At 37.4% G+C, this 69,097-nt stretch overlaps 3 long non-coding RNA genes across 3 annotated transcripts; 2 read left to right on the top strand and 1 right to left on the bottom strand.

The window, feature by feature from the left end:
* Positions 1-34,633: 34,633 nt before the first annotated feature.
* LOC127968694 (uncharacterized) lies at positions 34,634-39,929 on the bottom strand. The gene is made up of 6 exons (XR_008156056.1): positions 39,842-39,929; positions 37,556-37,621; positions 37,148-37,231; positions 36,815-36,925; positions 34,903-34,988; positions 34,634-34,784 (listed from the first exon to the last, which is right to left on the bottom strand). It is a non-coding gene; the product is annotated as an uncharacterized LOC127968694 (long non-coding RNA).
* LOC127968657 (uncharacterized) lies at positions 34,706-36,273 on the top strand. The gene is made up of 3 exons (XR_008156041.1): positions 34,706-34,797; positions 34,917-35,007; positions 36,189-36,273. It is a non-coding gene; the product is annotated as an uncharacterized LOC127968657 (long non-coding RNA).
* A 1,149-nt stretch (positions 39,930-41,078) lies between the features above and the next one.
* Positions 41,079-42,987, top strand: LOC127968675 (uncharacterized). The gene is made up of 2 exons (XR_008156050.1): positions 41,079-41,445; positions 42,763-42,987. It is a non-coding gene; the product is annotated as an uncharacterized LOC127968675 (long non-coding RNA).
* The last annotated feature ends 26,110 nt before the right edge of the window (positions 42,988-69,097 follow it).

Here is a 69,097-nt window from a genome sequence, read left to right on the forward strand (position 1 = left end):
AGTAGGTTCAGTAGATTGTCAGAAAACAAACAAGACCCAGCATTCATGATATGCACGCTCTTAAGGCTGTGCAATTGGGCAATTAGTTGAAAGGGGTGTGTTCAAAAAAATAGCAGTGTCTACCTTTGACTGTACAAACTCAAAACTATTTTGTACAAACATTTTTTTTTTCTGGGATTTAGCAATCCTGTGAATCACTAAACTAATATTTAGTTGTATGACCACAGTTTTTTAAAACTGCTTGACATCTGTGTGGCATGGAGTCAACCAACTTGTGGCACCTCTCAGCTGTTATTCCACTCCATGATTCTTTAACAACATTCCACAATTCATTCACATTTCTTGGTTTTGCTTCAGAAACAGCATTTTTGATATCACCCCACAAGTTCTCAATTGGATTAAGGTCTGGAGATTGGGCTGGCCACTCCATAACATTAATTTTGTTGGTTTGGAACCAAGACTTTGCCCGTTTACTAGTGTGTTTTGGGTCATTGTCTTGTTGAAACAACCATTTCAAGGGCATGTCCTCTTCAGCATAGGGCAACATGACCTCTTCAAGTATTTTAACATATGCAAACTGATCCATGATCCCTGGTATGCGATAAATAGGCCCAACACCATAGTAAGAGAAACTTGCCCATATCATGATGCTTGCACCTCCATGCTTCACTGTCTTCACTGTGTACTGTGGCTTGAATTCAGAGTTTGGGGGTCGTCTCACAAACTGCCTGTGGCCCTTGGACCCAAAAAGAACAATTTTACTCTCATCAGTCCACAAAATGTTCCTCCATTTCTCTTTAGGCCAGTTGATGTGTTCTTTGGCAAATTGTAACCTCTTCTGCACATGCCTTTTTTTTTAACAGAGGGACTTTGCGGGGGATTCTTGAAAATAGATTAGCTTCACACAGACGTCTTCTAACTGTCACAGTACTTACAGGTAACTCCAGACTGTCTTTGATCATCCTGGAGGTGATCATTGGCTGAGCCTTTGCCATTCTGGTTATTCTTCTATCCATTTTGATGGTTGTCTTCCGTTTTCTTCCACGTCTCTCTGGTTTTGCTCTCCATTTTAAGGCATTGGAGATCATTTTAGCTGAACAGCCTATCATTTTTTGCACCTCTTTATAGGTTTTCCCCTCTCTAATCAACTTTTTAATCAAAGTACGCTGTTCTTCTGAACAATGTCTTGAACGACCCATTTTCCTCAGCTTTCAAATGCATGTTCAACAAGTGTTGGCTTCATCCTTAAATAGGGGCCACCTGATTCACACCTGTTTCTTCACAAAATTGATGACCTCAGTGATTGAATGCCACACTGCTATTTTTTTGAACACACCCCTTTCAACTAATTGCCCAATTGCACAGCCTTAAGAGCGTGCATATCATGAATGCTGGGTCTCATTTGTTTTCTGAGAATCTACTGAACCTACTGGTAACTTGTTTGCCACGTAGCAATAAAAAAAATAAGAAAAACCTTGATTATTCTGGTTAGTCACATTGTACTGCTATTATTTTGAACAATACTGTATAGGCCTGTTAGTCCTACATATAATTTGTATCTATACAATAGACAAAAAAATGCCTTTCTGCCATTACAGCCAATACCAGTAGGCTTATTAAATCTACCCAAAACTGTTGTTTACAATACATATTATATTAAAAACTTACAGAACATACAAAATATTATTTTTTTTAAACAACTACAGATTTTTTAATCTAGAAGTTAATTCAAAACCAATTAATCGTACTATGAAATTTACGAAACCAATACCCCAACAGAAAATTTACATTAAATTTAAACTAAACAGCATTATAAAAGCATATATACTCAAAAATTATGACATTTAATGTATGTTTACTCACTAAAAACACAAACGATCTACTGTATAAAAACAACTCTTATTAAAATTCAGAAAAATGGCATATAAAATCAAAACAACAAATTTAACATAAGTAACGTTTAGCATAATACACACACAAAAAAAATATTGACTTTAAAGTTTAAATTAAAAAAATGCTTTACAAAAAAATTATAATAACTTATATTACCCACTAAAAAAATATATTATTTTTACATTTGAACATTAATATACGTTAAAACATTTTCCAATAACTTAAACAATCAAGCTTAGCCTACATGAACAACAATTAGTTCAACATCACAAAACTTTACTTATGTAAACTTTACTTAAATTGACATAACTCGGATTCACCTGTAGCCCCCACTGCATCGGCTACACCTGTTACAAACTCCAATTCACCTGAACACGCTGGACCGCTTCATCTGCAGCACCTCCTGCACACACAGACTCCACTTCATCTGCTGCATACACCAGCTCCAAATCACCTGTTGCACACATAGACTGCACTTCAGCTGATCCAGACACGGAGGATTTAGAGGAGCATGCCTCAGACGTGGACACAGTTTGCTCCGGTTCCTTGACCATAGCGACCACATTGTTATTCTGAATGTGGAGTTTCAGAAAACCACATTCTCACAAATGCTCTTCCATGTCTTGAGCATCATGCAGCAGATGAGTGAGGTCACAATTCAGTAACTACCTGTGCAGCACAGAATTGTTCATACATTAAGTTCTCCAGAATCACAGAGCACAGTCACATTAGCGATGGCACTGGCCGTTTACATTCCCTTCTTCTGTAACATGTTGTACTTCATGAATCTATGAAACTCCTTCCTCGGATCAAACTCCATTTGACACCTGCAGTTCCCGCACGTACGGGACACAGTCACCTCCAGGGTCCGTGTACGTTTTGATAGTTTGTTTTCCAATTTGAAATGAAATAAGCAGAAACGAGAAAACGGCCCCTTTAATCGTTTTTTGTTTTTCGTTAACGAGATTTCGGCTTGCTTTTTCGTTTTTTTTAGTTCAGAGGCATAAAACGAATAAATGACTTCAAAATTCGTTTTCCACATGTGGGCGGTCCTAAGACCCCCTTCCACCGATTGGTCAAGCAAATCTGAGCATGTGACGTCATCAGTTGTCGCTCAGGTCTGTTCAACAAAATAATAGTCCTCTAACGTTACTATGGCTACCGATTCTTAAACTGTGCAGGGCAGGTCCTGTTGGGCTTTCTTCTGTGCAACTTTACGCGTTTCACAGAAATCTTTACATCAGAAATATTAAATATTAGTCTGCCACCAGCCCGTTTTAATTAGCGGTGCGGAGTTAAATCTGTGTGTTGAAGCTGCGCTAGACAGCGCTGAGCGGGAGAGGATCAATGACCAGTGTTCGGTCAGCAGTCAGAACTTGGGTACCGATGATGGTGAAATTTTTACTGAAAATGACCCGCGAGTATGATTGACAGGACGATAGCGGAGACAATTAGAAGCGCAATATAACGTCTGTAAAAAAAAAAAAAAAATATTAATATAAGCGACTTTGTCTTTGTTTTTAATAAAATAATTGTGAACCACAAACCGACCCTTCGTTTTAAAGGGCGATTTCCAAATAAATTTTATTTATTTGTTATAATATGGGTATTTTATGTCACCCGTCTTATTAGTTTGATTATAGTAGGGTATACGCAATTTTTTTTTATTATTGTGCTATTTTACTGTTGTTTTTTTAATTAACAATATATCATTACAACTTAAAAAGATCAAAATCTACAGAAGAGATGAACAAATAACATTGGTTTTGTCATAAGTTAACTAATCAATGGGAAATTTTCCTCACTGGCACAACCCTATTCTTAATGTTGGCTACATGTTACAGATTTAATGTTGAGCACATAATGTTAAAGGCTTCTTAAATACCATCACATTCAGTTGAAGAGTCAAGAATGATGTGTTAATTTATACAATCTTTCATTAGTTGGTGACCCGGTGTGATTATAATAGCATAAATAAAAAAACACGTAATAGGCTATGTATGCCAATAGACAAAACACATCTGCTTTTCCTCTAGATCAATAAACTTTTCTTAAAGCGTGTTGTATATCACCACAGCTTTATTGGCACCCTTCTATATGTGTTGTATACACTGTAAAAAATAATTCAGTGCCTTAGTAAATTTCACAAAAATAGAGAGCTATATTAACTTAATAAAATCTTTTGAAATCATTTAAGTGATATTTTGAGTGGGTCAGATTAAAAAGAATAATTAAAAATCCAACAAATAATTTCTCTAAAATTTACATATATTATTTAAGTTTATGTAATGAAAATAAATAAGTATTTAACTAACTAATTATATTTTTAATATACCTTCAATATTTCTGGTGAATTCTAATAGAAATATTTGATAATTATTTACTTGTACTAATCGGTTTTAGAAACTAAAATTATTAAGTATTTCCAACCAATTTTCCTAAATAAAGTTCCAGCTTAATAAATGACAGTTTAAATAAATTGAGTAAATTTCGCGGCTAAAGTGATCACGTGTGCAGCTCCTCAGGAAAAAAAAAAATCTGCTTTCCTCAGCAGCGACGTCGACTAGCCATACTCCTCACAACTCCTGGTAAGTAACGTTAGTCAGCTAATCCTACTTACGTTTGTAACACTAACTAAAAAGTTAATAATTATTAAGCATTTTCTAACAATTGTCTTTGTATTTTACGTCATATTCAACAAGTCTCGTAGCTTAATCGAAGTCACCTGAAGGACGGCTTTCCTCAGCAACGGCAAGACCCGCACTCCTCTCATATCGTGGTACGTTATGTAATTTAGCCAGCTAATACTAATTATGTTTGTAATGTTTAATTCAGAAGTTAATTATTAAGGATTTCCTAACAATTGTGTTTGTATTTTGCGTTATCTTAAGAAGTTCAACAAGTTTCGCGGCTCAAACAAGAGGCACCTGTCACTGAAGGACTGCTTTTCTCAGCAACGACGTGAACAGCATTACTCGAATTTCCTGTAAGTAACGTAGTCCTTTTATAACTATGTATATTTGCAAAAATGTTTTCAAAAGTTGATTAAACATTGACCATGTGTACGTGTACATAACAGTGTAGTTTTCGAAGTTAGTTAGTGGGGCAGCCATATGTATGTTAGTTTTTTTTTTTTTTTTTTTTTTTTTTTTGGAGTGGGTTAACGTTCGTACTATTTGGATCACCGTTTATTTCAACCGCCATTTGAAAGTCTAACGATAAGTGTACCGTGGTCCAGCAACTATAACTATACATGCCCAATGGAAAACGATTTTGTACAGGTTCCCCTTTGGGGTCAGTGGCTTGTCAAAAGGGAACACATCATTTATAAACTTTCAAATGACAACATTCTTTCTTGTAAAAAGCTGTCACGTTGTTGTAAAACATCATAATTACTACACGAACTCAAGTATGAGCTCTTAAATCACCACTACAAATACGCCATGCAAAAGTATTTAAAATGGCGTGGACATAACATATACTGGTGCGTTTTAATCAGCTCCCACTATAGGGAGTCGGACAGTTTAAGGCCTGCTCCATTGTAAAATCATTCTAGTGCACTGAAACCTAGATCACATACAATATCGGTCAAAAGTTTGAAAACCGTATGCTTTTTAATGTAACAAATCCAGACCTGGTGGGTATTGAAGGACAGCGGAGGCTGGGTGAGGGGTACGTTGTTTTAATTGAGTAAACTTACTAAATTTCTTAAGAGTGTGTTTAAATATATTCATTTTGATTTGAAATTATTTGTAATATTTTTGTTCCCTGAAACAGATCAGTTTAATTTTTTCATCCTTAAATAAATTGATAGAAATTTCACAAATATATTATGTGTATTATAAATAAACAATTTGTTAGTCTAATACTAAATTGTTTTAGTGGAAAAAATAAAATATAACTGTACATTTTAGATAAAATAAACTGTTGTATTTTTAGTCCGTTAATATGTTTACATTTATGCATTTGGCAGACACTTTTATCCAAAGTAACTTACATTGCATTTCAAGGTACACATTTACAATTTAATCAATTTTTGCTAGCGCCGACGCTCTACTGTTTGAGCTACAGGAAAGCCATCTTTTGTATAATCAAGTGAACTATATTCCGAGATTTTATTAAGTTAATAAAGTTAAATATTACTGTAATATTTACTAAGCCACAGAATTATTTAGAGGGTTAAGGGTTGAGTGTTAGGGTTAATGCAATGCATATTTTTTTCAAGTAGTGCAATTAAACAAGCTTTTTTGTTTCAAAACCATTAGTCATTTTACTTAAATATTAACATGTTTATAAAGAAATTGGTTGAAATAATGCAGACCTCAATAAAAGCCTATAGCATTGATTTACAGCATAGAAGCTCGCAGTTGGTCTCTTTTCGTTTTTCTTTTAGGTTTATTGTTAAAAATAAATGTCCCTATGTAGAAAATTAACCTGTCCTCTTGTTAAGAAGAATGCTGTTAATTTTTGCAACTCCTCCCCCTAGTAAACTTTGTTTGAGATTTTACCTATCATATGGTCCAACAGAATGTTTGCTTCTTCAGGTGCTATTTGTTTTGTGTATTTGTCACTTTCTTGTAACATTCAGTTTTGAATGTTAGCTCTAACCAGTTATCTTTAAAATTTGCCTGTAGGGTTCAGCTGATCTACCCGTCTTCGTACAAGCAGAGTTGGCAGAGGAGGTCATAAAAATCTACATCCTTCGGAACAATAATGGGGCAGTCAGCGATGTAATCTTGGGAATCTCAGCAGAGCCTGCTGCCATCTTTCAGTAGTCACATTGGATTTGAGATATCCCAAGACCCACAAATACAGGTCCTTCTCCAAAAATTAGCATATTGTGATAAAGTTCATTATTTTCCATAATGTATTGATAAAAATTAAACTTTCATATATTTTAGATTCATTGCACACCAACTGAAATATTTCAGGTCTTTTATTGTTTAAATACTGATGCTTTTGGCATACAGCTCATGAAAACCATAAATTCCTATCTCAAAAAAATTGCTTATTTCATCTGACCAATAAAAGAAAAGTGTTTTTAATACAAAAAAGTCAACCTTCAAATAATTGTTCAGTTATGCACTCAATACTTGGTGGGGAATCCTTTTGCAGAAATGACTGCTTCAATGCGGCGTGGCATGGAGGCAATCAGCCTGTGGCGCTGCTTCGATAGCGGCCTTAAGCTCATCCAGAGTGTTTTGTCTTGCGTCTCTTAACTTTCTCTTCACAATATCCCACAGATTCTCTATGGGGTTCAGGTCAGGAGAGTTGGCAGGCCAATTGAGCACAGTAATACCATGGTCAGTAAACCATTTACCAGTGTGAGCAGGTGCCAGGTCGTGCTGAAAAGCAAAATCTTCATCTCCATAAAGCTTTTCAACAGATGGAAACATGAAGTGCTCCAAAATCTCCTGATAGCTAGCTGCATTGACCCTGCCCTTGATAAAACACAGTGGACCAACACCAGCAGCTGACATGGCACCCCAGACCATCACTGACTGTGTGTACTTGATACTGGACTTCAGGCATTTTGGCATTTCCTTCTCCCCAGTCTTCCTCCAGACTCTGGCACCTTGATTTCCAAATGACATGCAAAATTAGCTTTCATCCGAAAAAAGTACTTTGGACCACTGATCAACAGTCCAGTGCTGCTTCTCTGTAGCCCATTTCCTGCACACGTCTTTGCACGGTGGCTCTGGATGTTTCTACTCCAGACTCAGTCCACAATCTTCCTCGGGGTCCAGTCACCTCTTCTCGTTGTGAAGCGTTTTTTGCCACACTTTTTCCTTCCCACAGACTTCCCACTGAGGTGCCTTGATACAGCACTCTGGGAACAGCCTATTCATTCAGAAATTTCTTTCTGTGTCTTACCCTCTCGCTTGAGGGTGTCAATGATGGCCTTCTGGACAGCAGTCAGGTCGGCAGTCTTACCCATGATTGCGGTTTTGAGTAATGAACCAGGCTGGGAGTTTTTAAAAGCCTCAGGAATCTTTTGCAGGTGTTTAGAGTTAATTAGTTGATTCAGATGATTAGGTTAATAGCTCGTTTAGAGAACCTTTTCATGATATGCTAATTTTTTGAGATAGGAATTTTGGGTTTTCATGAGCTGTATGCCAAAATCATCAGTATTAAAACAATAAAAGACCTGAAATATTTCAGTTGGTGTGCAATGAATCTAGAATATATGAAAGTAAAATTTTTATCATTACATTACGGAAAATAATGAACTTCATCACAATATGCTAATATTTTGAGAAAGACCCTGTACTCACTTGAGTTGTTCCAAAAACTGTTTCTTGAGCTAGATCCTCCAAAACTCTGTTAATGTTCAGAGGTTAAAAAATTATCTTCTTGCATAGTAGTGGTTCATGGTCATCCCACAGAATGGGTATTCCTGATGGAAGTGTTTCTGTTATCTGATTAATTCTGTTGAAGACATAGTTCACCCAAAAAGATGATGTTGTCATAATTTACTCTCCCTCAATTTGTCCCAAACCTGTACGAGTTTCTTTCTTCTGTTGAACACAAAATATATTTTAAGTGAAGTGACGTGACATTCAGCCAAGTATTAAAGAGTGTTGGTTAACGCAGTTAAAAGGTTGCCATTGACTTTGCATAGTATACTTTTTTTTTTTTCCTATCATGGAAGTCAATGGCAACTTTCAACTATCTGTTAACCAACATTCATTAAAATATATTTTGTGTTCAACAGAAGAAAGAAATTCGTACAGATTTGGGACAACCCGGGGGGGCGAGTACATTATGACAACATCATCTTTTTGGGTGAACTATCCCTTTAATATTGATGTAAGTGTTGCTTTTATATTTTTTTATGGTTTAATGTTGAGTGTGACTGCAAATGGCTGGTATGCACCAGGAACAAAGATGTAATTTCTCTTACGGCTATCGTATTTTACATGTAATCTACTTGAATACTAAGATGGATGAAATGTTTCATAAGGTTTAATCATTTCCCTTATGGCTACTTTACAGTTTTTAATTTTTGCAATCTACTGGAATATTAAAATGGATACAATGTTTCAAAGGTTGATTTTAGACTTTGTCTTATGTTTAATTGACTGTGGCGAGTGGGGCGGGGCCGAGAGGCGTGGGAACGAGGAGTGAGGCCAGGTGTAGTGATTGGAGATGAGCTACACCTGCGCCCCACCGCCGGTCTTGAGTCCCACGTAGGAGATGGAAGGATATAAAACTGGAGTGATGACCGTGAAGGACGAGAGAGGACCAGGCCTGGGACGTTATTTTATGTGTTTACTTTTAATTTGTGCGCGTCAGTCGCCGTGAGGGGCTGACGCGCCGTTTTGTATATATTTTGAATTATTAAAATGTTTTTGATTGTGAAAAAAAAAAACAACAAACAAAAAAAAATCCGGTTCCCAGACGCACTGCTGCTCGGCCCTCCACCAGCTGGGTGATCTCCTCCGCGGTGCCTGGCGGTGGCACTGGACGGCCCTCGGCGGACGGCGCGACACTCCTCCGCCGCCCGATGGACGGCGACGGCTCCTCCGGTTTTGGGCAGCGGCAGGAGTCCCCCGTTCCCTGCCCCTCCGGATTCCTTCGCGGAGGCAGCAGGCTCCGGCCCCCTGGCGAACGGCGCCGACTCCTCCGCTCCCTCACGGACGGCAGCCGCCCCTCCATATCGTGGGCGGCCAGCAGCGAGCTCGCCCGTCCCCGGCAACTCGCTCCAGCCCACCGCCTCGAGCGTCCCTGGCGGCACATACCTCGCCTGCTCGAGGGCACCGCGGATTCACCACAGTGGCGAGGGATCTTCAGCAGCGCGTCCCTCCTTCTCCCGGGCTTCGGCACCACTGTAACAATAAAGACTCCCTACTCATCGGGAAGAAGGAGGCGGGAACCGGCGCACAATCAAATCAGAATTTTAATATTCAAAATAAATACAAAACGGCGCACCAGCCCCTCACGGACGACTGGTGCGTATAAATAAAAACAAACACATAAAATAACGTCCCAGGCCTGGTCCTCTCTCGTCCTTCACGGTCATCACTCCAGTTTTATATCCTTCCATCTCCTACGTGGGACTCAAGACCGGCGGTGGGGCGCAGGTGTAGCTCATCTCCAATCACTACACCTGGCCTCACTCCTCGTTCCCACGCCTCTCGGCCCCGCCCCACTCGCCACATTGACAAATAAATTTTCAATAAAAAATGTGTTTCTTTCTTTATTTGGTTTTATTATATTAATTATAAAGGGTAAATGGTGTAAAAAAAAAAGTGAATGCAGCATTTTGATAATTTATAGTCCAATATTAAGTTAAATTCACTTTTACATGTAGTAAACGTAGCACATTTTTTTTGGTAAAATTTCATCCAATATTTCAATTATATCTACTCAATATTTTTTGTTTATTTTACGCAGAATTACAGTTGTGGTGTTTTATAATTTTGATTATATCCAATTAATTTTATTTCTCATATAAAGTAATTCAGTTACTCAGATTTATGAATTTTTTTACTGACAATTACTCAATTTAAACAGTATATTTCATTGATTTCACAGCTTTAAAATTTACTCAATTTTTTTGAGTGTAAAAATCTTTCACCAAAAAAATTGAGTAAATAATAGTTAAACTTTTTACAGTGTACTGTAATAGACAATTGTCCTGCAAAATGATGAGGTTTGGTAAAAAAAAATAATAATAATAATTGCGAGCAAATGTCGAATTGTGTTTTGAAATTTAAATAAAGAACGTAAGAGGCTTCAGGCTGTCTGATGAACTCTGTATGAACAAACACCCAGCTTTGCAGTACAGGTGGCACAGAAACAGCATCTGACCTGGCTTTAGATGTACTTTACACACTGTCTATTGCAGCTCAAAGGAGGCACTGTGAATTTACATTGCAATTTCATTCTAAGAGGCTATTAAATGTGAAGTGACAACATGAAACACTACTTTTAATATATATATAAAAAAACACCAGCAGTTGGTGGCAAGTCACCCTGATAATGTTTAAATACCAATTCACTCATTTAGGCTCACAATAAACAGATTACATAATTATACCATGAAAAAAATGTAAATAAATATTTATGTGTGTGTGTGTGTGTGTGTAAAAGCAAGAAGTCCAGTCCTGGCTGTATAATCAAACAATAAAACGAGAAACAATGAATGCCATCAAGAACATTTTTTATTCCACAGGAACTTGATCCAGTTCACTTGTTAAAGGATACTCCACTTTAAAATAAATTCTGTCATCATATACTTGCTCTTATGTTTTTTTCAATCCTTTATGAATTTCTTTCTTAAGCATGAATTCGAACAAGATCAATTAGTATTTTCAAAGCATTTTGGAACTCTTCTTGTTGGAAATTGACAACACGTTCATTTACATTTACATTTATTCACTTAGCTGACGCTTTTATTCAAAGCGACTTACAATTGCTATATATGTCAGAGGTCGCACGCCTCTGGAGCAACTAGGGGTAAAGTGTCTTGCTCAGGGACACACTGGTGTCTCACAGTGGATTCAAACCCGGGTCTCTCACACCAAAGGCATGTGTCTTATCTACTGCGCCAACACCACCCCCTCATCGTTCAAAAAGAGATGCAATGTCAGGAGTCTGCATAGAGAACTGCCTCTCCACAGCAACCTGGTCCTCTGTTGCCTGAAATGGATTCTGCCCAAAAGTTGAAACTGGTGTCAATGAAGATCTTGCTTCACGGTCATACCAGCCTGCAGCCTCCACTGCATTTGGCAAAAGATCCACAGATTCTCTCTTTTGGCATCCTCCATGAGCCAAAACATTAGGAACCCCCTTTTCTAAAAATAATAATAATAATTAGACAAAAGAACATGTATCTTATCAACATAATTTCAGTAATTTGATAAGGAAAGGGACTTTTAACAGATGATAGAAGGTAATTTATAAAATCAGAGGCATTCTTGACTCTGACACAGTCACGGCCTGTGGCATTTACATTGGCAGTCGATTGATTCAATTACATATGCCTGTACTCTGTAAGATTTACTGCGATAATTAACAGGGCCTATCATGAAATAATATTTGCCAAAAGTGTTAGATTTTCCTGAATGCGCTGTAGAATAATTTACATCCAAAGATTTTCAACATTACAATTTTTAGAGGAAACGTTCTTGAACTAAAAATAGCAAAAGGGAGACAGACACATTAACTGTCATAAATGGTTAATGAAAAGGGCCAACTCCAGATACTGTACATCTAATTGGGTATTAACTCTGTCAATTTTTTCTGTCATATAATTTTGTGGTTACCATTGTGCTGAAGAGTATTGCTGTCAATTGTGATTTTCACTTTGATTGAACTCAAGAGCAGATGCACATGTGTCGAATGTGTCCATCCTGAGCAAGCATTAATGGAAATTGTATGTTAAGTCAATGTAACTCAATTAGGTTATAACGGCTTTCCCGTTTTATGTTTCAACAAACTGATTGAAGTAGGTCACAACGACGACATTAGAATTTCTATGTAGAATCAGGTAGAAATACCTCCTTAAAGCAACCAGATTTAAGATCCACTACTCTAGAGGTCCAAGATTGTATGTAATAAACTAACTTCCTTAACTGTATGTAGCTGTTGTGCTAGTCTAATTGTTTTCCTTTTTTTCCTTTTAAATAAACAGAATCACACAATTGAAAGAATATGGCCTGAAGTAAATAACAGAGTGAATTATCCAGTGAAAGGGGCACTGATGCAATTAGTGAACCAGGAGGAACTGGACATGGAAGATGACCTGACACGTTATTGCGTGTCTGCACTATCTTGTCAGGATGCTACAGTTGGTCTTGACCATGTGGTGCAGTCCTGGTATGCTCACCGGATTCCAGGTAAAACAAAGTTTAAGTGTGAATTATGTAATAGGCATGTGCAAGGATCAACATTTCACATCACAGTAATTACTTAAGGTTCAAGTTTTTTAATAGTATTGCAATAAAGAACAGGTTTAAAAAAAATTGTCTTTGTTAATGACAAGTTTACATTTTTGTGATGTATATTAAAATATCATGCAATATGGCAAAAAAAGTATAAGTTACAGATTTAAGAAACAAAATTAACCTAAATAAGCTAAATGCTAATTTAAATAACCCTAATGCAAACATTAAATGAAAATAACACTTGTAAAAAAGATAAAATTGTGGTTGCTTGCCCATTTATGATCAATCAGATCAGCCACAAGCTAATAAATTTCAGCAAATAATTTATTATCAAAGCAAGGGAATATTCTAAAATGCTTACAGTTTTTTTTTTTTTTCAACTGCTTACACACAAAATTATTACTTGTCATACAATTTCTAAAACCAATTTCTAAAGACACTCAGACACCAGAACCACACACTAAATCTGCAAAACCATACACAAATGTTTGGCCTTTTATTCAGTTTTCAATTTCGTTAAACACTTTTTGCAAAACACAACACACAATTTTCTATACAACACACAAAAATCTGACAGGAAGTTTCTTGATTTCCTTTTATAAACACAACCAATCAAAAGGCAACACTAATTCATCCGTGCATCACACTAACTCCTCACATGTACAAACACTTGTTGCTTTACTTAACAACAACCAATCATTACTTTAGTAGTGGCCTATAAATAGGCCAAAGGTCAAGTAATAGGTTTTGGATAATGGATGCAAACAATGCAGACAGAGTAAGAGGAGTTGGAGGGAGAGCCAGAGGACGAGTTCGACTAAGAGGAGCAAGGGGAGGAAGAGGATGAGTCAGAAATGGAAACAAGTAACAAGAAGAGTGGTCTCGAATGAGATTAGGGCTACAGTAGTCGATCATGTGATAAACTATGGTTTAACAATGAGAGAGGCTGGACTGAGAGTAGAAAGAAATTCATAAAGGATTGAAAAAAACATGAGAGCAAGTATATGATGACAGAATTTATTTTAAAGTGGAGTATCCTTTAACAAGTGAACTGGATCAAGTTCCTGTGGAATGAAAAATTTTCTTGATGTTATGCATTGTTTCTCGTTTTATTGTTTGATTATACAGCCAGGACTGGACTTCCTGCTTTTACACACACACACACACACATATATATATATATATATTATATATATATATATATATATATATATATATATATATATATATATATTTTTTTTTTTTTTTTCATAATTATGTAATCTGCTTATTGTGTTATTAGAGGAAAAGCAGATGTGTTTTGTCTATTGGCAAACATAGCCTATTACGTGTTTTTTTATTTATGCTATTATAATCACACCGGGTCACCAACTAATGAAAGATTGAATAAATTAACACATCCTTCTTGACTCTTCAACTGAATGTGATGGTATTTAAGAAGCCTTTAACATTATGTGCTCAACATTAAATCTGTAACATGTAGCCAACATTAAGAATAGGGTTGTGCCAGTGAGGAAAATTTTCCATTGATTAGTTAACTTATGACAAAACCAATGTTATTTGTTCATCTCTTCTGTAGATTTTGATCTTTTTAAGTTGTAATGATATATTGTTTATTAAAAAAACAACAGTAAAATAGCACAATAATAAAAAAAAAAAATCGCGTATACCCTACTATAATCAAACTAATAAGACGGGTGACATAAAATACCCATATTATAACAAATAAATAAAATTTATTTGGAAATCGCCCTTTAAAACGAAGGGTCGGTTTGTGGTTCACAATTATTTTATTAAAAACAAAGACAAAGTCGCTTATATTAATATTTTTTTTTTTTTTGTTAACAGAAGTTATATTGCGCTTTTAATTGTCTCCGCTATCGTCCTGTCAATCATACTCGCGGGTCATTTTCAGTAAAAATTTCACCATCATCGGTACCCAAGTTCTGACTGCTGACCGAACACTGGTCATTGATCCTCTCCCGCTCAGCGCTGTCTAGCGCAGCTTCAACACACAGATTTAACTCCGCACCGCTAATTAAAACGGGCTGGTGGCAGACTAATATTTAATATTTCTGATGTAAAGATTTCTGTGAAACGCGTAAAGTTGCACAGAAGAAAGCCCAACAGGACCTGCCCTGCACAGTTTAAGAATCGGTAGCCATAGTAACGTTAGAGGACTATTATTTTGTTGAACAGACCTGAGCGACAACTGATGACGTCACATGCTCAGATTTGCTTGACCAATCGGCGGAAGGGGGCGTCTTAGGACCGCCCACATGTGGAAAACGAATTTTGAAGTCATTTATTCGTTTTATGCCTCTGAACTAAAAAACGAAAAATCAAGCCGAATCTCGTTTTTCGTTTTTTTCAAAAAAACGAAAAACGAATAAAGGGGCCGTTTTCTCGTTTCTGCTTATTTCATTTCAAATTGGAAAACAAACTATCAAAACATACACGGACCCTCCAGTCTGGTTATTTCAGCACACACAGAAAAAACTGGATCCTCTCTGACGTCACAGGGAACAATTGCACCAAGACCTGACAAAGGTCTAACCTCCTCAATACTCGTTTAACGTGTGGTGGCTACAAAAAACCCATCATGAAACTTCTGGGTCTTTCCAAATAAAACCACGCCAACTTGGGATCCCCACAATTGCAGCCGAATTGTTCCACTAGCGTCCTCGAATATCACACTCTATGTCTCCAGATGTCTGCTCTGGAACTCCACATTGTCCCAGCCCTAAAATCACCAAGTGACTTCACCAATCTGAAAAAATATTAACAAAAACTAGACAAAAAGGTTTGTCAAGACAAACTTTAGGATTCATCTGGTAACAAATCCCAATTAAAAAATCTACTCAAATTATAGTGAGCTACAAATTATTATTTACTAATTTGTAGCAATGTATTTTATGTTAAACTCAATTATTCAATTTGATTAGTGATCATATTTTAAAATCATTATAGCATCAATAAGAAGAAAATATTTTAGAAAAGCTAGTATTGCGAGAGACAGTAATCAGGTGAAGTTAATGAGGAAATTAAATTGCTACATTATGAGACGCAATTACCCTGCCCCCTCTAAATCATCAGAAATGCACATCAAGACAAGGGGGTAAGAAAATGCCCCCTACACAATCTAAATAAATCTCATACGACTGTCACTTTTGAAGTGAAATGTGAAAATAAATTAAACGTCTTGAAGCATGGCGTACAAGATGACTTTATTAATTTATTCTCAACGTTGAGCTTTACAACGAATCACACACGTCTCTGTAGAGGTAATGATCACATAACCAATCAGACGAGTTTAAAATAGTTACTGGTGAAGGAAACAATCGGCTGAAATCAGACGAGTTTAAAATAGTTACTGGTGAAGGAAACAATCAGCTGAAATCAGACGAGTTTAAAATAGTTACTGGTGAAGGAAACAATTGGCTGAAATCAGACGAGTTTAAAATAGTTACTGGTGAAGGAAACAATCAGCTGACGTCAGACGAGTTTAAAATAGTTACTGGTGAAGGAAACAATCAGCTGACGTCAGACGAGTTTAAAATAGTTACTGGTGAAGGAAACAATCGGCTGACGTCAGACGAGTTTAAAATAGTTACTGGTGAAGGAAACAATCGGCTGAAATCAGACGAGTTTAAAATAGTTACTGGTGAAGGAAACAATCGGCTGAAATCAGACGAGTTTAAAATAGTTACTGGTGAAGGAAACAATCGGCTGACATCAGACGAGTTTAAAATAGTTACTGGTGAAGGAAACGATCGGCTGACATCAGACGAGTTTAAAATAGTTACCGGTGAAGGAAACGATCGGCTGACATCAGACGAGTTTAAAATAGTTACCGGTGAAGGAAACGATCGGCTGACATCAGACGAGTTTAAAATAGTTACCGGTGAAGGAAACGATCGGCTGACATCAGACGAGTTTAAAATAGTTACCGGTGAAGGAAACAATCGGCTGACATCAGACGAGTTTAAAATAGTTACCGGTGAAGGAAACAATCGGCTGACATCAGACGAGTTTAAAATAGTTACCGGTGAAGGAAACAATCGGCTGACATCAGACGAGTTTAAAATAGTTACTGGTGAAGGAAACAATCGGCTGACATCAGACGAGTTTAAAATAGTTACCGGTGAAGGAAACAATCGGCTGAAATCAGACGAGTTTAAAATAGTTACCGGTGAAGGAAACAATCGGCTGAAATCAGACGAGTTTAAAATAGTTACTGGTGAAGGAAACAATCGGCTGAAATCAGACGAGTTTAAAATAGTTACCGGTGAAGGAAACAATCGGCTGAAATCAGACGAGTTTAAAATAGTTACCGGTGAAGGAAACAATCGGCTGAAATCAGACGAGTTTAAAATAGTTACCGGTGAAGGAAACAATCGGCTGAAATCGATTGTGTTTTTTTTCTGAATCCACACCATGTGCTCAGGCACACTGTCTCTCTCTCTCTCTCTCTCTCTCTCTCAGACTGAATACAGTTCAGTTCTCCAGGAAACCTGAAGATACGATGCAAGAAAGATATTCATTTATAATTGTTTTTTTTTCGCTTGCTACTAAAATAACAAGCGAAACATCTTGATCTTAATGTATTAAAAAGCAATTAACTAATTCATAAACGGTTGTGGCATACAAGAATCCCCCCCCCACCCCAGTGTTTAGTACTCGAGACTCGGACTCGGTCTTGGACTCGGTCTCGAGACCGTATTTTAATGGTCTCGGTCTTGTCATGGACTCGTGTGCATTTTGACTCGGTATTGACTCGGACTCGAACATATTAGGAATCGGACTTATGCCCGAGTCCACTTGAGTCCCAATCAAAATATTTCATGATTATTACTGTATGTTAATGTTTATTTAAATTGATGTATGTTTGAGACATCCAATGACTGGTGATTTTCTTTTGACGTGGGACGTTAGGCCAGCAACACACTGCGTAGCGTATCTGTTTTTAATTCGGCTCCCATGTTAACAGGTTAGATCTTGCAGACTGCCTGCGTGAGACGCGCGGAAAACCCGTGCATGCTAGAAATAGAACCGACGCCTATTTTTCACGCGACACGCGTGCATGTTGGAAGCGTTTCCAGGTAAAATATACTAGGAAAATATGTTTATATGTCATTTTGTACACAAATACATATTAATTCATGACATTTTGATATTTGAAAGTCTATAGGTTGACATAAATTCAGATATAAATGTAATTTTAAAAATAAATTAATAATGATCGATTTTCAAATATTGCACCTGTCAAACATACTCTATTTTGCCGTCAATACTGTTGACGGTGTCTTACCAGTAGGTGTGTAAAAAAAATAAAAAAATAAATTTGATATTGTAATAAATAAAATAAAGAGCCTGGTTTTTTGGCGGCCTCCCTCTATGTCACCTACAGCCGCAGCAGCGCGCCAAGCGCCGCGTGCAGGCACTCTTCTGGTGTGTAAAGACACAGAAAACGCGAAGCAGCCACCACGTTTCTGGCACACAGCAGAGACGCCACGCAGCCAGTGTGTCACCGGCCTTAAGTTACCCTCCTGCCTCCGTAACTAAAAAAACTTCGACTAGTGCGTATTTTACCCTGCATTAAAACGCACCATCCAGGGAAATTAGCATTAGATTATCCGTTGCTGTTACAGAAAGTGATAAAATGGTAACTGTTGTCAGTCCCCGCTTCCTCTGCACCAGTAGAGTGTTTTTAGTCTGGGTGGATTGATCATGAGACCACATCGTGCTTGGTTGGGTAGCAGGATGGTCTCCTCACTTATTTTTTTGAAAAGTAATTATGCCCATCTGTAATCTTCACAACATCTAAAGTGCACATAATCCAAGACATTGTAAGGATATTAGCAGTCATTAGTTAAGCTTCAAGGTTAAAAGTTATGTAAAAGCTGTTACAGTTGAACATTTACAGGTATAGTGGTACAGTAATGTTACTTATACTAGAAGTGTTATGTAGAATTACAATATAGAGTCGTACAGTAATGTTATGTGTACTAGAAAGGTTATATGGATGTGTATAGTGGTACAACGATGTTATGTGAAAATGAGCACTTAATATTGACAAGTAACACTTCATAATACTAATAAAATTACCTTTACACCACATACTATGTGGCCCTTTTAACCTTTATTGTTTCCACCAAACATTTGACATACTCTTGAAGATTTCTTTAGGTCTTGTCTCAGACCCAATCTCTCTGGTCTCCGTCTTGACTCGGACTCGACCCTTTCTGAACTCGGTCTTGACTCGGACTCGACCCTTTCTGAACTCGGTCTTGACTCGGACTCGACCCTCTCTGGACTCGATCTGGACTCGGACTCGAATGAGCTGGTCTCGACTACAACACTGCCCCACCCCCCACACACACAAAACGTAGATTATATTATTTTAGTAAAGTCTGCTTTATTGTCAAAATAAGTGTACCACAGTTTCTTCAGGAGTCGAACAAAAAGAGCATGTAAGATCAATGTCAGATTTAAATCTCTGTATAAACTTCTTTACAGGGTAAAACCTGTGTATGATTATTGATCCAAATGTAATTTCATAAATAAACCGCTACGGCTGTAATGTAAGACGTAAGATAGTGCTACAAGGACAACTGATTCTCCTTGAAACTACACAGCTTAAATATACAACTATGTTGAATTTCTGCCGCTAGAAATTAAAATACAAGACATTAAAATGCAAGCATTGATAATGCAATGCATTTTTTTTTCATCTAGTTCAATTCACCAAGCTTTTTTGGTTCAAAGACATTTGTCGTTATTTTCCTTTCCATAGGATTAGATGGTGAACAGGTTGGTGGTATTGCCCCTTTTTTGTGCTCACTGCTGATTGGCCGGTCCTTCAGACTGCGGTGGTTAACAAGTCATTTCCGTCTACTTTTGGCGATGCTTTACAGAAATAGCTGCATTTTTTGTCTGCTTCATCCAGCGATAAGGTGCAATAGTGACTGGTGCTGGATTAACCATAGGAAAGAAAAATCAAAAGTGAGATCTCTTTAAACATCTCAAATATTGCTCCTAGACAGAAATTAGGTTACTTTAAGATCGAATGGAGATATTTGCTTGAGTCTCCTGCTTCTCCTGAGACAAAAACTCTAAGATTCTCACAGTGGTCTCCTTTAAGCTTTAAAAGAGATTTCAACAACATCACATACTGTGCTCAGATATTTCTCTTCAGCTAAATAATCTGGTGGTTTCATATTTGTCTCCTGTAAATCTTTGAAGAGATCCCAACAACTTCACAGAGTGTGCATCAAGTCGAAGCACTAAATAAAAGGGGGGAAATCATTATTTTAGAGTTAAAGGCTATGTTGAGAGAGAAATTACACAGAAATAAGGATAAGGATACTCGTAAGGGGAAAGGGACCCGCTATAAGAAGTAAAAAGGTCCCTTGGATATTTTATTTTAGTAAAGATAAAGACAGATCTGAACATATTCGCGCAGTTAGCATACAGTAAATGTCCTGAATTAATTATTACACCCCTTCATGTGTCTGAAGGCTGTTTTTGGTTAGTTGTCATGTCTCTTTAAAATGTTAAACCCTATTCATCTCAAGATCATTAAGCGCATGAAATTGTTTGTTTGCCGTTCCGGTGAAGCTTACATTAGTGAAAAAATGGGGACTAATAAACCTTTCGTCGTGTCGGGAACAGAAAGCTTCTTAGGCTACTGACTTATCTGAGAGGCAATTTTCTTTCTTTCTACTACATTTATCCACTCGGGGATTTTGTGTTCCTTACATAAACTGGAAACATTTTCATGCATCTTTATATTGTTACTATTTCAAACACTTTATTAATTATTCCAAAGTCATCAAAAATGACTCGTGGCATAAATTTATTTATTTTTGTGATAAAAATAGAGACAAAAATAAGTCAAAACTATCATGCAAGACATTCTGTGTCGTGGAAAAATAACCCGATCACATGAAACTCACTCACGAAATCACCTCCAGGTGGATCAATTAAACTGGTCTTTAAATGTCAAAGACAACACACGCATTGTCATATTTGAAGTTGTTTTATGCAGACAGTGTTTTATTGCACAGTGTTTTAAAAGAGGAAATCATAACCTATATTTACATACATGCAAAAATGTGCTGTACAAAAAAAATAAATAACCCACTGGTAGACTGTTACATACATTTTTTATAAAAAAGGTATTGCTCTTATACTAAACATCTTGCACTTGTACTAGTGTGTTTGTAAAACATGGTGTATACAATGCTGGACACTGAAGATAAATATAAACTAGTATCCCTTGATATTCTGAAATGGTTAATGCTATTTAAATGCTAGTTTTAATATTTACAATATTAGTAAAAGTTAAGGTTTCTCCTAAAATAAAACTGAAGACATCTTAAGACAAAGATCTGGATGAGACATATAAGAGAATCAGGTTGTGTATCCTGAGCGTAGAGTAAACTCTGTCAGAGCTATAGTCTTGAGCAGCACATCCACGTGAAGCACAACTGAACCTCAGACAACAAGGGTTCGAATCCCTGCTGAAGGTACTGTCTGCCCCTGTTCAGTTCTCACCTGTTCAGCTGTCTCTCGTCTCTTCTCCTGCTGTCCGCACCATTAAAGGTGAAAAAAACACATTGCAGTAAAAACAGCAAGCTCTGTTTTGCAGTTGTTCTTCTGTTTCTTAGAAATGTGTACTTCCTCTTGATTCCTCTTAAAACACAGTATCACCCGTCTACTGACAACCACGTGTTCATTATAGTACGCAGACAAGCTGTTCATCTCAGAAAAATGTTATGATAGCAGGTTTCTTTAAGTACCTGTGGTACCGAGTACCCGGTCAACCCGGTTCTTGATCTCTCCGAAAGCTGTGCAGATGAGCTTTTTTACATAAAAGCACTGAGACGTGGCCACATCAAAAAGAGGAAACACGCCAAACTAACAAAACACTTTCAAGACAGACACCCATACCCATACCGCCACATTATCAAAACACAAACAGATTTCCCAAAAGGCTTTGACTTCGTTGAATAAACATGAGAACTGCACGTGTTGAAGTCGAAACCCAGCGCGGGTGTTTTTATATCACTGTATTTCTGAAGGCATCCGACTGTCTACAGAAAATGATGGATTTAATTTTCATTTCATCTTGCCTGTAACGCCTGAGCAGTGTTTGTGAGAGCCGTTATCGGGGATCCTTTATAACTCCCGTTCTAAGCCCCTCCTGCTGCAGAGAATGAATTTACATATACATGCTGCCGCAAATAGAGCGCAATACAGTGTAAAAACAGGAGGATGTATTGATATTTACCATGTATACAGACCAGAGGCTTTTAAATGAATTGTGAATCTAAAATATGCATGTTAGAGAATGTACAAATGGTTATCATTGTTTGTGTCATATCAGTCAGAAAAGCAGTTCTGGGCTTTTTACCTAACTTAGTTGTTATTCTTGGCTTTTAAGATTAAATATGTACACAGTTTGGATTCAATTAAAGTATAGACAATTGTTTTAACCTTTTGATGCGTACGGTCCCACACATGTGATTCTTATGTCCGTGCCCCTCAGAGTCTGGTCCCACAGACGGGATTTACAACGTTCGGTGACGTCACAGAACTGTCAAATCCAAACTGTGTTCTCACGCGTTATCTGGTACTGAGACAGAGAGAGATCTGCTCTTGTCATATTATCACAGCTATGCAGTGGTATTAACCACAGAATGCATACTTTAGGTTTAAGACATTTAAATATACATAAATACTAGTAAAAAAACCCATGGAAACAGTAAGGGGGAACGTTCTAAAATACCGTTCGCCTTAAAAAAACTCACTCTGGGGACCGCTGGAATATTTTAAACTCGCACTGAAAAGGTTTAATTAATATTAAAAATTATAAAATGTTTCTATTTTAAAGCAGACATTTTGTCAGATCAGAGTTTAAATAGTTTGTATTTGTTGCTGTCTAGAAATGTTTGTAGAGACTGAAACAAGACGGTTTATGGTGTAGATAAATAAGAGGAAAATCCAGTCTATTGTCTCAACAGCTTGGAGCGTAACTACTTCAGATATGCAAGATTTGATCAGTTTTCACATTGATAAACATTTGTGGTTGATTTAAGGTGATGTTGTATACAGTGTGGTATTAGAAGTGCAGGAGAAATGATGTCTGTCAGTGGAGCACAAGGAGGACCATCGTGAGTGGTGTTTCCAGTGTCTTTGCTCTGGAGATTATGAGCGTATACAGGTGACTACCAGGGACTTCACAGATCAGGAACTCTTCCTGCTCACCGAGAAGTTAAAATATGCATGGTTTATTTAGTAATGTTTAACTTCGGGAAAAGTGTCAGGTGCACTGTGTTTTTTATATAAAATTGCATTTTATGGTTCCAGCCACCAGATGGGCCTATAGGATCCTATAAAGATTTGTGAAAAATGAGTGTCTATATTGAGAGAATACATATTTTGTAAAAAAAAAAAAAAAAATATATATATATATATATATATATATATATATATATATATATATATATATATGATATAAACTCATTGATCTCCACCTCAACACTCAAATTTAACTGTTTGTTAAAATGACAGTCATATTCCAGCAGAAACATGTAACATATTATAATGTGTTCTGTGTGAGTGTGTGTACCGTGTGTGTGTTTGTGCATGTGTGTGTGTGTGTGTGTGTGTTTTCTGAATTGGGATATTCTGTAGTCTCTGCCCTTCGTTTGGGTATAAATATTTTTTGGATTGTCTCAGATTTTGTACATAAAAAAATAAATAAAAAATCAAATGTAATTTAAAAAAAACAGTTTTCCAGTGAATTCCATTAATTCCTACACGGTTATTTCGGGGAGGAGACGAGATGGAGATGTATGTACGCACAATTTTCCCATGATTGGGATTAAAAAAAAAAAAAAAAGTTTTGTGCAGGTTCTGGCATACATCTTGTTTTTGTACCTATGTACTTTTAGGATGAAATCTACAGAGTGTTTTATTAATGAGACCTCAGGTGCTTTTCCACTTTTTTTGTGCACACTGAGAAGGCCATGGACTTCAAAGACCAGGTCTCCGAAGTGCACGAAGGGTCCTCCAAAGTGTATGAGATCCTCCGCCTTCACAGGATTTCCTTAATCTGCCACCAGAGGTTCCCGATTAGCACTCTTTCACATAGCAACGGTGCGAGAGCTGACGAGAGGAGAATCCTGCCAGGACAGGTGCAGCCAGAACTTTGTTTTTTTTTTTTAGGTGGAGCCATAACTGCTAAATTTAGCTTTTATGTATTACGTCATAATGGAGGTGATGTACCTCAGATTTGGCCAGTGTTGGGCAGTAATGCGTTACTGTAATGCAGATACCTTTGACAGTAACTAATACTGTAACGCATTACTTTTTAAATAAGTTAACTCTGTAACCGTTACCACATGGTGAATTGTCCGTTACTATTTTTAATTAATTAATTTTGGCTGAAGTGTAGCCTACAGCCTAACCTGTTTGCAGCAGCGATGCATTGATTTGGGGATGCCAACCACTGTAAACACCAGACGCACTGTGGACGTGTTTCCGTTTATTCAAGTATGTGCGGCAGTCATGGCGAGTCAAGGCAAGAGCAACACGAGTTTCTCAAAGTGGACATATGCTCTTAAGCATAAAGACAAAAACCTTTTAGTCAAATGTGAGCTGTGTCTTTCTAGTTCGAATGAATGGAGCCCCGCACGTCACCTGTAGGAGTAAAAAAAATATTGGTTTTGCAATCCGTCCTGTCAGTTCATAAACCGTACTCTCAAATTTTTTAACTGTTCCCCGGTTTAACAAATCGTGCCCACGGATTAACTGAATTTTCAATCCGTGCACTCAGATTTTGTAAACCGTACCCTCGGTTTTAGAATCTGTACCCACAAATTAATTATCTGTGCGCACGCTTTCGCAATCCGTTCCCTTGGATTCGTAAACTGTACTCACGGATTCATGCAGCAAGCTCCTACATGTTAACATACAGTTTTAATGAATATTATTATGTGGAATAGGTTTACAGCAAAGTGTCTTAAGTGATTCTCTTTCAAGTGTAGTACGAGGTGGAATACAACGATTTAATAAGAAATATGTGCATCAAAATCTTGTTTAATTTGTGATAATCTTAGCACTTGATTATTGTTATAAAATAAACCTGGCATTGGGACTGACTCTGGAGTAATTTGTTCCTCTTTTGTAAGTCGTTTTGGATAAAAGTTTATTATGCATAAACTGTATAATAATATGTGATTCACCTTTTTTCCGAGCCCATGTTAACGGATCAGAGCGTTCACACTGCATGCAGTAAAAGGTTAGAAATAAAAACTTGCGAAAATAATGAATATCTAGCACATGATCATAGAGAGAGTTGTGAGTGCACAGGACACAGTTTAAGTGAGAGGAGACAAGTTTTAAGTGCACACACTCTCTCCGGGCAAGCACGTCTGGTTTTGTGACAGAGCAAATGAAATCTGCGTGCGCACAGAGGGATTCACACTCGTGCATTATTTTAATGTGCTTTTGCATTACAATAACGCACTCTCGCTGCTGCTTCTGCATTGCATTAGTGGTGGAAATTATGATTCTTTCTAGAGATTCGTTCATTTTCAGTTCGTTCACCAAAATGATTCGTTCAGAATCGTTCAATGATTCGTTCAGTTATCATTTCTTCTATTACACAAAATATGCCAGCAGGTGGCAAAAAAGAGTGTATTACGTGTTATGTCTTTAGACAACAAACGTATTCACTTGTTACAAAAACTGATCTGGCTTTATTAAAATGTGTGTATAATCGCATTCAATATATAAAGTCTAAGTAAGTTGTTTAGATGAACAAAGCACAAGGTCTTCGTGCCTAATTAGCATTTTAATTTTAATTGTTTGGTCAGTTTGTATATTATATATTCACATTCATAAATCAGGGATTAAACGTGGAGTTGCTAAATATCAAAACAAGCGTATGTGCACAGTACTGTACCTTTGCATTTTCCAAGATTGACATGCTAAATGGCAGACTAACCCGGTTTACTCTCATTCATTACGTTCACGAACGAGATAAGCTATGTGCCAGTTCATTTCATTCACGAACGACATGTATCCGTTCATTCAGCTCGTTCACGAACGACATGTATCCGTTCATTCAGCTCGTTCACGAACGACGTGTTTCAGTTCAGTAATTTCATTCACGAACGAGATGTACTAAATCATTAAACTCATTCACGAACGACATGGGTACCAGTTCAGTCATTTCGTTCACGAACGATAAGATCTCTAGATCTAGTTCAGACTCATATGAAACTCGTTCATTGAAGTGCTTATTCGTTCACTACATTGAAAAAATCACATAATCTGTCACATCTCATACTCGATGAAATGGTTGTTACCCGGTTCAACGAGCTGCGCATGTATAGCGCCGCACTGCTGTGGAGGGAGGAACTTCACTAAACGAGAAATATGAGTCAGTGGATTACGTGAACGAGAACGATTTGTTCACCTAAAAGATTAGTTCAAAAAGAACGATTCGTTCACGAACAACACATCACTACATTGCATACACATACTGTATACTCACTGCAAACAGAGTATGTGTGAACCTGTATAATATATAACAAATCTATTTTAACACCCAAGGAACTGCTACAATTAATGAGCTCTATGAACAATGCATGGCAAAAAAAAGAAAAAAGTCCCTGGACACGGGATTTATTTATTAAATAAATAAGTCTAGAAATTTTGTTACACCTTTACTATAGTGATTATTTTGACATGTCTGTTCTAGAGACGTTACAACTTTTTAATAAAGCTCTTGGATTTCTTTTGGAAAAAAATTTCAAATTCATCCTGAATGTATTTATGACTGTAAAACATATCTCTGTGTCAAAATTGTGATTAAAATTGAAATCCCAAAATTGATCAAATAAATCACGGTTATTTTTTTTTGCAGTGGGTGAAAACATACGCGTGTGGTTGTGTGGGCCGCGAGTTGAAAAAGGTTGGGAACCACTGATGTAGATAATAATTGTAGACTACCCAACAGTATATTTAGTATGCAACTTTAAATGTAATAACCTTGAACATATTTAGAAATAAACTGCAACATACATTCTTGAGTCAAGAACCAGTTGCATCGGTTTTCGGATCACCAGTAGTTCTTTCGGACAGTTCGATTCAATAAACTGGTTGAAGAAAAAGGTTCTTTTGCGCTCGATGTAATGGCGTCATTTGCGATGATTGCCCTTGATTCAAGCCTTCGGTTTACCCGCGCTCATAACATTAGCACAGAATCAGTTCAGAATCAATCACCAAAAGAATCAGTTCGGTTCAGACGCGCTGTGTGTCGGTCTGCTTCCCGCTGAATCACACATGCACAGTATCATCAGACACGTGCACAGGTAGGGCTCAACCTGTGCAGAGCACATGCCCTTTTTGCCCTTACACTCCGAAGTGCCCTTTTTTTGGTGGTGTTTTTTATTTTATTTGCAATGCTATTGGTCACCCTTTACGTCTGTCTGTCTGTTTTACTAATATTTCACAAATGAAAGTTCTTAAAACAAGCTTGTGTAAATCTTATTCGATCCTCAAGCTGTCAGTAAGCTGATAACTCCGCCCCCTCTATATTCATTGAACCAACTGAAGTTCCACAGCAGCCGCACAGTAGACACCAGCTGAGCTGAACAAAGTTTTGCGAAGGGTAAATAAATATCTTGTTGTTTGAATAAGTACTACTAAACACTATGTCTATAAAGGCTCATATTTTATTTATTTGATGTCTGACTGACTCACTGACTGAGACATGTGGGACGTCGTCTGAGAGAGAGGGCTAGCATTTGCCATCTAGTCATAGCCAATACATAGCCAACACTTAAATAGCCTGTGCATATAGTAGCATTTCATCTTTTATAAAATGCAATTTTGGCCAAATGCATTTTACCATAGGAAAAACTGAGAGCTCCGTCTATAGCTACGAAAACTAGTTTGTAACCTGTAGATGAAAATGCAATTTTAATGACGGACAAAAAAAATTCACAATTGCACACATTCGCTGGTCAAAAACTATATATTGATAAGTAACACAACAACATATAATTTGTTACCATCGGAAAATCATAACAGGTGCGCCCCCGCGCTGTTTCCTACTGGAACTTACACAGTGCGACAAGTGATCCTCGTCACCTAGATAACATATATTTCTAAGAAATTTGCTGGCTTATTTTAGGGAAAGTGTAGTGAATAAGAGACCTTCAAGAGACCAACATCCCTGGTCCACCACAGTATCAAATTTTTGCCAGGTAGGCGGATACATGTTGGATATGTTATAGTGACGGTATGGCTATAGTTTCTTATAATCTGGAATTGAGTTGGACATAATTACTTAAATTATACTTCAAAAAAGTTTGTCAAAAATACTCATTACTCACCTTCCCCTCTTCTCAATGTCATTCATAATCATGTTAACCAAATAATACAAATTAGCTTATAAAACCAAACAGAAAATCTAAAAAAAGAGATTGTATATAATTTTTTTTCAGTTTAAATAAGTTCAATAAAAAAATATTTTGGTTTCTGTTTGGTTTTATAAGCTAATTTGTATTATTTTGGTTAACATGTTTATGTATGAGTCAAGTATTTTTTTTCTCTATAAATGCAATAAAAAAAAGAGGGAGTACACAAGAGCAATTCACAAACACAGGACCCTACAAATAATACTGACAAAAAAAACTTTTTTTGCACTTACATAAATTTTGATTACTTGGTGGTTGCAGTGGAATGCCCCGTAAAGAGAGAAATAAGAAAAAGAAGGAGAGGCAGCCAAGGGTAGCAGCTCACTTACTTCATGGATCAGGCCAGTTTGTAGCAGGGAAGAAGAAAAGGAAGGAAGTAGTGATTCAGATGTAGGGAGAGAAGCGATAGATGATGCTGGTGAACAAGATACAGGAGCCTCTGCAGGAGAGTTACCAGAAGGAGATGCAAGAGAAGAAAGCCAGTAGGGAACTGTGTAGATCAAGAGAATGTGATGGAGAACGGTGCGGGGGAGTTACCTCCAGATTACTAAATAATCTTGATATAAAAAATGGGAGGGGGGTGCAGTTTCAGCACACGCCCCTCAAAAGGTCTGTGCACGGCCCTGAGTATCATCAGCTCCTCTGTTTGCGAATCGAACGCATCTGACAGAAACGGTTCTTGACTCGTGAACGAGTCAGTCTTTCGTTCGTTATCTGTCTTGGCTTCATCTTCAGTTCTCTCTTCACAGCAGTTCAGTCAGTCAAAATGTATTTTCGATGCTTCAACAAATTCTAACTGACCCTCTGATGTCACATGAACTACTTTGATGATGTTTTTCTTACCTTTCTGGACATGGACAGTAGACCGTACACACAGCTTCAATGGAGGGACTGAGAGCTCTCGACTAAATCTAAAATATCTTAAACTGTGTTCTGAAGATGAACAGAGATCTCACGGGTTTGGAACAACATGAGGGTGAGTCATTAATGACATCATTTTGATATTTGGGTGAACTAACCCTTTAAATAAGACATTCGTTTGTGTTAATAAAGGTTATGTAAGATAGTTAGTCATTGTAGCCAACTGTTTTATTTTTGTTGTGCTTTTTAATTAAGTATAACAATGAATCCATCTTTTGTTTTAGTCTTAGAAAGTGAAAGGTATATGCAAAACAGACAGTTATTATTTTTTTTTTTTTGGAAAATGGTGAATTTGAAAAGTGCATGAAAAGAGGAATAACGTTAGCTATTTACAAAATGTTAATCTAAAAATAATATTGATGAAAATGTTAAAAACAGTAAAAAAAAAAAGAAAAAAAAAGACATAAATAAAATTGTGACCAAATGATGTGTTTGTGTGACCAACTGAGAAAGTCCCAAAAGAGCGACCAGTGGGAAGAATGAGTCTAGAGCCCTGTGTCTGGAATACAGTAAAAGTTTTTGTAAAAGATTTTGTTGGGTCTAATGTGTACATTTATTGTATATCATGATGAACCTGTATAGGATATGTTATTGGTCATTTGCACTTAATTATGTGTTATGGATAGAAAGCGTGTTAAAAATGTGTTTTTTAATATTGAATTGTTCATAGTAGTGGGTTTGCCATAAGTCACTGTCTTATTGAAGCATATAACAGTAATAAAGTGAAATGAATGTGTTTACAATGATTGTTTAATATTTATGCCTTTTAAGATTCAGTGTAAAATATACATGAAGTCACTGGGCATCTTGTTTGTATGTCTTTGTATATTGTAGTATAAGGTTGTATTGTTTGAGATTTTTCTTTTGTTTTGCACAGGAGTATTGCTGTTGTGAAAATCATGAAGAGGGGAAAGGTAGAAATTGAAGGATATCTTCATGATGTATCTGAAATTTGGAAGGGGCTGATCATCACAAATATTTTACAGCCTTAATACAGGAGAGCGAAAGAAACAGTCGTGTAGTGGTGTTCAATCTTCAAACACAATGTGTTTCGGAGTAAGGAGAAATACAGGTGTTTGACAATGTTGAAATGAGTAAATGTTTTTTAAATTAATGTAATTATTATTTTTATGATGGTTTGTCTGAGAAGAAACGAATGTAAATGATGTTTTGTTGTATTTTTAGAACACATGTAAGACGTCAGAGAAGTGGTGAAGCTGATGTAATTGTGAGCACAGCATCCTTGCGTCAGCTTAACTTTGTATTTGACGAGTCCTCTCATGATGTTGTGAACGATGTGACAGTGCAGCATATTTTCCAAGAGGCCCGTGAATATCAAATGGTAAGTTGTTTCATATGATGGCATGTATAGATAAATTGTGTACATTAGAATTAAATGAGTGAAGTATTATTTTTTGAAGAAATGTTGAATCTGATTATGTCTAATTGCACAAATGATAGCATGTTGCTTCAGGAAGAGTTTAATGGTTTGTTAAATGTTGTGTTGTCAAGTATGCAGGTAGGTGTGCTAAGCCAGAGTAAAGTAGTTATACATTATATTTGTGATATTGTGATATATACAGTCATACAACGGTCTATTTTTATGAAATTGAGATTAGTACATTGAAAGCGGAGTAAATAAGCTTTATGTTTATGTGCGTTATGTTAGAGTAGGACAGTATTTGGCTGATATAGAACTATTTGAAAATCTTGAATTAGGGTGCAAAAAAAAAAAAGTCACATGGAAAGTTGTACAAATTATGTTCTTATAAATGCATATCAGTAATAAAACATTAAACTTTAATAAATGTATGGTAGAATATGGAGGATGTACTTCTTTGTCTACAACAGCACAGTCAAGAAAAATTTTGACCGAAAGGAAGGTGAAATTGTCATATCAGCGGGGAAGGTAGACTAGTTGTGCCTAAGACAGCATCCTTTATCTTCAGTAAATCTGGCAACATCACATACCAGATGTCAGCAATGTGACGCATTTTGCCATTCATCCAGAGTTGTGTCTGTATTGCAAGGTATTGAGACATTTGAAGAAGAATGAACAGAGTGTTTTGTTCTGGATGACTTTCTGCTTCATTCACTTCTGAATGTGCCATCAGCACTCCAGATCCTGATCTTCTCATTTTGAGATTGCTCGGTGAGGGATCTAGTCACCTCCACGTAAAGTTTTGTGGACCGCGTGTTCTGGATGTGGTATTTGTAGCAGACATCAACACTGCAAGTTCATCTTCTGTACCACAAACTATGGAGTGCAATGCAAGCTCGTCTAACAAGAGTGAATGTACCACTATGACTGATGATGTGATGAGGAAAGAAGTTTTGCAGAAGTTCAAACAGAAGAGAAGGATGAAGGATATGAAGAAAAGCAAGCAGGTTCTAGTACTTCAGAAGGCTCTGTTGGGCAGCTAATGCAGGAAAGAAGAGAAGTAGTGCTTGGAGATGTGACTGAAGAGTGTTGGAAAAGTTTTCAAAAGAGTGTGAAGGGAAAGAGGAAGAAGTAATGTGTATTTGTGGAGTTTAGTACAATTTGTAATTTAAGGGTTTAGGTAGTTACTTGAGACAACTATAATGTTTTAGCTGAAAAAGTTAAAAAGCAGTGATTTCTTTCTTTTATCACAATAATGAATCGGTCATATTGTAATTGTAGAATATGACAGACATTTAGCATTTGGTCTAATTATAAGGGTGTTATATTACTGTTGTGATGTCTTTTTTCTTTTTTTTATCTTTCAGTATTGTGGGACATATTCTGTATTTATGCAATGTTTATTTTAGATGTCAAACTATGATTTATAAGATTATTATATGCCAAATCTATTAATTTACAGACAATGTTGTTGTAATGGGCCCAAAATGTCAGTTTTGTTCAAATTTTGCACAAATTGTTAAATAAAGTGAAATGTTAACTATTGCTCATTGAAATATGAAGGAGCCATACCCTTTCATATTATAATACTCTTAGATTATTAATAGTCTAGTTCTGTCCCATCTATCACATGTTTCTGCCTTTATTACTGTGAAGAAATGTCAGTTTATTTTATAGTATATATATACTTATAGTATAAGTATATTTATGCTACTTGTTTTTCATGAATGTATTTTACAACATTACAAAAGAGTAATGCATAACATTTGACCAGATTTAGTCCTACGCTTATTAACTTTATTTGTTCCCCACTACATGTTTAGATTTTATAACATTTTTGTGCACCCATGATTCTTGTACCTTTTGCTGCTGAATTATCCAATATCTAGTTTATAACAGTATTTTTGTCTTAGATTATGATTATATATATATTTTTCATTAAAATGTAGTTTTTCACAATGTAATTTAGCAGATTGTGTTTAACACACAAAACAGTGATGATCAGGGCCCGTATTCACAAAACATTTTATCTTTACTCTAAGACTTCTCCTAAATTGCAGTAAAAGTTTTTAGCTGAGGGTTTTTTCTTAAAACCTAATCACAAAGCTGCTGAGACAAACTTTCAGAAAGGAATAGAAGAAGTCTTAAAGGGTTAGTTCACCCAAATATTAAAATTATGTCATTAATGACTCACCCTCGTGTCGTTCCAAACCCGTGAGATCTCTGTTCATCTTCGGAACACAGTTTAAGATATTTGAGATTTAGTCCGAGAGCTCTCAGTCCCTCCATTGAAGCTGTGTGTACGGTCTACTGTCCATGTCCAGAAAGGTAAGAAAAACATCATCAAAGTAGTCCATGTGACATCAGAGGGGCAGTTAGAATATTTTGAAGCATCAAAAATACATTTTGGTCCAAAAACTAGCAAAAACTACGACTTTATTCAGCATTGTCTTCTCTTCCATGTCTGTTGTGAGAGAGAGAGTTCAAATCAAAGCAGTCTGGATATCATATGACAATAGGTTTATTTTGTGGTGATAGTAAACCAAGCTCACTGAATGAGTATCTTGAAGACTTCATCTGTGAAATAAAAGACTTAAGTCATGGTTTTGAATTTGAAGGACTCAAGTTAACTTTACAGCTTACCTCAATGATTTGCGACGCACCTGCACGTGCTTTTCTGAAAAAAGTGAAGGGCTATGCAGGCTACCATGGATGCGAAAAGTGCATTCAGGATGGTGTGCACCTGGAGAACAGGATGACATTCCCTAGAAATGACATGCCTCTTAGAAATGATGACAACTTCAGAAATAAGACTGATCCAGATCACCACCATGGCATCTCACCACTAGAAGAAACATCCTTGGATATGGTCTCTGGATTCCCCCTTGATTACATGCACCTTGTGTGCCTTGGTGTCATGAGGCGGCTTCTCCACTTGTGGCTTCGACTGGGTCCTCTAACTTGCAGGCTGTCAGGATTTCAAGCCACTGTGCTGACAGAAAGGTTGGTTGGTGGCAAAAAAAAATGTGCCTATGGAATTTGCGCGCAAACCAAGGGCAGTGAGGGAAATAGATCGTTGGAAGGCGACCGAGTTTAGACAGTTTGTATTGTACACAGGCCACATTATGCTGAAAGACCTACTCAGCACGGAGGTATACAAAAACTTCCTGCTGTTTTTTGTGGGAATCTTCATCTTGTGCAATAACAGCCTAATTGGTGATCACATCGACTATGCCAATGATATTCTGCGACTTTTTGTCACACACTTTGGACAGCTATACGGCCCCAAATTCCTGTCCTACAACCTCCACAGTCTTGTACATCTTGCAGAAGATGCAAAACAGCATGGTGTCCTCGACAACTTCAGTGCTTTCCAGTATGAGAATCACCTTAACAAGCTGAAGAGACTCCTGCGGAAACCTACATGTCCTCTGAGTCAAATTGTGAGAAGGTTCTCAGAAATGCAAAGCTGCAGCAAAAAGGAGAAAAACAACCCACCAATGCTCAGAAAACAACACACGGCTGGCCCTCTACCTGAATGTTTTCATGGATCTTCACAGTACAAAGAAATAAAAACCTGCTCTTACACTCTTAAACTGGACCAGGCCAACAGTTATGTTTACATTGATGGGAAAGTTGCAAAGCTGCAAAATATAATTTCAGCGAGGGATGACATTTACGTGGCCTACACTACCTTCAACAATCATGAACCTTTTTTTGATTATCCCCTTCCATCCTCAGAACTTGGTATTCATCTAGTTGATGGCATCTCAAGACCAACACATTTCTGCAAGTTTGAGAACATTGAGTCGAAAGCTTTCTTAGTTCCTTATGACCGTAATTTTGTTTCAGTCCCTCTTTTACACACACACTAATTTTTTTATTTTTTTTTGGACTTTCTACTTTTATTTTGGGTAACTGAATCATGCATATGAACAACTGAAATGTAATAAGAATCGTTACACTTTATGGGGCTTTAGGTTGTTCCAGCTAAAATAAAACAACAACAAAAAGAACATGTACCTGATAGTGGAGTTCGTCGGAGAAGGGAGTACCGGTCCCGTAGCAAAGTCCTGGTACTCAGATGGCCACTCATGGTGGCCTCCATACAAAGACTTGGACCGGTTACTAAAGAGTGTCAGGTTGATGGAGGCACCACAGCCAGATAAGGGTTGGACCAAGCATCAGGCCAGAATTCTACATGAGTCGGGTAAGCAAGTTAAAATACACTTTAAATAAACATTAAAACAGATGACAAAATTACTAATACATGATATTCCACAGCTTAATGTTTTCATGAATTAAGTTCACATACTTTGATAATTTCAGCATCATTTGACAACATTTCCAAAAAATGGAAAAGGGCATGCTACACTTCTGACATCTCAGAATCTGAAAATTCTATAAAAAGAATTCACAAGTAAGTTGTAAAAATACATATTTCACTTTAAAAAGATACATTGAAAAGTAATTTCAACAAACAGTAATATTCAGTCTTCTGAAACTATAGAAAGTTTATGTGAGTAACATAGATAAATTTAAGTTATTTACTTATAATCTTGAATTCAGCCCTACCTTTTCACTCACAATTAGTAACCAGCCATGTTCAGTTTCTAATGCAGGGCTCGACATTAACGCTTTTCAGCTTGTCCGGGACAAGTGGATTTTGTGAAGGGGCAAGTGAAAGAATTGTACTTGACCGACAGGACAATTAACCTCATTAAAATTTGAATAAAAAATAACTAGGGCAGCACGGAAACTTTGGCGAGAATGACTCTGATTGTATTACTTTTAGTGTAAACTCTGATTAAGGTCACATAAGTTGAGGCTCGTACAGCCTGTCTGACTCGTGGAGAAATCAAAATATAAACGCAACAGCACACACAAAGAAACAAATGTGAACAAACATAAATATTGTAATTCCATCAGGTGCGTGATTTCACATAGAGCAGGTGTTACTACACAGAGCCGTTGATCACAGACAAGCTGTGCAAATCCTAGCATATAATGAACTTGGATTAGCGCAGCTTGTCTGTGAACCACGGCTCTGTGTAGTAACAGCTGCTCTATGTGAATTCACGCTACTGATGGAATTTACCGCTGATTAGAAAACCAGCTTTACTGAAGAGATGCGCATTAATCATCAGCCGATATATATTGTGCACCCCTATTTAACAAAGTCTATACAAAAATTATTTTAGTCCACCAACGTTAATCCGGTCATTTATCTCCAGTCTGGTTTAATTGTCGGACTAAAATCACAGATTTTGCGATATGATTGGTCAGCCTGCCTGTCAATCAAACTTCCTGCAAAGGGTCAATTTTGCCAATTTTTTTGCCACATTCACGTAAGAAGAGCTTTTTATATATATTTTGGCCTTTTCCTAACCTTCCTGGGTTATTGTACGGTGTCAGAAAACCTGTATATAGACCACAGAAAGTAGTATGCACCCTTTTTGGAGTTTGAATTGGAAAAGGAAATTACACTGTATTTGTTGCTTTTTTTTGTTTTTGATTTTTTTTCAATTGACAAACATGCTAGTTTATTACCTATATAATCAATTTTTGTAAAATAATCTAATTCCCTGATTTTGCTCTTAGAAAGAAAACATTCTCATCAGATGATGAGCTTCATGAAACCCCCAACAAAAAAGTTAAAATGAATAGAGACAAAAATCCACCTACAGCAAAAATCCAGCCCGCACCAAAAGTCCCGCCTGCACCAAAACCTCCAGCACCTCTAAAATACATCAAGACAAAAGGTAAAAATACAATAAAACAGTTAAATGACTAAGGCATAATAGTGTGTGACTGCTGAGTGCTATTCTTTTTCAGGTCCTGTTGTACGACCTCTGCTTACAACAAGCAAAGCAGTGAACTCTTTCAGCAATTGTGAGGTTTAAGTTGAGAAAACTGATATTTGTGGATGTTTTGTTCCATGCTCAAGAATGTTCCTTAGCCATGGTAAGATCAATGTATAGCACAGGCTCTCGTGATTTGTTGGTTTACATCACTTTTCTTTTTCAGCTTCACCCAATTCTGTTGCTATTTTAACAGTTTGGACAGAACTACTATCATTACATTCATAACTTGAGGATTTACATACTAAGGATGATTTAATAATAAACATTTGGTTGTCAATTAGAAATGATAGCAATCTCAAGCTTTAGTAAGGCTTTGTGTAGTACAAAATCTTGTTTTGTGAGGCAGACATAACATCTACATACCAATTCTTTCAACAGCATTTGTTAATCACCACCAAAGGGCCATGGAGAAGCCACAGCAGGCCCGTTTTGAGACTTTCCCCAGCTGTCGAGGTAACAGGCTCTACATGAGTACTGTAAACACAATGTAAAAGCTGTAAATTCACAGCATTTATGACAACTCAAAAGCCTGACCCCATAACAGGGTGGGTCAAGTTTCCGATTGCTGAATAAATAGATGACATGCAGTTTGTAAACTTATTATTCAAGTTGATTTTCTGATCATATTTTTATTCCTTTAATGAATAAAAACCAGCCATTAAAATGAATGTGTCATGTAAAATTATTTAAGTTTACCAGTTCCATCATTCTCAGCTCCAGATGTTCCCATGAGCTTCTCCCAGGCAGATGAGCCACAAGATCATTGGGGTGGACACTCACCTGACATTCAAGGTAAAAAAAACAAAAAAACAATTAGTATTTGGTAAAAGAAAACAAAAAGGACAATTACTGTACACACATGAGGTAATTCAGCATGTTATGTACAATCCATCAGAGAATGCATTTTCTTTGCTGAGACCTTCAAGTTCCAAGCAAGAAAGAACACAGCGTAAGTTGTATGACTCACTTTTGGTAAATACTGTAGGATTTCATCTAGGTTTACTATAGAAAATGTGCTTGTTTAAAGCAAAAAATTTAAAGCTAAATAAGCTAAAATCCAAAGAAATAGAGAGCACAATTCAGTTGAAGCAGCAGAATGAGTACCTTTTGTAATGTCAATGAGCTTCTCTCATTCAGACCGCCAGCTGGAAACTTGGGAAGAACACCCATCTATCACTCAAGGTAAAAAACATGAATTAGTATATGGAGGAAATCAAAAACACAATTGCAAATGAGTCATGGCCTAACACAACCTAATACAGTTTTTTTCACTTTTTCTAACAAATTCTCTGCCTTAAGACTCTCTCAAGACCAAAGACCATGAAAGGAAGAATGCAAAGTAAAAAAAAAAAAAAAAAAACTCAATTTCAGTCATTACTAGGTGTGGCGAGTGGGGCGGGGCCGAGAGGCGTGGGAACGAGGAGTGAGGCCAGGTGTAGTGATTGGAGATGAGCTACACCTGCGCCCCACCGCCGGTCTCGAGTCCCACGTAGGAGATGGAAGGATATTAACCTGGAGTGATGACCGTGAAGGACGAGAGAGGACCAGGCCTGGGACATTATTTTATGTTTCCTCACGGACGACTGGTGCGCCGTTTTGTATTTACTTTTGAATATTAAAATGAGTTTTGATTGTGCGCCGGTTCCCGCCTCCTTCTTCCCGATGAATATGGAGATTTGAATCGTTACACTAGGGTATCACTAAAAGGGGTCATATGCTATTTTAAAGACCATTATTTTGTATATTTGGTGTAACAGAATATGTTGACATGCCTTAATATTCAAAAAACATTTTTCAAATACTGTACATTATTGTACTTCCTCTATGTCCCGCCTCTCTCAAAAACGTCATTTTCAACAAAGTCCCTCCTTCCGTCAAGCACAGGCTGCTCTGAATGGCCAACTGACCCAATGCATTGTTATTGGGCGAACGTCGCAAGCACTCGTCGGAAACGCAACGCCCCTTTCCATAATCGCAAGCTTCATCTTTCAAAGTAAATATCAAGACTGTTAATAATGTCCTTCGTTTTACCATCAGCTCAAGCCCGAAAGGGCAACAGAGTCGCGTGACAGACACAGTGATGATGCAGTACACAAGCCACGGTTAAGACAGCTTATGTGCTATTATTTTCTGACAGTCTGTTTACTCTGCTGTGATGTTACCCTCACACACACACGTAATCACACAACATGTTACTCTACGCTGCGCAAAATTCTGCATTTGAACAGTCAATAGCAAACACTTAAACTATTAAGAAAACATACTTAAAGTAGCTGATTCAGAATAAGCACCAGATTCAATTCAAGTTTATTTGTGTGGCGCATTTTACTATACAATCGTTGCAAAGATTGTCATAGCAAAGTCTGAATTTACCTTTTTTTTTTTTTTTTGAAATAGCGCACAGCCAGCCTTGTACTCTCCTAGGTTCACAAAACTGTCATCCATTAAATTTGTTGTACAAATTTGAACATCTGGGTTGTTCTGTTGTAAATAAATCTTAACAATGATTCCTCATTGCATATACTTTCGGAAGGACACATAAAGTGCTTTTGCCTAGAAACACAAAGCATCTCCCTGACATGACTGCTTTAACACTAACTGCGGTTCCTGAAACCACACCTTTTTTTTTGAGTGAACATTTGGGCGGCATTACGCAAATATTTCCACATCTTGACGTAGATGTGTAGGGGCGTGTTTGAATGAGCCGTTTAGAATGGTCTGGATCAGCCTTATCTTTTAGATGGAATAAATCCTTTAGTGGGAGACTTTAAGCTTTGTAACTCTGTAGATCTTATACATGTACAAATACCTACATAACACACTGAAGAAAAGGAAAAATAGAAATCACATTATATGACCCCTTTAGGAGCCCTTGAGCCAGATTTACTAAACAGGCCAAATTAGCATTAGCGCACAATTCCATAAATTTGCCGATGGGAGGGAAAATTATGCGTGCGATTTACTGACAATGCAAACTTTACAGAACAGACGAAGCCAGATCATTCCCACAATAACCAGTGCAATCTACCAAGTGCAGCGCAAATTACCACCTGCTTTAAGAAGTGCCTTTTTTGGGCATTAAAAATATAGCAAATACAAATAATTTGAAGAGCACAAATGTTATTAAATCATTGCGTTATTCATCTTAATACTCACCTCCCATAAATTTTGTGTCTCAAAGGAAAACTACTAAAAATGCATATTCAAGGTTAAACGCAAAAACAACTGTCCACATCTTTTTCAGCACTAATTCTTTACTGCGCCTCTTTAGTAAATCCTGACAGTACTATTTTAACACCAAAAGAAGGTTTGTGCTGGTGCAAGCTGTTAGTAAATCTAGCCCATATTGTATCAGTGTCATGCACTGTCAATGTAGCAAATACAACTTACCAACTTCACCTTTCTTAACTCCAGCTGTTCCAGTGAGCTTGTCCAATGAAAATGAGCAAGAAGATGCTTGGGGTGAACACCCATCTAACTTTCAATGTAAAAGAACATTCATAAACACATGTAGTAAACACATACACTGCAAATTAATAACACTAGGTTTATTAACATTACATTTTCTGTCCAATCCATCAGAGAACACAATCTCTGAACAAATCTCTTGACATTTGAAGGTTTAACATTTGCAATGAAGTAAATAATATCTATTATATACCCGGTTTCACAGACCAGGCTTAAGGCTAGTCCCAGACTAAAATGCATGTGTGAGCTGTCTTAACTCAAAATAACTTGCAATAACATTTCGTACAATATGTCAGTGCCATTGTTTCATCTCAAGATGCACACATGCAGCATTTTTATAAAAGCAAAACTAGGACCTATAGTCCTGATTTTAACTAATCCCTGTTCTGAGCTCAGTAGTAACTGATTACATGCAATCTGGATTACGTAAACAGATTCTAGTAAATAAAGAACTTGTAATTATATAAAATTACATTTTATAAAACTCATAATCAGACTACAGTTACTTTTTATGGATTACATGATTAAATATTTACAATATAGTAATAGATTATTCTATTACCCCCCTCTCCTAATTTCTCTTTTTAATTTTTTAAATTTTCCTTTCTAAAATAGAAGGCTGCTTATATACATTCAGAAAGTCTTCAGGTTTTCTGGATATTCACACAGAGACCCGTCGTTGGTCAGGTGGCAGCGTTTGATCACTGGATTTAAAAAAATTTAATGTTTAAGAACATAGCATCTGCATCAACACGTTGATTTTTACAAACTTTTTTTTTGTCGTCTTATCACCTAATATATTTATTTAAAAGTACTCATGAGATTTTAAAATATATATATATTTTTAATAATTAAGTGTCACATTTCTATGTTCTTTGGTTCTGCGACACTGGTTATGGTCACATGACATGCATTTTTTTAAAATGCTTTATTTTAATTTAAAATCTTTTTGTGATTTAAATAATTATTAGCTTCTCATTAATTGAACTCACAAGCCTCCTACAGTTCATTCACAAACACCAGTTTGAGAAAACTTGACATAATATATTATTTAATGCATTTCATGCTATAAATAACAACAATTAAAATATATTTACTTACTCTTTGTATTTTTATGTCATATGGTACTTTAATTATCCTATTTAAATTTGATAGACTACTTTTAGATTACTTTTGACCAAACTCATCTGATTACATTATTTAAAACGTGTAATGTAATGGATTTCATTGCTAACTACAATTTTCTAATGTAATTTGGAATCAGTAACAGATTACAATTTGTGAGTAACTACTCAGCTCGGTCTGTGAAACAGGACCATAATGTTTGGGCATTGTCTATAATGTTTTGAAATGTGTTTTTATTTTTAAGGTGAACAGGTTATCCATCAGTGGAGGACACACACTGAAGAAAACAATATGGAGAATATGCTCCAAGGTTTTTGGTCCTGTAGCCAAACAGCTAAACTGGTGTGGTAGGGGAGAAAAGCGAGGGATCAGGAAAACAAACATAGGAGCACTCCTAATAGGTAAATTACGTCCAAAATGTTTTCCAATGTACAGTGTACGGGGAACACTTTAAATTAAGGTGCATTAATTAACATGAACTAAGAATTAACAATACTTCTACATAATTTATTAATCTTAATGTTAATTTCAGCATGAATCAATGCATGCATCAATGCATTATTAAAATCATACGTTGTTCGTTAAAGCACGATTACCCCTCGTGAGCTTTTCATACAGCTTATTAGGCCTACAAAACATAATTTATATTATGCATGTGCCTACCAGCAGATACATGCCGTTTTAACAGTGTAAAACGCGGTTTCATACTCACAAGAGCGTTTTAGAAATGTTAACTTTTGTTTTACGATTAACAGTTAGGCTAAGTGACGAAGAACTGTTGATGAACCACAAAATCAGCTGTTACCGCCACTTGACTAAACCACAGAAACAACTATTCGTCAATATTAAGCTAATACTTATCTGTTTAATTTACTTTATATAAAATCAAACATACACCACACATATTAATGACAATGAATCAAGCTACGTACCTCAGTTTTCCCGCGGCGATCACTTCCACGTGCGGGTCGATGTGATGATTTGTAAGCACATGCGCAGTACTGATGAGGAGTCGACTCCAAAAGAGTCGATTCCTTGAATCTGACCAGCCCAGTTTTCGAAGTAGACTTAATATAAAATTATTAATATTCAACTCAGGCTGTGTCTCCACTAATCTGGGAGTCACTCTAAAAGAACCTGAAACCGGTACCAGTTTAAAGTTTTTATGACTGAAGCAGAATTTCAGCACCACTGGAAATGAACAGTGACCAATCAAATAGAAAGCACAGACATGAAACGTTCTACTTGTATGTTATATTAGCCTACATCACGCTGAGTGACATTAAAAACAGTAGACAAACATTAATTGCACATCAATTATCTATATCAATTAGATAACATTAAGGCAGGCTAATTATTCTCAGCTAGTAACTCGCATCGGGATCATATGAACAATTAAACAGACATAAGACGAAATAAATGTCTTATTTTACATTATTTTGCGCAGTTAATGCATAATTCTTAAATGGATTTGTTTGGATCTGCATGCATTTATCTTACATGACTAATAGAATAATGAATAATTTAATTGATACTGATACAGACATTATAGCTTTAGGGAAGGACGGATGTTGCAATCATTTTTTATAGTTTGCTTATCATTGTCTAAATTCATAAGAGCCCAGTTTAAAAAAACATATTTTGAGGATTTAATTAAACAATAAGTGAAAAAAGTTTTATTTGTTAAACTTATTTAAGTTTTACCTTTTAACATGCAGGAGCAGCTATGAAGAATCCCGTGCTTCCGTCGCCAACTGAAGCAGAGGCTGAAAAACACATTAAGGATTATCTCCGCTTGGCCCCAGGGAGAATGCCTTGTTAGTCAACTTGCTTTTTTGTTGTTTGTTTGTTTGGTTCAGGATTAAAATAATAATAATAATAATAATAACATAAACAACTGCTTATTTTCATTCACTGTTAATAAAAGGATACAAATCATTCAACAGCATGTTGTGTTCTTTCATTCTGAGTGGAAAATACTTGGGGTTAGTTATTATACTTTTCTCATATGTGAAGACGCATGCATAATCAGTGTAACTAAAGCTGTGATCAATAAAAGGAAATATGAAGGAACGTATAAAATCGTACAATTAAGAACGACGTCTATGCTATGTAAATCAGATGTCTAATAGACGTAACATTCAAATATTAAACGTCTGTAATACGTCTCCCGGAGATCGCTGGAACATCGGAAAAAGACGTCTATGCGACGTCTTCCAGATGAGCAAACGCCCTAAAAACGACGTCTCCCAGATGCAAAAGCATACATCGCACAGACGTCCCCGCGATGTACCTGTGCTATCTGGGTAAGTCCCGCCCAAACCCCACTGGACCTCTAGGTTGAAAAATCGTCAATTTCATTAATTTATTTAATGTGAGACAGTAATTATTTTCTGGTCCCGTTTGAATTGTGCCATGAATGTGAACATATGTTTTCTGTGAATTTTTAATATAATTTTTCGTGTGAAGAATGCAACAATTTAGCGGGTAGAAGTTTGATACGGTTAGACTTTGTGTGAGAGGACTTTGTGGATTACAACTAGTTTTTACATCAGACGTGAATCTGAAGAAAGAACAACCCATTTGGTTTGAATGGTGACATTTGGGTACAAAACACACAGGCATCTCGATCCGTCTCCATAGATTATCGCAGCATTAGCACCGTGATTTGACCATGACAAGTGGAGGGAAAATGTGTTATGGGGTGACGTCACATAGGCGACATGTAGTCTTTCTCGTTATGTCTTTTCCACCACTGCTAGCCAAAGAATCAGATAATATACTGTCAAACTCTTAACATGAAAAATTATATTTAAAATTCACAGACGACATATGTTCACATTCATGGCACAATTCAAACGGGACCAGAAAATAATAATTTTCTCACATTCACTTTTTTCAACCTAGATGTCCAGTGGGGTTTTACAGATGGGCGGGACTTACCAGCTCTATCAAAGTGAAATGTGCAAATAAATGAAAAGTGTTCTGGCATACTGAGCTCAAATGGTGAATAAAAAAACCCCTGCAGATTAATAAGTTAATAAACAAGGTGTTGATTTACCTAAAGGCAAATTTTTAAAAGCAATTTTTATACCTATTATTAAATATGCTGTCCTTTCTGTCAAATAGTTTGATTCAACCAAATTTTAATAGCTTAATTTCAATATTTTGTGAAAGCTATTTAGATTTGGCTGAATCAAACTATTTGACAGAAAGGACAGCATATTTAATAATAGGTATAACAATTGCTTTTAATCAACACCTAATTTAAATTTTTGTTGGCAAATATCACAGGTGTCTAATTCAGTTCCTTGAGGGCCACAGCCCTACAGAGTTAGTTCCAACCCTGCTTCAACACACACACACACACACGCCTGCAGTTTTCAAATAAGCCTAAAGGACTTGATTAGCTGATCAGGTGTGTTTAATTAGGGTTGAAGCTAAACTCTGCAGGGCTGTGGCCCTCCAGGAGTTTGTCATGTCAATTTTAAGTGTGATGTTTAATACAAAAAAACAACACTTTGTTATCCTTGAGCAAGACACCTAACCCCAGCTGCTCCCGACGAGCTGGATGGCACCTTTAATGGCTGACACCGCCGTTGGTGTGTGAATGGGTGAATATGAGGCAACTTGTAAAGCGATTTGGATGGCCATGTGGTCTGTTGAAAGCGCTATATAAAAATGCAGTCCATATTTTTAGGGAAGTCGTGGCCTAATGGTTAGAGAGTCTCAATCGAAAGCTTGTGAGTTCGAGTCTCGGGCCGGCAGGAATTGTGGGTGGGGGTAGTGCATGTACAGTGGTCTCTCTTAGCCTGGTTTCTCCCAAGGTTTTTTTCTCCATTCTGTCACCGATGGAGTTTCGGTTCCTTGCCGCTGTCGCCTCTGGCTTGCTTAGTTGGGGTCACTTAATCTACAGTGATATCGTTGACTTGATTGCAAATAAATGCACAAACACTATTTAAACTGAACAGAGATGACATAACTGAATTCAATGAACTGCCTTTAACTACCATTTTGCATTATTGACACACTGTTTTCCTAATGAATGTTGTTCAGTTGCTTTGACGCAATGTATTTTGTTTAAAGCACTGTATAAATAAAGGTGACTTGACTTGACTTCCTTCAGTCGATTATTCACTGACTTGTAGGAGGCTGGACTTTAAAGGAACTGTCAGTCATCTGGGTGTAAAATCTGGTTTGTTTTGTGTGAGCAAATCCTTAGCATATAGCTGACAATCAACAGTCATAAAAATATTTTAAATAAAACAATATATACTTGAGGTATGTAATTGTTTCATATAGTCTTAATCATGGCTCTGATCTGGTTCAAGGAATGAAAACTAAAACCGGAAGCAAACAGGAAATTGACAGGAAAAGAACCAGAAACCGAAACAAAATCAAATTTTAGTTCCAAACAGAATCAAACATTTTAAATGGCCATTAACTGGTTAATAATGTTATTTTATCATTCCATTAAATATTTGAAATTTGCTGTCAACCAATCACAAATTCCAGTAGTAGCCTAAGGCATATGCAAATGTGATCCTAAAGCCAACGAGTGAAATGTCCGCTCAGCTGTGAACTCATCACAAGCCTTTCCTGCCCAACTGAGGACCGCAGCTCTCCTTTGATTATTCCCAACTTTGAGAAGCTCCGCTCGCCGGAGTCACTGGACACCATCATGCACAGATAGATGCGCTAACCAATTCCAACATTTGAAAACGTCTGAGACAGATTCAACAATGCCAAAAGCTCGTACAAGCTCTGCTGATTCGTTCAGTCTCCGGTTTCTGAGTGCGCATGATGCACCAAAATGTATCAGCTAATTTTGACCGATTAATAATCAGTTAAACGGTTTAAAAAGTAATTTATTTATTTTCAGTAAATTATCAAAATATTTAAAAAGGTTTGCTGCATGGTTAAAATAAGTTACGTATATGTATGTATATATATATAGAGAGAGAGAGAGAGAGAGAGAGAGAGACAGAAAACATATACGTTTTAATTCAAAAATATACATAATGCAGTCACAAAATGTTTAAAAACATTAGGTTATAATAAACACTAGGATATTTTTATAATCATTTTTCATCCAAATACATCCCAAATACAGAAACATTTTATTTTGTGAGAGATCCAACATTGGTTTCGGTTTTGTTTTAGCCTAAATTAATTAGTTTTGGTTTTTCGTTAATATTGCTATAGCTTCTTATATTTTAAATTCTTGTTCTTTTCTACATACTTTTAATTGAAATGATTTGTTGTGGAGTGAGGGGAACTAAAATGGCCTAGAGGAGCTTCTCAAATTTCCCAGAAGCTGAACAGTTTTCATTTGCTATATTAACCTCAAAATAATTATTAGAATGAAATTTGGAGTCCAACTTTCGGACGCATATACAGCGTTACTTATTATACAGTAGTGTAACTATTATTCTATATTCTTTGCACTGTAACGTTTCTGACTAGGGATGTTAATTTCAGTTATTTTTCCTAACCGACGCTCCTTAACCGATTATTAACTGTTTACAGACAAGATTATTTTAAGTAATGATAATTGAAAGTACTAACGCTATATAATAAGTAACATTTTAGCATCCAGATATGTCGGGAACATGGAAACATTTGGATTTGTGCCGAATGAGGTATCAGCTTCACCTTAGATTACCGTATTTTTCGTAAATCGCACCTGAGTTTAAGTCGCATCAGACCAAAAATACGTCATGATGAGGAAAAAAACATATATAATATATAACATAACATATATATATAACATATATCGCATTTATTTATAACCAAGAGAAAACATGACCGTCTACAGCCGCGAGAGGGCGCTCTATGCTGCTCAGTGTAGGATATAGGTGCACTGAGCACAGTGAGCAGCATAGAGCGCCCTCTCGCGGCTGTAGACGGTAATGTTTTCTCTTGGTTCATTTCTCTCAGTTCATGTCAAATTAATTTTGATAAATAAGTCGCACTTGACTATAAATTGCAGGACCAGCCAAACTATGAAAAAAGTGCGACTTATATTCCAGAAAATACGGTAATCTGGTTTTGGATTAACGTTTTCATAGCCTAAACTTTAGAGGATTTGTTTTGGAGAGAAACTAATAACTTTTTATAATGTTTGTAAACATTTTGCTTTAGACTACAGGCATTTGAGCCTTCATTATTTCGGAAAGTAATAGGGCTTTTAACATGCGATGTGAGCCCCAACTTAACTTTTTTTTTTTTTTTTTTACAATGCAGCAAACATTTTTAAATATCTTAAAAATACTTTGATGTCTTTAGAGTGTTGATAGATTTTTTATTTTTTAAGTAGCTTACATTTTGCCAAAGTCTAGAGAACAGAAGCGTTAGATCTATTTTTTTATTTTCGTTTTGAGTAAGGAAAACGCTATTCTTTATTATTATTATATTATTAGGGGCTACAGCCCTTAGCCCATATTGTATGTGTATGTTTTATTCTTCTTCTTCTTCTTCTTTTCCAATGGGGGTCTATGGCAGCCCTATGAAGGGAACATAGGAAAATGATGAAATTTGGCACACCTGTAGACATGGCCATTATTAGTGATCTGACCAACTTTGGGGTCTCTAGGCCCAACTCTATAGCGCCACCAGCAGTCCAAAAATTCAAAATTCAAACGTTAATAACTCTTGAACCACTAATTCTATGAAAATAAAACTTAGTACATCTATTTTGTCTCTTCATGGAGATTCCATTCCATACCTTACATTAAGACTCCGTAGTAGAAAGTACTTTACAAAGTAGTACTTTTTGAAAAGTACAGTATTCTGTCTAAACGCTACTCCTTCAAAATTGATAAAATTCTTCTGAAATTTGGCTCAGATGATCTTTGGACTGAGCTGCATAGAAATGACTGAATAGATTTTTTATATTCATCTTTGTTCAAAAGTTATTAAATTGTGAACTTAAAGGTCCCCTTCTTTTTTATTCCATGTTTTAAACTTTATTTAGTGTGTAATGTTGTTGTTAGAGTATAAATAATATCTGTAAAATGCTAAAGCTCAAAGTTCAATGCCAAGCGAGATATTTGATTTAACAGAATTCGCCTACAAAAAACGACCCGTTTGGACTACAGCCCTCTAGTTCCTGCAGGAATGTTCCTGATTTTTTGACTAACCTCCACCTACATGAATTCACAAACAGGGGGCGTGGCCTTGTTGCGCTCCGACGGAGAAGAAGGAAGAGCTGTTTGTTTTTGTCGCCGTGTCGTTGAAACGCTGTTATTTTCATCTCTGAATCCAATCACCTTTGTTTGGGCTTCCCAGGAACGCTGTACTTTGAGATTAGTGGTTACAATTTATGTTTAACTCGGTTCCCGAAAATTATAATGCACATGTAAAACTATGTGCAGCTCATTTTGCTGAGGACAGCTTGCTGAGGACAACTTTCTCAATCTCAATCAGTTTAATGCCGGATTTGCACAAAGATTATTCTTGAAAGATGGAGCAGTTCCCTCTTTGTCTGGAGAAGGCGTTGTTTATGGACCACAACTGGTAAGTGTATTTTATTATTTAAGTTGGTGCGTTTAACAGTTTCTGTAACTTATTACACAAAGGGCAATGCTGTTTAGCTTTGTTAACTAGATGTTAGGGCTGTGCAAAAAAACAAATGCGGTTTTCATGCGCATCTCGTCAGTAAAAACGCTCCTGTGACTATAAATACATCTCCAGCACGTGTGTTCTAGCCCAATCACGTTACCAGGAGGGCAGCCTGCTCTCAGATGCTGTTGTATCACTACACAGGAACCGATTTCTGAAGGAGAGGCTTCATAGAACAAGGAAGTCATCAGCCCGTTTTTGTGACAGTGAAAACAGCAGTATACAGATAGGTGAATTGTGTGAAAAATACTGTTTTTTTTACACGCGAAATAAGAACACATGTTATATTGCACATTGTAGACACAATCAAAGCTACAAAAAAGCGCGTAAAATGGGATGAACGCGGCAGGGGGAAGGCAGCAGTACTTGGACCAGGGAAGGCAGCAGTACTTGGACCAGGGAAGGCAGCAGTACTTGGACCAGAGAAGGCAGCAGCAGTACTTTGACCAGGGAAGGCAGCAGCAGTACTTTGACCAGGGAAGGCGGCAGTACTTGGACCAGGGAAGGCGGCAGTACTTTCACTAATGTCAACAAACTCTTCCTTTACAAGTACACGGCCCATCATTTGGACCCTAAGCCGGTCATGACTTAAGACTTTGGTTGCCAGGTCATCGGTTGTATCTCTGAATTTAAAAATTTAAGACCTCACGGAGATGGCCATCATCCATTATGATCTTCTTGTGAACTCCATTTACCTCAATTGATACATGGCCATTTAAATTGGACTTAAATTTTGTAAAACAACAACAATTGTTACATTTAATGCAACGATTCATAAGAGTGGTTGTGTTTACTGCATCCATTTTGTGCAGTTTTGGACATAAGTGACTAACTGATTTCAGTGTCAACTATGTCTCCCTCAATGGTGATAATGGCATGTTCATCGCTCTGAAAGCAGTTACCCAAGTCAGGCAGAACCTTGATCTCAGTCTGCAAAGTGGTCGAAATGCATGGCTTCATGTCAAACTGCCGGACTGACACGTTCTGTAACTCGTACCACTTTCCAACATCAACCTGGCTATCACCCCACACGCTTAAAGCCATGCTGGAAGTCTTGTCAGCTACTTAATAGGTCTTCCTCATTACTTGCTTGTGACTTCGAGTCAGGGTCTGCTTCTCAAAGCAGAGAGAGAGTATCTTGACTTGGATGGTCACAACACAAAACAGACCTCAGTAAATTCAGGGATAAACCTCATATCCCCTACTTTAACTAACATCTGCAAAACTTTAAACTTTTCAGCAAGAAAAAAAAAAAAAGAGTAAAAGTTACCCTCTGATAGTCCCTGACATCACTGGCAATTTCAATTAGGGTTCTGGTTTCACTAGTGGCTCTCAGACCATCATCAAAAGCAAATGACAACTGTTGGATGATTGAAATCTTGCTGTAGCTGTTTACGATTATATAATCTTTTCCTGAATGTTGAAACGATGGCTTCAATGTGATTCCAGTTAGTTTCACAGGACTCCTGTAAAAAAAAAATAAAAAAACTCAAGTTGCAATTTCACTTGACAACCATTATGGAAGAATAAATTCTACAGTAACACTTTAAAGTCTGTCATGTCAAAGAGACAATGTTAATGCTAATTCTTGACAGAACAGGTATCCATTAGTTACAGCCAATACATACACATACTACTGGGAGCAAGAATGACATCCTGTGGTCTTAAAACAGCATGTATTAGTATGTATTGTACTAGTGTTCCTGTGGCTCAAGTGGTAGAACATTGCGTTAACAGCACAAGGTTGTGGGTTCGATTCCAAGGTAACACATGTTGGGTTAAAAAAAAAAAAAATACCCTGAATGCACTGTAAGTTGCGTTGGATAAGTCTGCTAAATGCATACTTTTTTAAAATGTATTACTCCCAACATATCACTTATTCTTTCCATTCAGGTTTAATGAGAAACCTAAAAGAATTGTCACTTGCCTGTCTTTCTCCACACACTCAAAGACATTGTGGTGCTGTATATCAAACACCACCACACGAGTGTTGCAGTCACACTCCTGCAGTAAAGCAGTGAAATATTTGGCCTTTACGGACTGTAGTACAGGGGACACTTGGTGGAGGTATCCTTCAACCTCAAAGCATGGTCGCTTTGATGACATTGTCATATTTCATGTGGAAAAACACTGCTTAAAATTTTTTTTTTAATTTAGTACACTGAACAAAATAAAGATCTTAACATGACAACTAGATTACAAACAATGCATACTATTCAAAAAGCAGCAAACTGCGTACAAACATAGATGGTTTGACAAAATCCAAGATGTGCTCACAAGCAACAAGAGCAAGGATATCAAACTTAATTCCCAAAGTGTCACAACCCTGTAGAGTTTCCTGCTCAAACACACGAGTGTTTTTGTGAAGTGGGTATATCCCATAGGCACAATGGTTTATGTACTGTATAAATGGTATGTTCTATCACCCTACACCTAACCAGAGCAGAAAACTGTGCATTTTTACTTAAAAAGAAAATAAGAAAAGTTCTGTATGATTTAAAGGCATTTTGAAAAATGAGGACATGGTTGATGTCCTCATAAGACACCCTTTCCTCGTTACACTTATCATACCCATGTCATTATACAAAAGTTGTGTCCTGATGGGTCACAAAAACGTGCCCACACACAGACACACGATGCACTTTTCAAAGAAGCCTAAATAACTCCATTAGCTGGCTCAGGTGGGTTAATATGGAATGCCACGTCTGCCAAAATAAAAAATAAATAAATACATAAATAAATATACAAATAAATGTAAAAAAGAAAAAATAAATATATATATATAAATATAAGCAAAGGAAAAGCAAAAAAACGAAAATAAATAATTATTTATACATTTATTTCCTTATTTATGTATATATTTATTTTTTCCCATATTTATTTATTTCTTCTTTTATTCATTTATACATTTATTCATTTATACATTTATTTATTTCTACATTTATTTATTTCTACATTTATGTATTTCTACATTTATTTATTTCTTCCTGCGTAGAGTAATGAGGAGGGCGTGGTTTACCTCAGACATAGCAATCGAGCTCAGAGTAAGCGAAGGCGAAGGGTTGAGGCCACAGTGACACCCTGTGGCGAAATCCAATAAGTATCACTGACGTTGATACGGTCTGTGACTGCGAGGTATATGGTTAAAATCTTACTGTGTGACATGGATAGGCTAGTCTTTATTCCGGACATGGCCGTAGAACATCGTTTGGTCTGGATTTGTAAAATGTCCTGGGCTAACAAACATGAAACAGGGACTCTGAAACGGAAGCGCTTGATATTTTCAATTTTTCGGTCAAAACTCACGGAAAGGAAGCAGGGCACACAGGCTACAGTGAAGCATATTGACCAAGCATATTGACGCAAGCATATTGACCAATGCTTTGAAACGAGACCATTGCATTTGAATGTAGCCTAATTTCCAAAAACAATACTGACAGCAACAGCCTTATTAAATGTATGAACGTCACGTTAATCCACATTCGATAAATTCAGTTAGAGGATAAGACTGTAGCCTATAGGGCAATTAGCCTACCACTAAAATCCAACCAGAGCTTCATCAGAGCCATCAATACAGAAGAGATCTTAATGCATTTAAACAGCAATTAGCCTACAAGTGCATACAAATATTATGAAGTGTCTTAGGCCTACATTTTGAAGACAAATGTGACATGATGGAATCAATGAAGTGATAGCCTACGTTTAATATGAATCTAAAACAGACACCAGGTGGCAGAAAGTCACTGTCTTAATGAGTGAGTTCAATCCACTCGTTTGATACACCGAATCAAAAACAACAAGTGTTGAAGCGATTTGTTTCTGATCATTTATATTTAGGCCTATGCGTTATCTAAATAATTATAATAGCCTAATAATAATAAATAAATGACCAAATGTCCAAAAAGTTGGCAGAGAGGGGTCATGTTCGGGGAAACAATATAATTGTTGATAGGCTATATTTTTCGGGGCCATGGGTTTAATGCGCAAACCTGCGTGACCATATAGCAACAATTCAGAAATGGAAATTACGAATGCATTAATATTTTGTTTTGAATTTAAGAAAAGTCGATTGAATATTTACAGGATTGTATCTCGTTATTATTTTCAGAATAGTAACGTCTTTGTAACCAACCACAGTGATCAAATGTCGAAGCTATCTCTATCTAATAGGCTACTTCAAAGATCAAATCAAATTATCTATTGTAAAAGTTTGTAAAAATTTATGTAGCCCAAAAACTGCCAAAAAACATTTATTCAGTTCAGTTATAGTCAGTGATAGGCTACTACACTGGATGCGGCGCGACGCTACATGACAAACCCCCAACATTAACTGATACAACATTATTCTGACGTACTCAGAGCTCTTGTGCTAGTTCTGAAGGACAAATGGACTTGCAATGGTCTGTCACGACTCATGTCCAGTGTAGATAGCTGGTCTCGTCCAGTTTAGACACAGTGTAACAGCATCAGGAGTTCAGATTCTGGTGTGCTGATATTTGTGTGCAGCCCAACTCACCCATCTTTCAAACACATTCATTGATTTTACATTCACTGCATGTGCAAACTGTCAAAACCCATAAATGGCATACTTAACAATTAGTAGTCATGTGCTTCAACAAGTAAAGTCATAACATAATGACACATTTGCAAATCATTAGTAAATCATTATTTAAAGCAGACAACTGTAAGTTGAAGTACATTTGACCAACTGTGGTAGGCTAATTAACACATTCATTTACACTTTTAATTAAAAAATAAGTTATTAAGGAATTAATACATTATGACACATTTAATTAATGACAATTCATATATTACTTAATCTATTATTCATTTACAATCTTTATTAGTTACTGATGCAGTAATCATTAATTAATGGTTTATTTCCTCATGAGTCATACATTATCACATGATTATCTGTGCATTAGTTAATTATGAAATAATGCAGATTAGTCAGTGTTGGGCAAGCTACTTGGAAAATGTAGTGAGCTAAGCTACCAGTTACTCTACAGTAAATGAAGCTTCACTACACTGAAGCTACCCCCCTGGGAAATGTAGCAAGCTTAGCTACATCAACAGAAGCGTGCTACATCTAAGCTACTTTTAAAATTACATTTTTATGTTGAACACGTTTTATTACAAGTCAATGCTATCTCAGTGCTCAAAACTGTCAGTCAAACAGATAGGCAGGTGTAATTGTTTATTTTAATAGTTTTTTTGTGTTCCTTATCAATTTGGCAACAAAAACAATCAAAATAAATGTAATTAACAATGTGCGCACAAGTAAGTGTATGCACCTGTTACGTTGGCATGCTTAATATACTGTAGGACTTTGCAGAACAAAATGCAAGACCTCCAAACAGTACAAAAAAAATGTAATTTTTACAAGCAGCATCTGAAAACATATTTTCTCTCTGTTATCTTGGTCAGTGTCATGTACTTGTCGAGGTACGGCCAAGGCGACTCACTCCTCAGGATTAACTGTTCTCCGACCTCATCCTATGCCATCATTTCATCAAATAATTTTTTTGCGTGACTGGCCAAGGAGTGGTACCATCCGGAGCAGAAGGTGGTGGTAATGCATCATAAAGATGGTTGGTTGCTATGCACCGTAAACACGAACAAGATGAAGTAGCGCCGTCGTGTCACTGATCCAGGATCAGCGATCTTACCAGTTGTATTTCCCGATTTGAGTTTGAGCTTCAGAAATGCTTACGAAAATGTAGCTTGTGTGGAAGTTACCGCACTACTTGGTAAAAAAAAGAGCTTCGCTACTAAAAAGCTACTTGATTCAGAAAGCAACGAAGCTACGACCAAGCTACTGAGAAATGTAGTTAAACTAGTAGCTTCGCTGCTTGTAGCGACGCTACTGCCCAACACTGAGATTAGTGCACCCGTATTGTAAAGTGTTACCGTCTCAGTTTGTGTAAATCCACTTGGGGTTCAGAGTATTTATTTTTTCCCATCTTGATTTACCCCGAAAGAATGTAAGTGAAATGTGACAACATGCCCCATATGTGGGGTACATTGTAACATATGTGGGGTACACTGTAACATGTGTGGGGTACATTGTAACATGACCAAATGACAGCTTAAAATGTTATCTGAGATAATAAATAAAAAATATCCAAGACAAACTAAAATATTTTGTCAACAAAATATAATTATTAACTTTTTAAAATAAAATAATGGCATTTTTTATGAATTAAAAATATAGCCTACTCATTTTTGAGTTTGACAACAAACACATCGCTTAATACAGCTATACATCAGTTAAAAACATAATAATAATGAATAATTTCGCAATTTACTCTCAATCATTATTCACCGTTTTCTCATGGTTTCTCACAATAATTCATAAAAGTATAGAATATAATGGCATATTTCTAATAGGGGCTCATTGTAACGCAGTGTGACAACACACCCCACCAGCACAACTGGGATTTAAACAGAGGTTTGTGTCTTCTGCTGATCAGCATGAAAGAACAATGTCAACTGTTAAACTGCAGTCCCTTGGAAGGTTAACTTCAGGGACTGCAACACCCTCCTCATGGTGACCACTTGGACCCTCCCAGTCGATTCCGTGCTCCAAATAAACCTAATGTAAGACAAGAAAGTGTTGGTAATATCAATGCTGATCATATAGAATAGGGGCAGGCAATGCTGGTTAAAGGGCATTTAATTTCCGACATGTTGAGTGTGGGGTCTCTGTGGAAGTAAAGTGGCCTTTTCTGAATTAGTTTTTCCTTTTCCAAACAGGATGGTTTTCTAAATCATGCTGTGACAGTGATCACTTTACCCTACCCCACCCCTAAACCCTACCCACACTCTGACGTGGGCAAATCAGGTAATGCTCATTTTGGAACCATTCCAGAGTCCTGATGCTCATGATAACTTTCGTTAACTATACATTTAGTAAATCCACTTAAAACTAAAACTAATTGCTCTGATAATGATGCCATCGAAATGCATTAAGCTTACTGCAAAAACAGAAGTTCAAAGACAATATTTGAAAGATGGCTGCATGGTTGTTTCTCTGGAGAATAAGGTCTATACTTGTATGTGCCATAAGGTAAACCACAATCACAATCTACTGGGCCCTCTGACCAATCATTGCAATCATTTGCAGAGGGCTCGTGGAATTGAACTGATTCATACAAGTCGTCTGAGAAACCTCCAAAAAAATTATGAAGCTTTAAAATAGCATAATAGGGACACATATTTGGACATTTTTTTTAACTCAAGTACATAGGTTGAGAAAGTGGACTATGTACAGAGGACTATAAAATATCTTTCCTAAGGGTCCTGGCACAATATTTCATTGTCATTGACAATGCTGTGGATAATCCTGTTTTCTTAAGCAAGGAACACACCAAACCGACACCAGCCAACTAGTAGAGATGAAAGCAGACTGCAGAGTTGGCTCACGTTTGGCAGCATCTGGGTCCAAATTTGCCCTAACACACCAAGCCGACAAATCATGTCGAATCCGCTGAAAAATAGCCGACTAGGACCAACGTCGGCTTGGTGTGTTCCGGGCTTTAGCCTAATCTGATAATGCATCTCAGGAGATACAAATATTTTAAAATACTGTAAATAACTGCATGACCAACATCTGACTTAATTTTATTCAACATCTTAAAGTGATAGTTCACCCAAAAATAAAAGTTCTGTCATCATTTACTCACCCTCATGTTGTTCCAAACCAGTATAAATGTCTTTGTTCTGTTGAAAACAAAAGGAAAATATTTTGAAGAAAGTTTATACTTTTTTTCTACTATGGAAGTCAATGGTGGCCCAAAGAAGCCTGATTACAAACTTTCCTCAAAATCTATTCCTTTGCATTCAGCAGTAGATGTAGCTTTGTAACAACCTGAGGGTAAGTAAATTATGACAATTTTAATTTTTGGGTGAACTAACCCTTTGTTACTATTACTATTAATTGGTGGTGTTTTGCATTTTTCTCCTGAAATCTAAAATCTGTGGGTGGGCGTGTTGGCTTTAGGTCAAACTGACTAAACAAGTACATGTTATTTGAACCAATTCACATGACCCACATACTCCAAACAGACTCACCTATGATACTGACAACCATCTTGGATTAAATATTCTCTCGCATGCCTCCTACATGGAACTAAATATGTATCCTGTGGTGCACATTGCCTGTTTTTTGGCGTTAACTATCCTTTTAACACTGTATTCTGTAAAACCATTGTGTATTATTAGTTACTGTGACGGCTGGTGAAAGGAGAATCTGGAAACAATAGCGAGTTTAAAGTTTTAATGAGAAGATATGGCTCTGGTACATAAACAAACAATGACGATGAGACAGCGATACTCCGAGGGGATGGTGAAGAGGTGAGAAGTCCAGACGGTGGTGGAGAGAAGGTGAGTAATCCGGATGTAGACGGCGTGAGGCAGCAGGAGAGAGTGGCACAGGAACTGCGGGGAATAGAGCCGAAGGTAAGTGTCCGTGGCTGAGTGGACGTGCGAAGAGTGGATGAGGTTCTGGGGAAACACAGACATCCAAACGCAATACAACACTTAAGCCAGACGGAGGGTAAACACATCAACACATTGAACATCGATCTCACAAACACAAGACGTGAGACAAGCCATTATATAGTGGATGAGTAATGAGTGGCAGCTGTTGTGGATACAATTAACGGAGACGCCCACAACTAATCAGTGCAGACGCGGAACACACAGAATTCACCACAAAGTGTAAAACCCAGAGATCACGGTTTACCAACCGCGACAGTACCCCCCCCCTCTAAGAACTCTGGAGTTCCCAGAAGGGCCTACCTGCTGATTGTATTCATCAATAAGGGAGTGATCCAATATGTCCCTAGCAGGTACCCAACTCCTCTCCTCCGGACCTTAACCTTCCCAGTCCACCAGATACTGGAATCCTCGTCCCCTCCGTCTCGAGTCCAGAATGCGATTAACCGAATATGTCGGTTCCCCATCTACGAGACGCGGCGGCGGGGGAACCGGAGTAGGCGGATTAATACGTGCATAAAACACGGGTTTAATTTTGGACACATGAAAGGCGGGATGTATCCTCTTGTACGCAGGAGGTAATTTGAGGCGGACTGTCACCGGACTAAGGATTTTGGTGATAGTGAACGGGCCGATAAATTTGGGAGCTAATTTATTATAAACGGATCGCAATGGAATGTTACTGGTAGAAAGCCACACTTTTTGACCCACGACATAGACGGGAGGCTTTGACCGGTGGCGATCGGCCTTGGCCTTAGTGTGCTCCCTCACCCGGAGCAGAGTCTCACGGGCTCTGGTCCAGATGCGGTGACACCTCTGGACAAACACGTGAGCGGAGGGGACCGCGACTTCAGATTCCAGACTGGGAAACGCTGGTGGCTGGTACCCTATGCTACACTGAAACGGAGAGAGGCCCGTAGCTGACACTGGCAACGAATTGTTGAACAGATTGTCCGTTGCTTTGGGGATGATAACCCGACGACAAGCTAACTGACGCTCCTAATAATTTGCAAAACTCTTTCCAAAATTTGGATATAAACTGAGATCCCCTGTCTGAACCACGTCTACCGGGAGGCCATGAAGCCGAAAGACGTGATCTAAAACAGTAACCGCTGTCTCCTTGGCTGTCGGTAATTTGGGCAAGGGAATGAAATGTGCCGCCTTCGAGAACCGGTCCACTATGGTCAAAACGACCGTCATGCCATTAGAGGGCGGGAGGGCGATAACAAAATCTAGAGCGATATGGGACCAGGGTCTCGAAGGGACAGACAGCAGTTGAAGAAGCCCATCAGGAGGTCGGTTAGATGACTTACCACTGGCGCAAACTGAACAAGCCAAAACAAAATCACGGGCATCGCGAGCCATACGTGGCCACCAGAATCGTTGTCTAACAAACCCATTAGTTCTACTTATCCCTGGGTGACAAGCCATGTTGGAACAATGACCTGACTGGACAACTTCGGACCTTAACTCCTCTGGCACAAATAAGCGGTTCGGTGAGCAACCGGACGGAGGCATTACCCCTTCTAAGGCCGTCTTGACCTTCGACTCGACCTCCCATACGAGTGCTGAGACTACTAATCTCTCAGGCAAAATACACTCGGGAGTAACGGAACGGGCGGAGGGATCAAAACGACGTGACAAAGAATCGGGTTTGACATTTTTGGAACCCGTGCGGTACGATAGGGTAAATTCAAAACGACCGAAAAAAGTGCCCACCGAGCCTGCCTGGAATTGAGTCTTTTGGCAGTTCTGATGTATTCTAAATTCTTGTGATCGGTCCAAACAATAAAGGGAACCCCTGAACCCTCTAACCAGTGGCGCCACTCCTCCAACGCTAATTTGACCGCCAACAACTCTCTATTGCCAGTGTCATAATTACGTTCGGCAGGAGATAATCGTTGTGAAAAAAAAATGCGCAAGGGTGTACCTTATCGTCTGAAGCAGCACGTTGGGACAACACTGCTCCTACCCCCACCTCTGATGCGTCGACCTCCACCACGAACTGCCGTGTGGGATCAGGGGCCACAAGGATGGGAGCCGAAACGAAGCGGTTCTTGAGGTTAGTGAACGCAGCCTCAGCTGCGTCAGACCACCTGAACGGAGTACTGGGAGAGGTCAAGGCTGTCAGAGGTGAGGCTAGTTGGCTGTAATTATGAATGAAACGACGATAGAAATTGGCGAACCACAGAAACTGCTGTAAGGCCTTACGGGAATCTGGAGATGGCCAATCTATCACAGCCTTTACTTTGTCAGGGTCCATTCGTATTCCCTCAGACGACACGATATACCCTAGGAAGGGGACTGACTGTGCATGGAATACGCACTTCTCCGCCTTGACAAAAAGCCCATTCTCTAGTAACCTCTGGAGCACTTGTCTGACGTGTTGAACATGTTCCTGGAGAGATGAAGAAAAAATCAGTATGTCATCCAGGTAAAAATATATAAACTGATCTACCATATCTCTCAACACGCCATTCACGAGTGCTTGGAAAACCCCGGGCGAGTTGGAGAGCCCGAACGGCATCACCAAATATTCAAAGTGCCCTCTAGGGGTGTTAAAGGCGGTTTTCCATTCATCCCCCTTCCTGATGCGGACCAAATGATAAGCATTACGTAAATCCAATTTTGTGAATACAGATGCTCCCTGCAACCTCTCGAAAGCTGAAGACATGAGTGGTAAAGGATAATTATTCTTAATAGTAATGTTGTTCAGCTCTCGGTAATCAATGCAAGGTCGCAGAGAACCATCCTTCTTACCAACAAAAAAGAACCCCGCCCCCGCTGGAGAAGAGGAAGGACGGATGAACCCAGAGGCTAAGGAATCAGAAATGTATTTCTCCATGGCCTCCCTCTCAGGAATAGAAAGGGAGTATAACTTGCCTTTAGGCGGAGATTTACCTGACACTAAGTCTATGGCACAGTCGTAGGGACGATGCGGAGGAAGAGAAGCAGCCCGGGACTTACTGAACACTTCCTTCAGGTCCAGATACTCAACGGGCACGTTTGGCAAAACCATGGTCTCCTTCTGAAAACCAGGAGAGAAGGGAGGCCTGGAAGGACTGTGTTGGCGGCCCAGACGATTAAACCTGGCCTCCACCCGCAACGCCAGGTCAATGGTCAAAGGTCAAAGGTCAATCTGATTTTTAGAATAAACTTTTTTATCTTTTTGGGGAAAGTTTGTTTAAATGAATGGTCTGTGGTTAGAAGGTCCATGTTATTGCACTTGTCCTCAGCAAGACGTCACAATATTAACCATCCCAAAATACTTTAAAAAAGCTATACAATCGTGAAAAAATATATCAAATAAAAAAAATAAGGGGTATAAATATAAAAAACAATGCATAAAGTGAACATCAAACAATATTTTCCATAAAAATCTGCCTATTAAAGTTGTGTCCTCAGTTTCTGTCAACTCTGTCAAATTCTGATTTTTTCATAAAGCTCTTTAAATCAGGAAATAGCATGGTCAGCTATATCCCTGAGGACCCCTTTTCATCTCCCTGCCTGTGGTGAATGCAGCACTACCACACATGCTCTGGTACATTTAACATTTTTTTATATTTTAGACAAACAATGTCAATATTCCTATGGTCACAGCTGCACCATGTCAATACCATCTTTCTGTTAAGATACTGTTTTTTTTTAGAGACTTCTGTTTTTTTTAAACCATAGTGGACTGAATTTCAGCATTTAAGTGAGGTTATTGGGACAGCTAGCAACTGAGGAAAAACTACCTAGCTGCAGTGTACAATACATGTTTTGGCAGGAAAATACATGCCCTTACGTCAACTCTGTCAGACGTCAACTCCGTCAGGTTCTCTGTAAGCTGACGGAGTTGACAAATCCACCAATAACCTCTTAATGTGCGAATATAATATTATTTGTGAATATAGTGAAGGGTTAAACTGTTATTTCAGGGTTTTATTTACACATAAATGCTCATATATAGCGTGCATTACATTATTTAACCATACGCATCTGACTTGTAGATAATGGGCAGGCAGTGGTCTGCCTATTATTGTGCAACGTGTAACTTTGCCAGCACTTTAATATATATATTTGTATATGTAGAGACCGAGATAGAGATATGAGAAGCCAGTATAGGGCTGAGCGGTATGGCCAAAAAAAAATTATCATGATACATTTTCTTTTATATCAGTCGATATCGATAATTATCACGATAAATGTCAAATCTTTATTTCAAGTTTAAAGGCAGATTTTTGCTCCTAAGTGAAAGTTGTAGAAAAGAGCGTTAATTGTGGTTTTAAACTACTACTGGTTTTAACTACTTTAAACTAATCTTTATTGTCATTGTCAACATATCATGACAAAATTGTTCTTTCACCAACGCCAAAAAGAGCTGAAATGTTGCTAACGGACAACCCTGCATGCAGGTAACTCTCAAGAGCGTCCGTGGGTATGAAATACCTGGGTCGGCCTACTGCCTTGCAGTCATCTGCATTTTGCAAAGACACATTAAGATGATTGACCGCTTCTTCTAGATTACTTAATATGACAGGATCCATTTCAATGTCAGTCGTTGCCGCGAAATCGAACAAACTATTAGACAGAGCTTCAACACGTGACGGTACATAATCCAGATTGGCTTCAGTTAGTTCTGCCATATGTCTCAACTGTCTTGCTATCTCTTGTCTATACAGCCTATAACATACGGTTGTGCCCTACTACACTACTGATATTTAGAATATTTATCTATAATGCGCTTCCAACAAACAAACAGCAAACAATCGTCGACGTTGTCACGCCTTCATAAAATTTGTCACATCCAGTTCTGCAGCGTCAGTTTCTGCTTGCATTGCCGGGCTCGGTTGAACGGGCATAAACAATCCTTTAAAACTCAAAAATAAAAATTGCTTTCAGTGTTTAACTTTTTGTGTGTGTGTGTAAGAGTGTGTGTAAGAGTGATAGAGAGAGAAAGAGAGAGAGAGAGAATGTGTGTGTGTGTGTGTGATCATTCCCTTTAAAAAAAATTCCATAAATAGATTCCATAATGGTTTGCCAGCTGATGATGATGATGATGATAACAATAGCCTAATAATAATAATAATAAAAAGAAAGAAAGAATGATAATAATAATAATACAAATTAAAAAGTTATGTAGGCTACTAGCTATTTTTTGTTATGTTTTTTGGCAGTTTTTGGGCTACATAAATTTTTACAAACTTTTACAATAGATAATTTGATTTGATCTTTGAAGTAGCCTATTAGATAGAGATAGCTTCGACATTTGATCACTGTGGTTGGTTACAAAGACGTTACTATTCTGAAAATAATAACGAGATACAATCCTGTAAATATTCAATCGACTTTTCTTAAATTCAAAACAAAATATTAATGCATTCGTAATTTCCATTTCTGAATAGTTGCTATATGGTCACGCAGGTTTGCGCATTAAACCCATGGCCCCGAAAAATATAGCCTATCAACAATTATATTGTTTCCCCGAACATGACCCCTCTCTACCAACTTTTTGAACATTTGTTCATTTTTTTATTATTATTAGGCTATTATAATTATTTAGATAACGCATAGGCCTAAATATAAATGATCAGAAACAAATCGCTTCAACACGTCGAGTTGTGTTTGATTCTGTGTTTTTGATTCGGTGTATCAAACGAGTGGATTGAACTCACTCATTAAGACTTTCTGTTTGACTTTCTGCCACCTGGTGTCTGTTTTAGTTTCATATTAAACGTAGGCTATCACTTCATTGATTCCATCATTTCATATTTATGTCTTCAAAATGTAGGCCTAAGACACTTCATAATATTTGTATGCACTTCTAGGCTAATTGCTGTTTAAATGCATTAAGATCTCTTCTGTATTGATGGCTCTGATGAAGCTCTGGTTGGATTTTAGTGGTAGGCTAACTGCCCTATAGGCTACAGTCTTATCCTCTAACTGAATTTATCGATGTGGATTAATGTGACGTTCATACATTTAATAAGGCTGTTGCTGTCAGTATTGTTTTTGGAAATTAGGCTACATTCAAATGCAATGGTCTCCTTTCAAAAGCATTGGTCAATATGCTTGCATCGACTTCACTGTAGCCTATGTGCCCTGCTTCCTTTCCGTGAGTTTTGACCGAAAAATGGAAAATATCAAGCGCTTCCGTTTCAGAGTCCCTGTTTCATGTTTGTTAGCCCAGGACATTTTACAAATCCAGACCAAACGATGTTCTACGGCCATGTCCGGAATAAAGACTAGCCTATCCATGTCACACAGTAAGATTTTAACCATATACCTCGCAGTCACAGACCGTATCAACGTCAGTGATACTTATTGGATTTCGCCACAGGGTGTCACTGTGGCCTCAACCCTTCGCCTTCGCTTACTCGCCTTCGCTTACTCTGAGCTCGATTGCTATGTCTGAGGTAAACCATGCCCTCCTCATTACCCTACGCAGGAAGAAATGTAGGGAGAAATAAATGAAGAAATAAATAAATGTAGAAATACATAAATGTAGAAATAAATAAAAGAAGAAATAAATAAATATGGGAAAAAATAAATATATACATAAATAAAGAAATAAGTGTATAAATAATTATTTATTTTCGTTTTTTTGCTTTTCTATGTATATTTATTTTTATATATATTTACTTATTTTTTTCTATTTTACATTTATTTGTATATTTATTTATGTATTTATTTATTTTTTATTTTGGCAGACTTGGCATTCCATATACTTCTACTTGAGTAATGAATGTGAATACTTTTGACACCAGTGGTGACAGTCACTGAAGATTTTATATCAGATGACTTGCAAATCAAAAACTATGTACTAAAAACAGAAGAGCTGAGTATGTGCTGTGATTGGCGCACACACTAAATCTAGCTATATGTAAGGGTCTTTGTGTGTTCCAGTTATCGAAAGGTTAGCAAACTCAATTTGACCACTTCCCATTTCAGCAAGTCAGCTGTTGATGGCTACCTGCTCGAGAAGAAACAAAAACTGTTGAAGTTAAATCTGACAAACTCATCAATGACTCCCCGACCCGACTGAACAGCACATATGACATGATCGCTCGAGCCCTGGTGCTGCAAGCACCTGTGACAACTGTAATCTTTCAAAAGAAGCGGACTCATCTGGAGCTGCATACAAGTGAATGGGTTCTGATGGAAATGGTAAGAATCAGTGTTATTTTTGTATTATCGAAATATTGCATTATATTTTATAGTGATATTTTGAATTGATTTTTGGTTTCATTTAAATTTTATAGTAAGTTTTGTGTATATAGTGTCTTTATTTTTTTTAATAAAAAGATAAACTAGTAATTTTGCCATGGCTGACTGGCACAGAGGCATTGTCAACAGACAAATACCAGACTGTGTCTGCTGTGCTTCCTTTGCAGCACGTTCTCCTAAGGCAGCTCCAACTCCATTCTGTTGACTGCCCGGGAGTAAAAGATATGATCTAAACAGCTGTTACCCTGATGAGAAGCAGGACTTTCTGCTACTAAACACAGCAAGCTACCCACGACCCACGGTTCCACCATCTAAACCATTTGTCAGAGGAACACAGAAAACAAGTACGGGAGAAGGTATTATCCAAGTTAACAAGAGTCAAAATGTGAGAGCGCCGATGTTGTAAAACAACCGGACACAAGAAATAAGACTGCGCTGTCTGCCATGGGCAACCTGTTCGACGGTGTATACTGTCAGACCCAGAGTAATGCAGAAGAAGGCATCATGGCTTTGGAGCATGAGATGAATATGTATGAACGAGAAGCTACGCTACCCACTGACGAAAACTCTCTTAGTTGGTGGCAAAAATTGATGCATGTATCCACATATTGGGCAGCTGGTAAATACATACTTGACCATACCTGGCACATCGGTCAGAACTGAGCACGTGTTTTCATCAGCTGGAAACATTGTTAACACAAAACACTCAGCGCTCGGTGTTTTTTGATGAACAATATGTAGGCTAGATGTGTAGTTGAAGGAGTGAATTGTTTCTGAATAGCAGCTTGTTATTTTGTGTTCATGTAGTACAAATATTACGCTACCTGTTGAAGTGGGTTTTCTCGGTTATTGATGCACTTAGTTTTATGCAATTTTGTTACCAAATTTTCCTTTCACATACATTAAGGAAATTATATTTTAAGATCAATTGTTTGAAAAAGTTAATGTAATTTAATTTCAATAAAAAATGCAACACTTGATTTGGTTTATAATTCATTATTGCACCCTCTTGTGGGCATAGCAGATAATACAGTAAGTTTTTTACTCTAATATTAAGAATTATCTTTAGAATTTGAATATCATTCGAATTTTGCTAATATTTACAACAAAAAAAGGTGTGTATATATATATATATATATATATATATCTCAAATTTAGCTTTTCAGCCATTTTAACAGCGCTAATACGCTTTTCACTAGTTCACGCTTACATGTAATTAGCTGAGGTATGGTATGCGTATTTGGCGTGCTATCCGGGGAATGGCTCCGAGCTCGGGAATGGCCCGAACCTAGAGTACCCCCCCTTCCCCGTCTATTATAAAGTGAACTTGAAGTGAGGAGATGGGGTGGAGGAGGGATGCTGATAAACCGTCAATGGATAGAGGTAAGTCAGCGATATTTATACTATGGGATTGATTACTTGATTAGGGTCAACCTGTGTTAATTAGGCTAAGTATCTGACGCGCTCCTCCCGAACCTTATTAATAATTACATTTAACAGGATGGTGTCTCAGCTGTCAAATGAATGAATTCATGCGGACATAAGCCAGTGATGTTATACGAATACTGTGCCCTTGAACTTGGCTTTAAAAGACCTGCCTTGAACTTGACAAATGCAAATTTCTCTGTATCTACTGGCAAGATGCTTTGTCCACAATCAAAATTATTTAATTTAGTGTTTGAAAAATGCCATAAAATGATGTACACTACCTGTCTCTCTGTGAATAGTGCTGGCCATCTTATTTGAATGTCACTAGATGCTCCTTTTCAATTCTCTCTTTTCTCTTTAGTGCATATGTTCTTGCCATGGCAGCATCGATGAATTTATTATTTGGGTTCTTCTTGGTCTATCAGCAGAGCTTTCCTTTCCTCTTCGAGGGAGCTGCTGGTTTCACCATCAGGCATGTCAGGAAGAAAATTGGTTTCAGACCGCCTCGGCTTCTTAATGTGGTTTTTACCTGTGCCATTTGTAGACAATGACTCTGTTGGGCAGCCATCTAAACACAGCTTCTGTTTAAAGTTCCCCATTTTAAAACTCAGACTGAACTTCCAGCAGTACCAAGCACATGATGACCCTGGCTCTTTTACAGACGGATGTTCTTTAACCAAGGCTTCTGAAACACTTTCAGTTTGTTCCTGTGATGGGTATGGATTTAAGTTGAACATAACTTCTGCAAGTTTGTTCAGGATTTCAGTTTTAAGCTCTTTTGTAACATTCAAAAGGGAACCGTCTTTTACGTGTGCATCATTTGCTCGCCAGAGCTTCAGTTCAACATCATAAGAAAATCTTGGAATGCATAAAACACCTTAAGTGTAATTTTCCTTTAAGTTTGCCCTTAAGGTTCCCTTACACTTAAAGGTGTTGCTGAAAATAACCCTTAGGTTGTCACTTAAGGGTTTCTTTAGTTGAAACGTCATAAACACTTAGAATTTCTCTTAAGGATCCCTTAAAACCTAATAAGTGTTGCCTAGAGCCCCTTGACTGTCATTTTTCTAAGGATAAGATAAGGGTTGTAAAATGTTACACAAAAGTCTACTACAAGTCATGATCGGCCACATTATATGTTAAACAGATTTTAATTTACGCATTTATTCACATATAAACAATGATTCACTTATATATGGCTCATAATTAGCTCAAATGTCAGTGTGTCAAATTCGAGAGTAAAATTATATTCCATAATATTTTATCATTGTATTCTCATACATGTTACCTGGAGATGACTTGAAAAACAGAAATTAACCATATATTGCTACAGTTTGTTGTTTATTGTGTTTATGTTTCTGCTTTTTATTCAGCTTATAAGATAGGCTACTTCTATGAGTCCAGTTTCGATGTTCAGTGCAAGAGCGCCCCCTGGCTTTGAGTATGAATGAAACACACACTGATCAAGAGTTTAGCGCTTTAATGTTCACATCGTTTCGGTTACGAATAAAATGTCATGCATAGACGATCTTGTCTCTTTGTAGTTAAATATATATTTATTTACACTCTCTCTTACATACTGAAAACCTCTTCATGGACAAAGATGATCGGAGATCTTTAATCGTTGTCCAGAAATGAATAAAAGTCTTTTGGGATTGAATTGACATGAGGGTGAGTAAACTATTTTTTCAGAATTTTCAGTTTTGAGTGAATTATTGATTTGAGTTTCCCTCTCATCTGGTCATTCTCTTTCATATTTGGTTTTATTTTTTGTTTTCTATATTCATGTTATATTGTTTTCTGTGAAAGCTTACACCACTATCTGCATTAACAAATAATGTGACCATGGCAACAGTCGATTTTTAAAAAAGACAAAACATGGGTCGCTGTCATGAAATACTTAAGGGTAAGGGTAAATCACAAGGTGCTTTATGCAACCAGAACCTGGGCACTTTTTTGTGTAAGTTGGTGTACCTGACCCCAATGGTGATGATGCAGATGTCAGGCTAGCAGTGACCTGGCTACTGCTGCCATTAAACTGTTTGTTTGGTAGGGACTTCTGCATGATCTTCAGTGTTGCTCTCTTAAATCTGTTAGACTTCTAAGATTGACCAAGTCATTCTGGAAATCTGGGTCTTCATACTGTAGCACAATCTTGCCATCCAGATTAAGTTTAGACCTCAGAATTGACTTTAGGTCTTCAACGCGTTCTGGCAGCTTGTCAGTCACCAACTTCCTGATGTCATCTGCTGCCAACACAATCATGAACGACATCCTGAATTTGTAAAACATAGAAGGTAAAGAACTGAATGTGCATTTAAATGAGATTATGAAGATACAACAAGTTGGTCATGACAGTTTCACCATTAATTACCTAGACCAGAACTAGTCAACTTCAGTCCTGGAGGGCCACTGTCCTTCAGAGTTCAGCTCCAACCCTAATCCAACACCTGCCTGTAGCTTTCTATTGATCTTGAAGACAATAACCGCTTTTCCACTGTCAGGCCAGTGCGAGCCAGTGCTTTAAATAGCCTCGGACTTGTAGCACACAGTCCAAAATAGCGCTGTTTCCACCATTGGGCCAGAAGCTCACTGGCACAATTTATCCCAATATATTCTCCCCAAAGTTACCAGGTGCAAGTTGTGCCACAAGACCACCTTTTTTCCCAATAGCTATATTTCTGAAACAATTTATTTCAGATCCAAAGTAATTGTTCTCAGGGATGCACCACATCCTGAAATACATTCTTAAGTTGAAGGCATTACTGTTAAGGTCTCACTTTAAAGTCACTTTGAGTAAAAACTGGCACAACTCACCCCACTTTCCCCTACTTATTCAAAACACTTTTAATTATTTACCCTAGCATTGCGAACAAACCGAGGTCTGTCTCCAGGCTGTGCATGCTGCACGATGCTTCATTTTGGATGGAGGCGGGATGAAGTTATGATGTTATCTTCACAGTTTGACAAGCTCTTTTGAATGCTTTTTATTGTTTAAATATTTTTAAAACCCTCAAACAGACATAAGGAAGACCAATAGCAGTGATTTAAAACAATAACAAAATATAATAATAATAGAGTGTTTGAATTTTCCATGCCACACCTGACTGGGATAAGGTATGGCGACCGCCATACTCTGCCATTTACGGAAACGCCCAATGGGTCACACGGTATCCTGATGTTCAGTATAAAGTCCATTATGTTCTTTAATCAGATCGGCTTCTTAATGAGAAGTCGCTGCAATTTATCTGTCTGCTCTGAATCAGCTTACTTTCTTTTTGTCCCAATTTATTTAAA

The sequence above is a fragment of the Carassius gibelio genome, chromosome A4, assembly GCF_023724105.1.
Source record: "Carassius gibelio isolate Cgi1373 ecotype wild population from Czech Republic chromosome A4, carGib1.2-hapl.c, whole genome shotgun sequence".
Lineage (NCBI taxonomy): Eukaryota > Metazoa > Chordata > Actinopteri > Cypriniformes > Cyprinidae > Carassius > Carassius gibelio.